A 72,089-nucleotide genomic window follows, 5' to 3' on the forward strand; every position below is an offset into this window, starting at 1 on the left:
TGGCATGGAATTGGTCCTTGAATGGAAGGTGATACTTGAAGTGAACCGGCATTGGTTTGAATTCTAATGTAGGTGCCTGATTCAAAAAAAACAACAAGTTAGTATAAAATGTAATGGAATTTGGAAAAAATGACTTACTTGTTTTGTCTGACAAGAACTCAATGACAAACACCACTCCTTTGAAAGTTTCAGGGATATTGGACTTGGCCAGATTGCATGTGATGGTTATGACTTGTCCAATGTCATCAAATTCAACTTCTTTGGGCATTGTTGTCTCGAGTATATCCCCTTTGATGAATTCATGAAATTCCCTACTTTGCACCTTTGGAAGGTCTTCCAAGATGTCTTTTTCACTTTCTTCTTCCTTGGAATTCATGAACCTGCAAGGAATAGGGATATTAGGTGGAATGGGGTTAGAACTAATTAAATTTGGAACAACCTTACTTGAATTAGATGGCGTAGGAGCAATAGGTGCCTCCGGTAAAGGTGTTTCAAATCCTCCATTCGGATTTGCAATGGTTGAACTAGGGAGTTCGCCTTGGTTGCAAATTTGTTCTACAAACTCCGCTATCTGCCCAATTTGCTTTTCCAAGTGGTCCAACCTTTTGTCTTCTTGTCGAGCCTCATTGTCTTGATTTTGTGAGCCCTGCACCAAACAAATTAATTCGTTAAGCTTTTGATTATAATCTATTGACGAACTTAAATTTGGTTGGGCATATTGAATATGAGGTTGTGGTGGGTGCATAGGTCTTGAATAGAACTCCTCATATGGCTGCCAATATCCTTCTTGTTGAGCCTCCTTGGCTTGATTTTGTGACCCCTGCGCCAAAGAATTTAATTCATTAAGAATTTGATTATAATCTATTGGCGAACTTGAATTTAATTGAGCATATTTCATATGAAGTTGTGGTGGCTGCATAGGTCTTGAATAGAACTCCTCATATGGTTGCCAATATGCTTCACGTTGAACTTGTTGATCTTCCCACCACATAAAGTTTGAATGATCTCTCCAATCTCTTTGTGGACATTGATTGGCTTGAAATCCTTGCCTATATGAAGCACCAAATGTAGGGACACTCTGCATTGTGGTCCTTTCGGCATACGGCGACAATTGAGAAGTAAGATTTGCCAATTGAGCTTGAATGCTAGCAAAATCCATATCTTACTTCTCTAGTACCTAAAATCAAACAAAACACAAATCAAAAACTAAAACTAAAATACATAACAGAAACGAACAATCCAAGAGATTAGCAAATTTGCTAATCCCCGGCAACGGCGCCAAAAGTATTCCCGCCTGTCACGCGGGTGACCCGGGTTCGATCCCTGGCAACGGCGCCAAAATTTGATGCGAGATTTTACTTAACACTCAAATTAAACCCTCGTTTGACAATTGTAGTAGAATGGATAAGTGAGGGATCGTTCTAGACCGGGGATTAGGAGGGCTTGCTAAAACCTTCTAAATAGACTTAAAAACATAAAAACTAAATTAAAATACTCTTAACAAGACTACTATGACTCGGAAAGGCTTTGAAAAACTCAAATTGTCTAAAACAATCAAATTGACTCAAATAGAAGCTAGAACTTGATTTAGACGAATTTGCAATTGTTTATGACTCCAAAAGCTTAAAGATACAAAAATAAAACAAATACGAATGATTAAGACTTAACAAAATAGGGGGGGGAATTGTGGTTGGACGATATTAAATTAAAAAGACAGAATATAATTAAAGGCAAAATGTAAATATGAATGTGATAAAAATATGGATGATGGAATAGCCAAGGGGTTCTTCTCCACACATGTTACACTTGCAAAACAAAATTGATTCTCAGTTGGTCTTTCGATAAGTTGTGAAACTCAATGCTCCAAGTTAATTAGATCCGCTTAGATTAACTTTCAGATTTCCCTAAATTCGTTGGATTGAATGGAATACGCATTACAACCAAATTATTCTTAATCAAAGTCCCTAACTATGGAATACGCATGATAGAGACATTCAACAAAGATCATTAAGTTCAACGGAAATCATAAACATCGACGAGGCATTCGTTACTATGGAATACGCATGAAACTTATGCCAAGAATTCGTTTAACGCGATTGTTTATAAGCAACCTCTACTACTTGTGAATATAAGTTCATAACGATTAGGTGAAATTCACTTATATTCTAGCGTCATATTTATGCATGAAAATTAAGCTTGCAATCTCAATGAACATACATAAATAAGTTATCAATCAAACAGTTAAACGAATTGAATCCACAACTTATGAAATTCCAACCAAACGTAATCAATTCAAAATGCAAATATAAACATAGTTTCGAATCACCCCCTAGCTAAAGGGGGTTTAGTTCCTCATAACTTTGAAATTAAAGAAACACCTAAACATTCCAACAACTCAAACGTGAATTGTATGAACGTTTAGGCACTCTTCTCTTCCCTTCTCATACGTACAAAACAAAGAGAATTAAATTTAAACTTTGAAATCAAAGAAACACCTAAACATTCCAACAACTCAAACTTGAATTGTATGAACGTTTAAGCACTCTTTTCTTCCTCGTTGTTGTAGCACAAGGTCTAAGGTGAGCTTTGGGGATTATGTGAAGTGTTTTGGAGGGATGGGAAGTGGTTGGATAGTGGCTGCAATGAAGGAGAAAAACTGCACAGAAAATGGAAGGGGAATTGCGGCAATGGATGTGTATTTGTGTTGTGTGAAGTGTTGTGAATGGAAATATGAGATATGAATTGAATGGGGAGTGAATGAATGAATGCTAGGGTATTTATAGGGGTGGTGGAGGGAACATATGGCTGTTTGTTTAAGCATTTGTGTGGAGGAATGATGGAAAAACAGCTAGGACACATGTGAAAACTGGAATTGCACAAGGGGAGCAAAGGGAACCCACGGCATAGATGGATTTGCATGTGTTTGGGAAGCTTTCTTGCTCATTTTCTGGATGCAATGATGAAGAGTTTAATAATTAATGCATGTAGGTGGTTGAAATGATGAAGAATGAGTGGTGGATGTGTGAATGATTGAATGTGCATGTGGGTGAATGTGAAGGGAATGCATGTGAGGATGCTGGAAATGCAATGGGACTCACGGCACAAAGGTTCTTTGGTGATGAATGTGGTTGATTTAATGGAGGAACAAGTGCATGTGTTGAATTAGTGGTGCATGTGATTAAAGATGGAGAAGGTGGTGTAATGATGAAGTGGAATGGCTGAAAATGCAAGGGGGAGTGAAGGCCACGGCAAAGGTGTTTTGGTGCATGTGTTGGCTGTTTTGTTTGTTGGTTAAAGCTTGTGTTTGCATGTGAATGTTGTTTGTGTTTTAAAGAATGAATGGTGGTGTAATAATGAAGTGTGATGAGTGATAAGTGTATGATATGTTGAGTGATAAGATAAGTGGTTATTGATATGTGGTTATTGATATGTAGATGAATGAATGATATGATAAGTAATGAATGAATGATATGTGGTTATTGATATGTAGATGAATGAATGATATGATAAGTAATAAATATATGATATGTGGTTATTGATATGTAGATGAATGAATGATATGATAAGTAATGAATGAATGATATGTGGTTATTGATATGTAGATGAATGAATGATATGATAAGTAACAAATATATGATATGTGGTGAGTGATAAGTGAATGGTTTGATAAGTGATAAATGAACTAGTTTAAAGAGCTAGGGTTTAAGTACATAGAATGGGCCTAAAATAGGTTGGTTTGTATGGCATAATGTGTTGTGTCTTCAAGTGCATACAAGGCCTTCAAATTCGTCCATCCTCTTGGCTCCATGGATAAGCTATCCAATCCATGCCCAAAAATGCTCCAAATGGCCTCAAAATGCACTTTCTTGCTCCCTAGGCCCTTAGAACCTGAAAACACACAAAAGAAGCATAAAGGACTAAAATAACGAGAGAAACATAACGTAAATGCACGAGAACAAGCCATTTAAGTCGCATGAATATGCTCCTATCAACCACCCGAAGGTGAGTTCTCATTTGGTCCATTCTGTCAGAACACCGTTGAATTTCCTCGTAGTCACCACACCTTTGCAATTCTTGAACCTGGAGGGGCGCAAAAACCAAAATTGAGTGGGTCAGTAAAACAATTCTTTTCCAAATCCAAACACTTCTCAAAACTTTGTAACCCCTCTCCGTAAAACCTGTATACTTTCTCAGAAAATAAACATATATACGTATGTATAGATATGCCAGTCATGCTCCAAAGTATGCCATTCATGCTTGAGAATATGCCACATCAGAATCTCATAATAAATGTAAATGCTAAAGCATAACTCATATCAATATCATATAATCTGGTAGCCGAGAGTCACCTAACGTGACCTGTACGGCTGCATATAGAGCTCAAATCTCAAACTCAATAACTGAATCTGCACACGAGTCGGAACCACCTAACGTGGTCTGTACGACAGGACTGGGTGTAATATATACGCTCTAGTGCTACGATCACGTGAAGACTGTGCGAATAATCGCGGGTCACCTACGAGTCGGAACCACCTAATGTGGTTTGCACGACAAGGCTATGCACCTACTTGGATCCAAGGCGAGCGTGTGGTGCGGGTGAACATCACGTGAAGGACTCTGCCCCTCTCTGGGCGGGAGCACTAACACCGGGGGTGCAGATTATGAGCTCTCTAAGCATCTCAAGCTACTACTGAATACAAACATAAATACCACTTACCTGGCACTTACCTGTGCGTCCACAGCACCAATACACATATATAAATGTATGCCGCTACTAATGTATGTGATGATGCATAAGCGATAATAATAACGTACATGGCATAAATCAATTACTCTTTTTAATCTATTTCTGGGAATATAATTGTATATAGGTATATACGGAAAACAAAAGCCCACTCACAGATAAGTAGCCGGCTCGTAACCCTCACGCCTAGTTTGGTTACATTCGTCGTTCGTACAAGTTTCACCTATAACAGAATAATTATAAAATCATCATTTAAACGCACACACAAACATTCGTCCATAACTTTTTCATACGTTACTCAAATTGGGTGTGTGAATATACCACGCGCGCGTCTTCTTCCTCGCGTCGCCGGACTGGTTTCGCCGGCGGTGGGTGTTTTGCCGGAATTTCTGGGTAAACTTCAAAGTGTCATAACTTCTTCATTTCTTAACCATTTTCGACGTACTATATATCAAAATGAAGGTATTGACGAGACGAACACATCCATACCTGCTTTGACCCCTAACTCGCCGTGGATTCGCCGGAAAAAGCCCCGAAAGCTCCGGCCAAACTTTGAACTTGTCGTTCTCCGTGTTCCTATGTCCATTTTTCACGTAATTTATACCAAAATGAAGCCCTAATCATAATCTACCACGTTGGACTAGTTTTAGGGCCTAAAAACAACGGAATCAAACTTTTCCAAAAATACGAAAATTCGGCCGAACTTACCGTTCGTGATCCCGACGTCCAAATCCTTCAAACGAAGCACTCCGAGCTTCCTTAGGACCTCACCAAGCTTCCTACAAGCTTCAAAATCCCAAAAACATCAAGTTTTACGTGTGCATGAACAGTGCACACGCACAGTGAAATTGAAATCCATGTTTTCCGAAGTGAAACTCACCTGAAATTGGTACCATCGTGTTCGTGTGGTCTTCAGGAGTACGATGGTGGTCTTAGATCCTTCGTTGGTATAGTTTTAGGGTGGTTTTGTGGGTGGTCCGTGTGAGTTCGAAGGAGAGAGAGAGAGAGAACTGACAGAGAGAATGAGAGATTTGTGAGGGAGGAGAAAGAGAGACAAGATGCAGAAATGGGGGAGAGATTTGAGGGATGTGGGGTTCCTACCCAATCCCCAAATCATCAAGTTATAACATATAAACCTAGTTCTAAGTCTTAAATTTAAGTCCCTAAAACTAATGAATATTCCAATTAACATTAGTTTAGGAACTTCAGGTAAAAACCAATGCCAACTTTACGCCCCTTAGTCCAGTTTAAGGGCATCTTCGTAACTTCACGTCCTCGGAATTAAAAATTCCGGGACGGGTTGTGACAATCTTCCCTCCTTATAGAATTTCGTCCCCGAAATTCCAACAACCAACTAAATCATCTAAACTCATACAATAGCTTCGGGTAAATCTCTCTCATCCGATTCTCCTTCTCCCACGTAATTTCTTCCACTGACTGCTTTCTTCACAAATTCTTTACCAATTACACTGTCTTAATTCCCAATACATTCTTTTTCCAATCCAAAGTCGTCCTTGGTTCCTCAACTAGTCTAATCCGGATTAATTCTCAATAGTTGCACCGGAACTCCATGTGACGAATCTGCCACCTAGTGACAACGCATCGAAATATAATACATTATGCACCTTAGCCAATTCTGAAGACATCACCACTTGTATGCAACTTCATCGATTCCTTTAGTGGTAAAAAAAAACGGTCTGATGTGTTTAAGACTTATTTTGTCTCCTTTCCAAATCTCACTATTTCTTTTCGTGATGAAATTTCTAAAAATGTTGAATCATGAAACACATCATGCTCTTACAATAACTCTGGAAGTAATTCAAGCAACTTCACCTACTCTTCGATGATCACATAAAGTCCGATGTACTTAGGACTTAATTTGCTTTCCTTTCCCAGCCGAATCATACTTTTCTAAAGTGAAAACTTCAAAATTATAAGATCATCTACGTTAAACACTCGATTAGTGACATGTTCAACTATTAATCTCTTTTGCCATTCCTGGCTACTCTCAGGTTAAACTTAATCACCTGAATACTTTGAGAAGACTCATCCATAGTTTCAGGGCCTATCAAAACTCTTTCGTGATCGAATCTTCTCTATCCGAAAGCATTTCTTCCACAAATCAGCAAAAATCGACACATTTCATGGTCCTTATGGCGTTACATCGGAAACTGCGCAACTAACATACTTAAGAAACTCAGCAGTTCCGTAACCCAAATCTCTTCTCCATAAAACATATAAGTACTGTTGCACTGTGGTTGTTACTCAACACTGGAGTAAATGTACTAACTTGGTACATTGATCAACTATCACTTCAAGTTCAATCATAACCATCCTATTCTCAAACTCAGCAATCTTTCTTTTTCCCTTCTTTCTTTTCCTTGGTTAATTCTTAATTTTCTTCGTTAACCATTTGAGTCTTGAGTACGACCTTACTAAAAAGACTTAACTTGAAAATTAGCAATTACAACTTCTTCTCAATCTTCCATTCTCAACTTTACTTCAGTTGATTTCCAATCCACAAGAAGACAATCTTGGCAAGCGTGCCAGACATTAATTCTTACCGCAGTCTTCTCACCAAGTGCATCAGCCAATTTTACGATCACCCTGGTCGTACAATCATGTTCATTAAACAATTCAATCCACCTTCGCTGCCTCATATCAAAATCCTTCCAAGTAATGGATATTGGAGACTTTTTGGATTCGTAAAAATCTTGCATTCTTACCAAATATAATGTCTTCATAACTTCACAGCAAGAATGGTAATCATGACTTCTAAATCACCAGTAGGGTAATTCATTTCATGAGGTTCCTTTTGTCGTGAAACGTATGTAATCACCCTAACATTTGCATCAACATGCATCCAATACCATTCAAGAAACATCGCTAAAAATTTATGATTACCACTATTCTCTGGGAATACTAAATTACGTGCATGAGTGAGGAATTGCTTCAGTTGTTGAATCATTTGCTCACAATTTCCTTCCCACTCATACATAACCTCTTTTCTCAACAATCTCGTCAATGACAAAGCAATGACTGAAAAATCTTTCACAACCATCCGAGATAGTCTGGTAAGCTAAGAAATTCCGAATCTCAATTACGGCTCGTGGTTATTCCAATTTCTCAATTCCTGCTGCCTTTTAAGGATTCACTTGAATACCTTCAGCAGATATAGCAAATCTTAGAATGCCACTTGATTCATTTAACTTTAGCATTTGCTAAACTTAGCATACAACCAACGTTCTAACAATCTTTACTTCACCGACTTAATATGTTTACATGCTCTGCTCTGGCACAGAATGTACCAGAATATCGTCCATGAAAATGATAACAATTTATCAAGGCATTCCTAGAATACTTCCTCCATCAACTTATGAAACAGCATGAGTATCCGTATAGCATCACCAAAATTTATAAAGACTATAACAAGTCCAGAAAACAATCTTAGGATCAACGTTGCTCAAAATCTTCAATTGGTAATGGACAGACCTCAAGTCGATCTTTGAAATTACACAAATACCTCTGAGCTGATTCATTAAACATCAGTACACCATCATGGATAACGGTTCTCAATCGTTACCCGATTCCATGGTCTATAATCAATGGATAGTCTTTAAAGTCCATTTTCTTTTTCACCAACGAACTGGGCTCCTCAAAAGTGTTGTATTAGGTTGAATGAAACTTTTATCAACCAATTCTTTCAACTAAATTTCCAATTCTCTTAACTCATCATGAACTAATCTCTAACATAAAATTTTATACCTGGAAACAAATCGATATTGATCTTCACATTTCTGCCTGAAGGCAATCCAGGTAAACTTTCAGGGAAAACATTGAAAAAGTGTCCAATCCCTTTTACATTTTTCATATTAGTAAGAGCAACATTATGTAGTACCGCATAAGATGAGTACCCTTGTAACCTTCTGATAACAATCTCTTTGCTCTCACAGCAATGTTAACGGCCTAACTCAATCCACTTTGCCTGCCCACCAAAGTAATCTCTGATCAATCAAATCGATGGAAAGTAACTAAGTTACCGTAGTAATCCATCTTGTCATGATTTAACGCCATTAAACTGTGCCTAAAATCACTTTCAGTTCCTCGATATCCCACAAAATAAAATTCACTGGTATAACTTTAACTTTCACCTTTATTGAACACCTTGAATAACACCAACTCATGTAGGTAACCTACTTGTTTACTTGCTTAACAGATCCAACCAATAAGTTATAAATATTACGGTCTGCAGCCCGCAATACAGATAAATCACTGTTGTCTCGATAAGTAAGCAACAATTCCTGAAGGTGTTACATTTCCATCTTACTCCACACAGGGATAATTACATATAAACACCTCAATCATGCTCCATCATCACTTTCTTTGGCAACATCATTCATAATACGAAATACATCAGCCAGAGTCAACTAGAATGACCTGTACGGCTGATTCTCTAGCTCAACTAGTTATGCTAGCATATTAGCCGGAGTTACCTATAGTAACCTGTACGACTTACTCATCAATTTCTCATGTGTCAGCCGGATCCACCTTTCGTGGTCTGTTCGGCTGAACCTTCAACTTATCAAACATCTTGGCACCCACAGTTCATATAACCCAAACTAATGATCCAAACACCTGCTGGACTAATATTGGTGGTATCAAGGAAACTGTCGGGTAATAACTAATTCTAGGGACAATTCATAACTCTATATCCCTTCTGTGTATACAAACACATTCACTGATTCCACACTTTCCAAAGTGTTTAGTCTTGTACCTGCTGCACAAGGTACATTTCCCTTACTCGAGTCACCTTGACTCTGAATCTGGAATTTCCAGTAAATCTATCACTTTGACTTTGACCAATGGCATTAAAACCTCAGTTGGAAGAATTAGCTCTAGCTTCACTTCTCTTGAAGCTCTGAATCTTTCTATATTCTTGATATGACGAATCATTAACTTTATCGTCCTCTTTTGATTCCCATTCTTTTATCATTCTTCTTTACTCTCGCTGAACATGTTCTCAGAGTCCTCAAGGCTCAACAACATCTTGTATACTCCTGGTAAGAATTACAATGGATAGTGGTCACCCAAAATATCACTGCCTTATGCCACCCAGCCTAAAACAATATAACACTTCAATCAAAATAGCAGCAATATTCGAATGGGACGAGGCAAGTCTAAGAACTTTCTATAATACTCATTGATCGTCAGCTTTCCTTGTCTCACATTTGCAAACTCTTGCTTTCTACCATCATAAGATGCCGAAGGAATAATTCTTTTCTTTAAACAAGTCCTTAAACAATTCTCAATCGGCAGTTTCCTTCGGTGACAACGAATTATACTCCTGTTTCCACCAGGATACAAGTTCATAACTCAAACCAGGTAGTCGTCTCAACCCTTCTGTCAAAAGGAAGATTCCTTTGACTTGCATAATCTAAAACATCTTTTCCAATTGGTTAATCCATCACTTTGCTCCCTTAGGTTCATCATTTCATAAGGTGATTCAAATTCAACTCGTAACCTATCTTAAAATGTCCCTTTTAGATAATATACTGAAGCACCAAAATAATAGTTTCCCCTAACAGCTAAATCAGGGAGACTAAATTCCTCTAACTACGTGGTTTGCTACGAGGCGGTGTAGTTCTGACAGAATTCACTAGAACTTCTCAAGATGTCCAAGATTGAAACTAGGCTCTGATACCAACTGACACACCCCGTCCCGAAGGAGGGCATGCTGGCCGTCACGTGAGAGTGACGTAACCATTTACACAGTTCGGAAGCTTTAAAATATACAACTTCTAAGATGAACCACCCGAAGGTGAGTTCTCATTTGGTCCATTCTGTCAGAACACCGTTGAATTTCCTCGTAGTCACCACACCTTTGCAATTCTTGAACCTGGAGGGGCGCAAAAACCAAAATTGAGTGGGTCAGTAAAACAATTCTTTTCCAAATCCAAACACTTCTCAAAACTTTGTAACCCCTCTCCGTAAAACCTGTATACTTTCTCAGAAAATAAACATATATACGTATGTATAGATATGCCAGTCATGCTCCAAAGTATGCCATTCATGCTTGAGAATATGCCACATCAGAATCTCATAATAAATGTAAATGCTAAAGCATAACTCATATCAATATCATATAATCTGGCAGCCGAGAGTCACCTAACGTGACCTGTACGGCTGCATATAGAGCTCAAATCTCAAACTCAATAACTGAATCTGCACACGAGTCGGAACCACCTAACGTGGTCTGTACGACAGGACTGGGTGTAATATATACGCTCTAGTGCTACGATCACGTGAAGACTGTGCGAATAATCGCGGGTCACCTACGAGTCGGAACCACTTAATGTGGTTTGCACGACAAGGCTATGCACCTACTTGGATCCAAGGCTAGCGTGTGGTGCGGGTGAACATCACGTGAAGGACTCTGCCCCTCTCTGGGCGGGAGCACTAACACCGGGGGTGCAGATTATGAGCTCTCTAAGCATCTCAAGCTACTACTGAATACAAACATAAATACCACTTACCTGGCACTTACCTGTGCGTCCACAGCACCAATACACATATATAAATGTATGCCGCTACTAATGCATGTGATGATGCATAAGCGATAATAATAACGTACATGGCATAAATCAATTACTCTTTTTAATCTATTTCTGGGAATATAATTGTATATAGGTATATACGGAAAACAAAAGCCCACTCACAGATAAGTAGCCGGCTCGTAACCCTCACGCCTAGTTTGGTTACATTCGTCGTTCGTACAAGTTTCACCTATAACAGAATAATTATAAAATCATCATTTAAACGCACACACAAACATTCGTCCATAACTTTTTCATACGTTACTCAAATTGGGTGTGTGAATATACCACGGTGATCTACACGACGTCACGAACACGTGACAATTTTCAGAACTCAATTTGGAGTTCTCACGCGCCCCCACGCGCCCTGTTCACGCGCTGCCCACGCGCGCGTCTTCTTCCTCGCGTCGCCGGACTGGTTTCGCCGGCGGTGGGTGTTTTGCCGGAATTTCTGGGTAAACTTCAAAGTGTCATAACTTCTTCATTTCTTAACCATTTTCGACGTACTATATATAAAAGTGAAGGTATTGACGAGACGAACACATCCATACCTGCCTTGACCCCTAACTCGTCGTGGATTCGCCGGAAAAAGCCCCGAAAGCTCCGGCCAAACTTTGAACTTGTCGTTCTCCGTGTTCCTATGTCCATTTTTCACGTAATTTATACCAAAATGAAGCCCTAATCATAATCTACCACGTTGGACTATTTTTAGGGCCTAAAAACAACGGAATCAAACTTTTTCAAAAATACGAAAATTCGGCCAAACTTACCGTTCGTGATCCCGACGTCCAAATCCTTCAAACGAAGCACTCCGAGCTTCCTTAGGACCTCACCAAGCTTCCTACAAGCTTCAAAATCCCAAAAACATCAAGTTTTACGTGTGCATGAACAGTGCACACGCACAGTGAAATTGAAATCCATGTTTTCCGAAGTGAAACTCACCTGAAATTGGTACCATCGTGTTCGTGTCGTCTTCAGGAGTACGATGGTGGTCTTAGATCCTTCGTTGGTATAGTTTTAGGGTGGTTTTGTGGGTGGTCCGTGTGAGTTCGAAGAGAGAATGAGAGATTTGTGAGGGAGGAGAGAGAGAGACAAGATGCAGAAATGGGGGAGAGATTTGAGGGATGTGGGGTTCCTACCCAATCCCCAAATCATCAAGTTATAACATATAAACCTAGTTCTAAGTCTTAAATTTAAGTCCCTAAAACTAATGAATATTCCAATTAACATTAGTTTAGGAACTTCAGGTAAAAATCAATGCCAACTTTACGCCCCTTAGTCCCGTTTAAGGGCATCTTCGTAACTTCACGTCCTCGGAATTAAAAATTCCGGGACGGGTTGTGACACTATTGGACTGCATAAATCAAACAAAAACCAAGATGTGTAGAGGCTAAAAATGGGATAAGACAGAAACAAAGAAGTGGAAGAGGATAAAATGGGTGTGTGAGTTTATTTTTCTATATATATTGGGCAATGCTTAAAATAAAAAATATCCATATGCAAACTTGTGAAAATATCGACGAACATATCGAATATCGATATCGTTATCTGTTGCTTTCAATGGAAATTATGAAAATTTAAAATGAAACTTTAAAAGTTGTCAAACATTGGTTTGGACGAAATATAAGAGTTTCTCCGATATTTAACAAATGTTTCAGAAATATCGACGGTATGCGTCGATTTTAGCTTGAATTTAAGAGTTTCTCTGATATAAGATGAAGTTTAGACTTCACCCCCCATCTCCATATCTTTCTCTGATGTTTTGGATATTTCTATGGAAATATTAACTGTTTTGAAGAAATTTTAAACATTGATATTGGGGTGCTATTGAAGAAATTTTAAACACTGATATTGGGTGGTGCGATCCACACATAATCTATGAATTGATGAAACAGTTCTTGGTATATGCCGCTAAAGGAAAAGGCCAATCTTCACATATTTTCTGTTGTTTTGCTTCACATATAATGCACTCAATTTTGGCTCAATTCTAATGAAGTATTTACCCTTTTCTTTTGTCTCTTATCCAAAACCACTTAATTTGTGTGTGTGCATAAAATGAAAATCATGACACTTTTGATTCCTTCTTCTAACAACCATATTACCCATTTTAGCCCTATAGCTTCCCAAAAAATTAATATTTTAATGAACAGTGCCAGCCTGCCAGGTTATATTTCATACCATCTCCAACTGTGGGGCTAAAGGGACATAGGCCAAATATAGTCCTATAACAAAAAACCATCTCCAACCGAAGGGGTCAAAGGGCAATAGTATGGAATATGAAGAATTGAAATAAAATGAGATAAAATAGTATGGAATGGTGAAAAGTATGTGAGAAATGGTGTAGGAAAAAAAAATTAGAAATTAAAAAAAAAAAAATCGTCCCAAAAAAAAAAAAGTGGGCAGGGCAAAAAAAAAATCCTCCAAAAAGATAAAAAAAAAAAAAAAAAAAAAAAAAAAAGGATGGTTCATTGGGCTAGCTGGCTGGTTGGAGATGGCTAGCCTGCTGGCCTGATTGGCTGGTTTTGGCCCGGTGGGGTCCACACGCTCTTTGGTCTAGCCTTTGGTTGGAGACTGTTTTTGTGTCATTTTGGGCTATTTTCAACCCTATGGTCCTCTGGCTGGATTGGTTGGAGATGACCTAAACTTCCTCATAAATCAACTGGGAGCAACAGAAAGGCAAAAACATTTCGAGGCGGATATCGAGAACCCTGAAAGTTTCAATGCGGCCATTAACGGATGCATTGGAGTTTTCCATGTTGCTGCTCCAGTTTTCCAAGTTGCTTATTGTTGGAAATTTTGAGTAGAAATTTCTTTGTCTCACATTGGCCATTCCCAAAAGGTTTCCATACTTTATAAGGCTTTGTACCTTATAGAAAGTGATTGGAGTGATAGGCCTTGGAAACTAAAATTGGGCTCACCTATGGAGTTGGGCTTTGGGGTGTACTAATTAATTGGTAATTAATATATAATTAATTATAAAAAAAAATGGGCCTTGGGGCTTGGGGCTTGGGCTCTAATAATTAAATTAATTAATTATTTTTTTTACCAACAAACTCATCTTTTCAGATGAAGTCTGAAGAGTGAAAAAACGCAGAAAGAAAACACCCCTCTAAGAAGATGTCTCCCAACAGATGCCTCCCTTCCTCATACCTATTGCAAACAGGCATAATCATATCATATATACATCCATCTACATGTCATTTAATATACAAAACAAACAATTTGATAGGAGCATATTTATGCGACTTAATTGGCTTGTTCTCGTGCATTTACGTTGTGTTTCTTTAGTTATTTTAGTCCTTTATGCCATTTTCGTGTGTTTCTAGGTTCATATGGCTAAGGAAGCAAAAAGATGCATTTTGGAGCCTTTTGGAGCACTTTTGGGCTAAGGATGGATAGCTTATGCTTGGAGCCAAAGTGTTGGACGAAATTGAAGACCTAATATCAAAGGATCCTACCTATTCTAGGTCGCAAAACTTGCAATCTTAAGCCATGCCATGTGTCCCCTTTTGTTTCCCTTCCTTGCCGTGCAAGGAAGGGCTTTGTTTCCTATTTCTAACTACTTAAAACCACATTTCTTTTCACCCCAATCTCAGCCACACCTCACACACCTTTCCAATTTAATCCACATGCAGCCACATATTCACCCACATGCACATTCACCCATTTCTCCACACCAAAACCGTGCACATGCATTCTCCTTGTGCAATTCCAGCTTTCCACAACCAACCTAGCTGTCATTGCACATGCATTCATCATCATTCACCCTAGCATGCATTCACCCACATGCATTTCCACCCACATGCTCTCCCATTTCAAATTGCATTCTCATTCACACACCAACAACACTACCCATGCCGTGCATCCCCTCACCAAGAAATCATTCAACACATGCATTCACTCTTTAATCCACAAGCATTTATCCTCATTCACCCTAGCTTTAATTCACATGCATACACACTTCATTCCAGCAATCAAATCCATCTTTACCGTGCATTCTCTTTCATTTCAGCCAAGCCACATGCACTCCCACTCTTTAACCACATGCACTCCCACTCTTTAATCACATGCACTCCCATTCTTTAATCCATTCAGCCACATGCACATTCAATCAAACACATTCTATGCCGTGCCTTTCATCATTGCACCACCAATTCAGCCACAAGACATTATCATTGCACCACATTCAGCCATTCCACACACCTTTCCAACCTAATCCACATGCATTCATCATCATAACCTACCTGCCATTTCTCCCCCCCTTTGCCGTGCATAACCATTGGCCATTCCAGCTTTCCTTCATTGCAGCCACATGCATTTCCAACCTAGCATTCCCCCTTTAAGCCACATGCACCCATAATCATTCTCACATTCTCTCACATGCATTCCCATTCTCTCTCCCAAACACAAACACTTCCAGCTTTGCCGTGCATCACACTTCCATTTTCCATATTTTCCCCCATCCTGGCAGCAACACATCCACTCAATTCCAGCACATCCATTCACTCTTCATGATGGCAGCCACATTCTCTCCTAGTTGTCATATTCCCTCTCCCATCCATTCATCTCCCTATAAAAACCATACACACTTCACACAACATTCATTCACTCTTCCATATTCAGAAATTCACCAAAAACTGCCCTTGGTGCCGTGCCTTGAGGCACCATTCCCTACTAATCCAAACACCATAAAAAACATCCCCCTTGTGCCGTGCCACTCCACCATTCCACAAATTCAGCCATTCACACTATCCTTAGACCTTGTGCAGCAACAAAGAGGAAGAGAAGCGGGCCTAAACGTTCATACAATTCAAGTTTGAGTTGTTGGAATGTTTAGGTGTTTCTTTTCCTTTGAATTCAATGTTTAATTTCAATTCTCTTTGTTTTGTACCATGAGGAACTAAACCCCCCTTGGCTAGGGGGGATTCGAAATATATGTTTACGCTTGCATTATGAGTTGATTACTTCTAATTACGTTTCATAAGTTGTGAATTCAATTTGTTTAACTGTTTGATTGATAACTTATTTATGTATGTTTATTGTGAGTGCACACTTAATTTTCATGCATGAATATGACGCTAGAATATAAGTGAGTTTCACCTAATAGTTATGAACTTATATTCACAAGTAGTGGAGGTTGCTTATAAACAATCGCGTTAAATAAATTCTTGGCATAAGTTTCATGCAATCATAGTAACGAATGCTTCGTCAACACTTATAATTTTCATAGAGCGTAATGATTCTTGCTTGTATCTCTATTATGCAATCATGTAGGGGACTTGTGGGGAATGTTTTGGGTTGTCGTATGCAATCATCAATTCAATAACGTTAGGAAGATTTGAAGGTTAATTAGTGCATCACGGTTAACTTGGGGTGTTGAGAATTCATGGTTTATTGAAAAGCAATTGGAAATCGTTTTATTATGCAAGTGTAACACGTGTGGAGATGAACCCCTTGGCTAGCATCCATCCATTCAATTCTATCACAAATTCATATTTACATTCTGTCTAGTTTATTAACTTGTTTCGTTATTTCAATTTTCGTCAAATCAAAACCCCCCTTTACTTTCTTGTTCTTTAGTGCTTAGAATCTGTTTAGTTTATGTTTTAAAGTGTTTTGAATCAAGTCATAATCTTAAATTCGTCCAAAATTGGGTTTAAGGTCAGAAACTGCCCAGTTAGTGTTTTTAGGCAGTTTTGAGTCTTTTGAACTTGTTTTGAGTCTTTTGGTTTGTCTTAGTGTTTTAAAGTTTAGTTTTGCATTCTTTGAGTCTAGTATAGTGTTTTATATTGTGTTTTTACGTTTTTGAGTCAAATCCAAGTGATTAACAATCCCTCCTAATCCCCGGTCCAGAACGATCCCTACTTATATCTATACTACAATTGTCAAAAAGAGGGTTTAATTTGTATGCGTATAAATTTCGCATCAAATTTTGGATGTTTTGAATCAAGTCATAATCTTAAATTCGTCCAAAATTAGGTTTAAGGTCAGAAACTGCCCAGTTAGTGTTTTTAGGCAGTTTTGAGTCTTTTGAACTTGTTTTGAGTCTTTTGGTTTGTCTTAGTGTTTTAAAGTTTAGTTTTGCATTCTTTGAGTCTAGTATAGTGTTTTATATTGTGTTTTTACGTTTTTGAGTCAAATCCAAGTGATTAACAATCCCTCCTAATCCCCGGTCCAGAACGATCCCTACTTATATCTATACTACAATTGTCAAAAAGAGGGTTTAATTTGTGTGCGTATAAATTTCGCATCAAATTTTGGCGCCGTTGCCGGGGATTAGCAACTTTGCTAATCCCTTGGATTGTTACTTTCTGTTTATTTTAGTTTTAGTTTCTGATTTGTGTTTTGTTTTCTTTTGTTGGTTTTAGGTACTAGAGAAGCACAACATGGCACTTAAGAATGCTTCTCTTTTGTATCACCGCCCATTCAAAAATCAATTTCATGCCGTAGGCTCCAATGGAGAATGAGCATACCATCGTCCGGCTGGAAGACATAAAAGAAAGCGCTACTTGGGAGGCAACCCAATACATTCAAAAAAAAAAAAAAAAAAAATAATAGTAAAAATAAAAATGGCAGAATGATGGAGCCTTCACAAAGGATGTTTACGTGAAGCCCCACTACGAGGCATCGGAGCGGGAGGCATAGAAGCGGGAGGCATCGGAGCTAGATCATTCGAGGCCACAATACTTGGTGGAACGCTGGATGACCCAGGAAAAAGGTGCCTCCGGAGATAAGCAGCAAGCCTTTGACGGTCACTTTGAATCCGACCTTCAAATTCTTGCAGCTCATCAAGCTTCCTCTTCATGCCCGTCGAATAATTGTTGGCAAGCACGTGCAAACTTCTATTCTCATGCTTAAGCTGTTTGATCTCTTACTTGAGATTTTCCACCTCTGCCATCAACGATTCAACTTGACGGGAGCGAGCAAGTAGGCGTTCGCCCATGTTGGACAGAGAGCCTGCACACTGAACACTGAGAACGAGGGACTCTTGAACGGCCAACTCATCGGACCGTCCTGAAAGCAGCCTACTATCCTTAGGAGTGAGGAGGTTCCTAGCTACTATCATAGTTGTTGTTGCATCCGTCATCATGGAGTCTTCACCTGTAAGAGGACCGTTAGAAGATAAGAAAGAAGGGCGCCATACATTACCTTGACGGGGCGCAACCGGATCGCTGCTGAGACTCAAATCTAAGCAAAGGTTCGATGGGTTAGTCATTTTTCAAAGGTGTTCAAAGAGAAGGGTTGGATGGAGTAAAATTTCAAAGGACCGGAGACGATTTTCAAGAATGGGCAATCTTCAGAGTGTGCATGTTGGAGGTGATCGATACCTCTATAAAAAGCCAAGGCGACACGACCACCGATTCAAAGAGCCGGATTTTCCTGCGTAAAGTTCGGCGACGATCTCTCGGCTTTTTCAGAAAACGCGTTCAACTTTGTCGAAAGATCTCTGACAAAGTTGAAAACACGTGGAGGCCATCATCGCAATTACACACTTTTGCCGACAAGCGTGAAGTTCGGCGACGCTTTCTCTACTTTTCAGAAAACGCATGCAACTTTGTCAAAAGATCTCTGGCAGAGCCGCATCTGCACTACTACGTGTCGTTCAGAAAGCAAAGAGGCGTGTCGTTCAGAAAGCAAAGAGGCGTTCGTTCGGAAATCGAAGAGGCGCTAGCTCAGGAAGCAAAGAGGCGTTCGTTCAGAAATCGAAGAGTCATCACTCTTTTTCAAAAAGCCGGATTTGCTGGATCAAAATTTTTGTCGACAATGGTAAAAGAACAGTACCACCACTTGCTATTGGGAAATCCCTATATATGTCAACCTTCATCTTTTATGGCAAGGCAGACCTGAAGAAAATGCCCAACTCTTCCTCACCTCTGAGGGCGCACTCCCAGCAAAGCCTTTCGAAATACTCAATTTTTTCTTCTTCCCCAAAGATGATACCAGATGCCTGGAGTACAGATGACCCAGGAGGAAACGGTAGATTGAAGCATGTGGAGACAAGCACAACAAATACATGTGCTGATTCATTCACCACTTCTTCAAAAGCAAAGGTATCTCATATCATCAAGGTCAAAAGCAAAAGTATCTCATATCATGCTCTTTCCCTGTCTTTTTCTTTGTCCTTGTTCTTACTCGCATGGCAAAGTGAAAGAAGCAATCAGCCGGCACTTGGAGTCAGTCTTCCGATCTGGATCCGACTGCCTGGAACCTATTCCCTGGTTGCTTACCTAGCGTTGCTCTCGAGTAGTCATCTTCAACGGTTGATACACTTCCAGAGAAGGGACCACTTCTGCAAAGGGGAGTAAGTAAGGCAAGTGAAAATGATACATTGAAGCATGTGGAGACAAGCAACAACTGCATATGCTGAGCTATCCTCTAACCCTCTTCAATACGAATTGGAGAGATTGAACATAGAAACAGATAAAAGGAGTAAGCTCAGACCTTCGGGGAAGACCAAAAGAATCCTCCAGCCCAGTTCAAGAGTAGCCTGTGGAAAATCAACGATGGGAGAAAACCAGTTCAAGATTAAGCCTGTGGAATCACCAAGATCAACCCATGCATTCAACAAAGAAAGACCGAGAAGGCACTCCAATTCCAGATTTGCGTCCCTAAACTCTTCTCTTTGTTAGTTACATTCTGCCATGTTTAGTATGTTTAAGTGCTTTTTGTGTGTTTGCTTATGTTTTGTGTGAATCTATGCTTAAAACATTGAGGACAATGTTTGATTTAAGTGTGGGGGGGGGGGGGGGGGGTAACTAAGTTTATTTGATGCAAATTCGTGGGATTTTATCACCCATAACTTCAAATGTTGTTCCTTACTGTTTTAAGGTGTTTTTAAGTTGTTTTATAGTGTTTTAGTATGTTTTGTTTTTATAACTCCAAAAATCACATAAAAATTTGAAAAACATGTTTTGAAAAGCCTAAAAAGAGTGTTTTGAGTCGTTTTTGTGTGTTTGTGTCTTAGGGTACCTTCCAACACAATGATAAGGATTTGGTTTGTAATTGCATGACTGTTAAAAAGAGTTATAAACATAGAGAAAAGTTTGATTTACTCTTGGTATATGCTTGGTTATGGTTATAATGTATGACTTCACATGCAATCATAAAAGAAAAATTCGTTTTTGTAACATGCTTGAAGGAAGGAACTCAAACAAACGCTACAACCCTGTGAGACTCGAGCCATTACCTTCTTTGGAGAGTTATAATCTGTGATTCTTTGTTTTCTAAAGTTGTTGCATGATCTCATTATTCCTTGCTTGGTTGCTACTTAGAATGCAATTGTATCATGATAGAACTAAATGCTAGAACTTATATCCGTTTCATTCAAAGCATGACATTGAATTGCATAACATATATCAAGATGAAGTTGTGTAGTTGCCACCATAGCCAAAAAGCCTTACTTCCCATATTTCGTATATGTTGTAAGTTTTAACCCTGTTGAGCTTTGTTTAGCCTTTATTCTTTGTTAACCCACATTATCCTCACCCAGCCTAGTTTAGGACAGTCCACACCCTTGGTCTTAGAAGATAGTGAGCATGACTTAAATGAATTCCTTTTGAGTACATTATGAAAGAAAATGAGTGTGGGGGAGTGAATGTTTTGTTCTTAAGTGTTTATGTATGTTTTGAGAGTCAAAAGAAAAGAAAAAAATTGTGAAAAACATATGAAAAAGAAAAACAGAAAAGAAAAGAAAGAAAGAAAGAAAAAAAGAGCTTGTTCTCCCTTTTGTTCAAAAGTTGAGTTTTCATTCAAAAGTGAATTCTAAGATGATTCAAGTGCTTTGCTCACTATTTCTTTAAGAACCTTTGTTTTCCATATCCCTTCTTTGTTATCCACACACCCTTACCCCATTACAACCCGTAACTTCAATCTTGAGTGTTATGTGTTTCAATTTGTGGAGTTTGAACTTGGTATGAGCTTATGGTGTCACTGGTTCTCACATCTAAGTAGTAGCATTCCATTCATGAGATCATACCTAAACATGCTTATTAACTCCAGAAATTGCTCTCTTTATGACACATATATGTGAGTGTTCGTTTTCATGTCTACATCAATCTTCTCACATGTAACTAGATTAGGGTGTGTAGTTAGAAAATCTGTGTGAAAAATTGAGTGCATATCTTGTAAGGAATTGAGCAAATTCTCTAAGGCATGTTACTACATTCAAAACATGGTTTTAAATGCTTAATTGTGAACTAGTATGTGGTGACTATGATTAAGAATGTACTTAAGTGTGAAGATGACTAAAATCTTTGGGAATGATGATTTTTAACTTGTCATGTGCATTGGAAATCCCTGAGACGATTGTTGGAAGGTTTAGGTTGTGTTTTACTTGTTTAGTGTCGTTTTGTTTGTTTGTTATCGTTTTGTTTTGCTCGAGGACTAGCAAAAGCTAAGTGTGGGGGAATTTGATAGGAGCATATTTATGCGACTTAATTGGCTTGTTCTCGTGCATTTACGTTGTGTTTCTTTAGTTATTTTAGTCCTTTATGCCATTTTCGTGTATTTCTAGGTTCATATGGCTAAGGAAGCAAAAATATGCATTTTGGAGCCTTTTGGAGCACTTTTGGGCTAAGGATGGATAGCTTATGCTTGGAGCCAAAGTGTTGGACGAAATTGAAGACCTAATATCAAAGGATCCTACCTATTCTAGGTCGCAAAACTTGCAATCTTAAGCCATGCCATGTGTCCCCTTTTGTTTCCCTTCCTTGCCGTGCAAGGAAGTGCTTTGTTTCCTATTTCTAACTACTTAAAACCACATTTCTTTTCACCCCAATCTCAGCCACACCTCACACACCTTTCCAATTTAATCCACATGCAGCCACATATTCACCCACATGCACATTCACCACTTTCTCCACACCAAAACCGTGCACATGCATTCTCCTTGTGCAATTCCAGCTTTCCACAACCAACCTAGCTGTCATTGCACATGCATTCATCACCATTCACCCTAGCATGCATTCACCCACATGCATTTCCACCCACATGCTCTCCCATTTAAGATTACATTCCCATTCATACACCAACAACACTACCCATGCCGTGCATCCCCTCACCAAGAAATCATTCAACACATGCATTCACTCTTTAATCCACATGCATTTATCCTCATTCACCCTAGCTTTAATTCACATGCATACACACTTCATTCCAGCAATCAAATCCATCTTTGCCGTGCATTCCCTTTCATTTCAGCCAAGCCACATGCACTCCCACTCTTTAACCACATGCACTCCCACTCTTTAATCACATGCACTCCCATTCTTTAATCCATTCAGCCACATGCACATTCAATCAAACACATTCTATGCCGTGCCTTTCATCATTGCACCACCAATTCAGCCACAAGACATTATCATTGCACCACATTCAGCCATTCCACACACCTTTCCAACCTAATCCACATGCACTCATCATCATAACCTACCTGTCATTTCTCCCCCCCTTTGCCGTGCATAACCATTGACCATTCCAGCTTTCCTTCATTGCAGCCACATGCATTTCCAACCTAGCATTCCCCCTTTAAGCCACATGCACCCATAATCATTCTCACATTCTCTCACATGCATTCCCATTCTCTCCTCAAACACAAACACTTCCAGCTTTGCCGTGCATCACACTTCCATTTTCCATATTTTCCCCCATCCTGGCAGCAACACATCCACTCAATTCCAGCACATCCATTCACTCTTCATGATGGCAGCCACATTCTCTCCTAGCTGTCATATTCCCTCTCCCATCCATTCATCTCCCTATAAAAACCATACACACTTCACACAACATTCATTCACTCTTCCATATTCAGAAATTCACCAAAAACTGCCCTTGGTGCCGTGCCTTGAGGCACCATTCCCTACTAATCCAAACACCATAAAAAACATCCCCCTTGTGCCCTGCCACTCCACCATTCCACAAATTCAGCCATTCACACTATCCTTAGACCTTGTGCAGCAACAAAGAGGAAGAGAAGCGGGCCTAAACGTTCATACAATTCAAGTTTGAGTTGTTGGAATGTTTAGGTGTTTCTTTTCCTTTGAATTCAATGTTTAATTTCAATTCTCTTTGTTTTGTACCATGAGGAACTAAACCCCCCTTGGCTAGGGGGGATTCGAAATATATGTTTACACTTGCATTATGAGTTGATTACTTCTAATTACGTTTCATAAGTTGTGAATTCAATTTGTTTAACTGTTTGATTGATAACTTATTTATGTATGTTTATTGAGAGTGCACGCTTAATTTTCATGCATGAATATGACGCTAGAATATAAGTGAGTTTCACCTAATAGTTATGAACTTATATTCACAAGTGGTGGAGGTTGCTTATAAACAATCGCGTTAAATAAATTCTTGGCATAAGTTTCATGCAATCATAGTAACGAATGCCTCGTCAACACTTATAATTTTTGTAGAGCGTAATGATTCTTGCTTGTATCTCTATTATGCAATCATGTAGGGGACTTGTGGGGAATGTTTTGGGTTGTCGTATGCAATCATCCAATTCAATAACGTTAGGAAGATTTGAAGATTAATTAGTGCATCACGGTTAACTTGGGGTGTTGAGAATTCATGGTTTATTGAAAAGCAATTGGAAATCGTTTTATTATGCAAGTGTAACATGTGTGGAGATGAACACCTTGGCTAGCATCCATCCATTCAATTCTATCACAAATTCATATTTACATTCTGTCTAGTTTATTAACTTGTTTCGTTATTTCAATTTTCGTCAAATCAAAACCCCCCCTTTACTTTCTTGTTCTTTAGTGCTTAGAATCTGTTTAGTTTATGTTTTAAAGTGTTTTGAATCAAGTCCTAATCTTAAATTCGTCCAAAATTGGGTTTAAGGTCAGAAACTGCCCAATTAGTGTTTTTAGGCAGTTTTGAGTCTTTTGAACTTGTTTTGAGTCTTTTGGTTTGTCTTAGTGTTTTAAAGTTTAGTTTTGCATTCTTTGAGTCTAGTATAGTGTTTTATATTGTGTTTTTACGTTTTTGATTCAAATCCAAGTGATTAACAATCCCTCCTAATCCCCGATCCAGAACGATCCCTACTTATATCTATACTACAATTGTCAAAAAGAGGGTTTAATTTGTGTGCGTATAAATTTCGCATGACAATTCTTCTTTTATAATCCAAAACATCCTTACTGAGAGAACCACATAGAAATTCACCATAAGTCAATTTTTTTGGTGCTGGAATTCTGACTTGATCGTTGAATCCTGGTGAAGCAGACGTCTGTAGAACTACAAGCACTGAGTAGCGACAAAATTTCTGTTTCAAAGACATTGCAACACGGAAGCCTCGATCTTCAATATTTTTGTTCAATATTATTTCATTGTTCATACTATGTTAATTTCCTATTTGCATTTATTATTTATTAGCATATATAATTTTATCATAGATTGTTGACATATAACCAACAATCTTGAAACAGAAACATGGATTAACAATTTGTGATTATGAATGGCGCTGTGCCAAAATACTCTGAAAAGCATGAGAAGTTCAAAGGGCTGGACTTCAAGAGATGGCAACAGAAGATGTTGTTTTTCTGACAACCATGAATCTCTCTCATGTCAAGGAAGAAGCTCCGAAGTCTAATGAGAATCCAATGACGAAAGAGACTATTATGGCAATTGAAGTTTGGAATCATTCTGAGTTTTGTTGCAGGAATTATATTCTAAATAGTTTGGATGACAATCTCTATGACATTTATTCTCTATGCAAGATAGCGAAGGAGTTGTGGGAATCCCTGGAGAAAAAGTATAAGATTGATAATGACGGTTCAAAGAAATTTGTTATCGGTAAGTTTCTCAAATATACAATGGTGGATTCAAAATCTGTTGTCTCTCAGGTCGAAGAAATCTAGAAATTGATCTATGAACTGCACTTCGAGGGATGCGAGATCAATGAGCATTTCCAAGTTGGGGCGATAATCGAAAAGTTGCCAACTTCCTAGAATGACTTCAAAATTTATCTCAAGCACAAGCGTCGTGAGATGAATATGGAGGATTTGATTCTGAGGCTACGAGTGGAAGAAGACCACAAAAAGGCAGATCGTTTTGGAGGGTTTGCTGCCATTGAAGCTAATGCAAATTATGTTGAGGGAGGAAACTCCAAGGCCAAGACGAAGAAAAATAAGACTCCGAAAACCAACCAATTTGTACAATTTGCCCTTGCTCCAAAAGGTAAGAATCGGAGAAGATTAAGGGTGCATGCTATGTGTGGCAAATCTGGTCATAAGGCACAAGATTGTTATCATCGCAAGGATGGAAATCATGCCAACGGAAACAATAACCATGCTAACATGGCAACCACCAATGAAGAATTGGCTGCTATTGTGTTCGAGGTCAACATGGTCTTAAATGGGAGTGAATGGTTGATGGATACTGGTGCTACCAAGCACATCTGTGCTGACAAAAATCTGTTCACTGAATACCATCTTGCTGCCTATGGAGAAAAGTTGTATATGGGCAATTCTGCCTTTGAGGTGGAAGGCAAAGGCAAAATGGTGCTCAAATTCACATTTGAAAAGAGTCTCACCTTGCTGAATGTGCTGCATGTTCCTGAAATGAGGAGGAACTTGGTTTCTGGACCTATTCTGATTGCCAAGGGCTTTAAACTTGTAATGGAATCCAACAAATTTGTACTTACCAAGGGTGGGATGTTTGTTGGAAAGGGTTATGTGGCTGATGGCCTCGTGAAACTCAATGTAATTGCCATTAATGATGCTAATAAAATAAATGTTTCTGCTTATATTGTTGAGTCTGCTAATATTTGTAATGCTAGATTAGGACATGTTAATTTTCGTTCTATGCAAAGAATGGTTAAATTAGAATTATTACCTAAATTCGAAATTGATTTTAATCATAAGTGTGAAACATGTACTGAATCGAAATTTGCTAGGCCAATGAGAAAGTCAATTCTGGAAAGATCAAATGAATTACTTGGATTAATTCATAGTGATCTTTGTGACTTTGAATCCACACCAACTCGTGGAGGAAAGAATTATTATGTCACTTTTATTGATGATTGCAGTAAGTGTTGCTATGTTTATTTGATTCATAGCAAGGACGAAGCTTTGAATATGTTTAAGACATATAAAGCCGAAGTTGAAAATCAACTTGAGAGAAAAATCAAAGCACTTAGATCTGATAGAGGAGGAGAGTATGAGTCTACTGTCGTCTCAGATTTTTGTGCACAACATGGAATTATACATCAAACAACGACTCCATACACACAACAACAAAATGGTGTTGCCTAAAGAAAAAAATAGAACATTCAAAGATATGATTAATTCCATGTTAAATAGTTCAGGGCTTCCACACAGTTTGTGGGGTGAAGCTTTACTTACTGCAAATACCATATTGAATAAGGTTCCTCTAAATAAGATTGACAAGTCACCTTATGAAATATGGAAAAGACATAAACCCACTTATAAAACCCTCAAAGTGTGGGGTTGCTTAGTAAAGGTGCAAGTTCCGTTACCAAAAAGAACAAAACTAGGACCTAAAACTATTGACTGCATATTCATTGGATATGCAAATAATAGTGCTGCTTATAGGTTCCTTGTTGTAAAATCATCAATTTCTGACATACATGTTAACACTATATTAGAATCAGCGGATGCAAAATTCTTTGAGGATATATTTCCTTACAAAGAAAAGGAATCTGGTTCTAATACAAAGAGGGTTCATGATCATAGTCATGACGAAGCCTCTTCTTCTGGTGTCCAAGATGTGGAACCAAGAAGAGGAAAAAGAATCAAAGTTTCTAAAAACTTTGGACCAGATTTCATTGCTTTCTTGTCCGAGAATGAACCTAGAACTTTTAAGGAAGCAATGTCTTCTTTCGAGGCTCCTTTATGGAAGGAAGCAATTAAAAGTGAAATGGCATCCATTCTGGAAAATAACACATGGGAATTGATTGATTTACCTCCAAGTAGTAAACTAATTGGTCATAAATGAATTTTCAAGAAGAAACTTAAGGTGGATGGAACCATTGATAAGTTCAAGACACGTTTAGTAGCCAAAGGTTATTGCCAAAAGGAAGGGTTGGATTATTTCGACACCTATTCTCTAGTTTCTCGCATAACGTCAATTAGGACGTTAATAGCGATTGCGGTTGTATAGAACTTTGATATACATCAAATGGGTGTAAAAACAACATTTTTAAATGGAGAACTAGATGAAGAAATATACATGGAACAACCTGAAGGGTTCGTGCTTAAAGGACAAGAAAGCAAAGTGTGCAAATTAGTGAAGTCATTATATGGACTTAAACAAGCACCAAAACAATGCCACGAGAAATTTGATCATACTTTGTTGACACATGGGTTCAAAATAAATGAATCTAATAAATGTGTCTACATTAAGAGTAATGATAAAACTTGCGTTATTGTCTGCTTGTATGTGGATGATATGCTCATAATGGGAAGTGATAAAGATGTAATAAACAAAACAAAGAAAATGTTGAATTCAAATTTTGACATGAAAGACTTAGGTCAAGCTGATATCATTTTAGGAATTCAAATTAAGAGAAATAGTGAAGGGTATGTCCTTACACAATCTCATTATGCAGAAAAAATATTACGAAGGTTTGGTCAATTTGACTGCAAACCTGCTGCAACTCCTTTTGATGCTGAATGCAAGTTGGAGAAAAATAAAGGCAATGCCATATTTTAACTTGAATATTCTCAAGTAATTGGCAGTCTAATGTACTTGATGAACTCAACTAGGCCTGGCTTAGCTTATGTAGTAAATAGGCTTAGTAGATATACAAGTAATCCTGCACAAGAGCATTGTGATGCTTTAGTGAGAATGTTAAGGTATTTGAAAAATATACTTGACTACGGATTACACTACACAAAATATTCACCTATTGTAGAAGGCTTCAGTGATGCGAATTGGATTTCTGACACTACAGAATCCAAGTCGACAAGTGGATATGTTTTTACCTTAGGAGGTGTAGCAATATCTTGGAAATCCTCTAAACAGAAATGTATAGCTCGGTCCACCACGGAGTCAAAGTTTACAGCTTTAGACTTGGCAAGAGAAAAAGCCAAGTGGCTCAAAAATTTTCTGGAGGATATTCCAATGTGGCCAAAGCCTATAACTGCTATATGTATACATTGTGACAATATGGCCGTGCAATCAAGGACCAAAAGTCATGTATACAATGGAAAGTTGCGACACATCAGGCGTCGACATAATACTCTTAAGAAATTACTCTCCAATGTAATAATATCCATTGATTATGTAAAGTCAAAGGAAAATATAGTTGATCCTTTGACAAAAGGCCTACCAAGAGAGCAAATATTATTTACATCGAGGGGAATGGGTCTCAAGCCAATTCAATAAATCGAATTGGGCAGAAACCTAACCTAGCTGATTAGAGATCCCATGGTCTAGGTTCAATAGGCAAACTAATTAAGTTTGATTCAAAAGTTGAACACACAACTTACCCATTCTTATGATAAAATGTGTGTTGCCTGTTGAGTTTAAGGGTTATGTTTTATACATTTAATGACATTAATATCTTGTTAACAAGAGGAATATGACAGACTATGCTTAACTAATGTCACCTATATAGGAGTAAATGGGGCCGCATTTATGAGAATTGAACTGGCTAACTTCTCTAAAGCTCCTATGATATCCGAGATTTGTTCAGGGCCAAAATGAACACAACCGTATGAATTGACGTGTGGCAGACGTGATATGTGTGTAGCATATTGTCTCGGTTTACTAATGCGGTGAACAGTTCAAGATCTTCCGCTTCTACTGCGTCACCAAGTAAACCCGATATGTTTTCACTAGGGTAAGTTAAAGTCCAAAAGACACTTCACCCGATGCATATCATGTTTATTCTCTCTCAATTTTAGGCAGCCTAGTCATACATTTGCATTTACATTTGCATTCAAATGTGGTGTCATTGTTGGAGTTTGAATGAAATTTCAACTCAAATGTGGGGTATTGTTGGAAATTTTGAATAGAAATTTCTTTGTTCCACATTGGCTATTCCCAAAAGGTTTCCTCACTTTATAAGGTTTTGTCCTTTATAGAAAGTGATTGGAGTGATAGGTCTTGGAGACTAAAATTGGGTTTACCCTTAGGGTTGGGCTTTGGGTTGCACTAATTAATTGGTAATTAATATATAATTAATTATCAAAAGATGGGCCTTGGGGCTCGGGCTCTAATAATTAAATTAATTAATTATTTTTTACCAACAGACTCATCTTTTCAGATGAAGTCTGAAGAGTGAAAAAACGCAGAAAGAAAACACCCATTTGAGAAGATGTCTCCCAACAAATGCATCCCTTCCTCATACATATTGTGAACAGGCATAATCATATTATATATACATCCATCTGCATGGCATTTAATATACAGAACAAACAATTCTCCTTCTATAATCCAAAACATCCTTATTGAGAGAATCATATAGAAATTCGTCAGAAGTCAATTTTTCCGGTGCTGGAATTCTGACTTGATCGTTGAATCCTGGTGAAGCAGACGTCCGTAGAACTACAAGCATTGAGTAGCGACGAAATTTCCGTTTCAAGGACATTGTGGTACGTAAGCCTCGATCTTCAATATTTCTGTTCAATATTATTTCATTGTTCATACTCTGTTAATTTCCTATTTGCATTTATTATTTATTAGCATATATAATTTTATCACAGATTGTTGACAGCCAAACACTTATTTGCGAGACGAGGAACCTGAAGAAGGGGTGACCAAAGGATCAATTGATGGAGCCTTTGGCATTCTATAGGCTTGCTTAAATTCAAAAACAGTGAAACGAGTGGTATACACTCCTTGTGGATCTGCTGTTGGGTTTAGGAAAGGTTATCTGAAGGAAGCAGATGAGAGTTTTCGGAGTGACGTAGATTATGTTATAGCTGTAAAGCCATTTGGAGGCTCATACATAAGTTCAGAGACATTAACTGAAAGGGCAACTCTTGAATTTTGGGAGAAACATAGGTTGGATGTTGTGACAGTAATGCCTTCCTTTATTGTTGGCCCCTTCATTTCTCGTTATGGCCCCAACTCCGTTCACTCGGCCTTGGCTATGCTTACTGGTAAGTACAACTTATCATGACTAAGAAACATGTTTGACTGGGTTATATTCGCAAGAACTAGTATACTTATATCCTACATCTGATTCTATATATGCAAGCCATAGATATTGCCTCTTCTGTTTATTAAATTTAAGGGATTCATGTGCCTTTAGCTTCCGCCATCAGATGGCTTTGCCTTGAAGTTTATCATATGCATGCATGTTTTGAAGATATTTTGTTTTAGTAAGGAATCTTTAAAGTTTTAGGTCTTAAGAGGTTGGAAATTTGCTCTTCTTTTTGTTGGTTTCCTTCATTGTTTTCAACAATCAACTAACAAACGAGTTTGGTTCGCTAATGGATGAACCTCTAAATTACAGAAAATTACAGAATTCCATATTTACTATTTCTTAAATAAGTCCTTATACCATTCCTTGTAAGTGTCGTAATAATTCCAAGTTTGAATTTATACGTAGAGCCACCTCTTCAAGTAGAACTGCTAAATTTTCCAGGATTTGGAAATGAATACTTCGCAGTTTCAACACTCCAAAGTTTAAATACACGCTGAAGAATTTTCTTTGAAGACCGGCATGTTTGAAATGGTACCAGGCATTGTATATTTCGATTAATCTTCGTTAAAGATTGAATCTTGAATCATAGACTTTTAGAAAAACTGAAGTTCTTCGAAAGAGAGAGAGTTAAGAAATCAAGAGTCTGTGTTCTTTTTCTTACAGCCAAAAAACTTAAAACATTACAAGGACTATATCAGACCTTTTCAGATCACAAAACAGAACCTATAGTCTAGGAACCTAGGACCTCTTCTCCAGTCATTAATTGACATTGGAGGATATCATCCATCCACTTGGAAGAAGATGGAGAACACAGTACAATTAAAAAACCAGATAAGAACCTAGCTGTAAGAGTTCTAAAAACAGAAACTTAGCCGTTGCATATTTTAAACCAAACGGCTACTTGCTAAAAATAGCAAGTTCTTCACTTCTTCGATTTCAGAGTTCTATTCACTTCTTTCTGCAGGATTGTCATCTGCAAGTCCACTTTAAGCTTGTATGCAGCTTACATCTCAGCAGCCTCTCCTAAGCTGCTTACTGGCTTCACTCCAAGTCTCAATCTCAACTGATTAAATCTATCTTTTGGCAAGGCTTTTGTAAATATGTCTGCAAGTTGTTCTTCACTTCTGCAGAACTGCACATTGATCATCCCTTCTTGCAGAGCTTCCCTTATGAAATGATATCGCCTGTTTATATGTCTAGTTCTCTGATGAAATACAGGGTTTCTGACCATAGAAATTGCTGACATGTTGTCACAAAATAAAGGTGTTGCCTCAGTTTGCATTTCCCCAAAGTCATCAAGAACAAATCTCAACCAAATTGACTGTGCAGTTGCCTCAGCTGCTGAAACATACTCAGCTTCAGCTGTTGACAGTGCAACTGTGTTTTGTTTCACAGAGGCCCAAGAAAATACCCCACTGCCAAAACTGAAAGCATAGCCAGAAGTGCTTCTGCTATCATCTTCACTGCCTGCCCAATCTGCATCACAGAAACCAATAAGGATTGCAGACTTGTCTTTCACATATTCAATGCCATAGTTTAGGGTCCCTTGCACATATCTCAGTACCCTTCTTGCCACTCCCAGATGCTTCTTAGTTGGTCCATTCATAAACCTTGATAACAAACTTGCAGCATACATAAGGTCAGGTCTAGTTGTTGTTAAGTACAGCAAGCTTCCAACTATTTTTCTGTAAAGCCCTTCATCTGCCAACTCACTCTCATCCACCTTTTTAAGTTTTTCACTAGTAGATAAGGGAATGGACACATGTTTGCAATCTTCTAGCCCAAATTTCTCAAGTAGAGATTTGGCATACTTACTTTGATGAATAAATACACCTTGATCAGTTTGTAATATCCCCATACCAAGGAAGTGATGCAGGAGACCAAGATCTGACATTTCATATTTCTGCATCATCTCCCTTTTGAACTCACAAATCATCTTGTCACTGCTTCCAGTATAGATAATGTCATCAACATATATTGAGACAATTATCAATCCTCCTTCATCATTAGATCTTGTGTATAGAGTGGCTTCACTTGTGCTTCTTTTGAATTTACACAGAGAGAGATAGGCATCAATTTCACTGTACCAGGCTCTGGGTGCCTGTTTAAGTCCATATAAAGCCTTCCTTAACCTGTAGAATTTTTGACCTGCATTTCCCAACTCAAAACCTTCAGGCTGCTCAACATACACTTCTTCATCAAGCACACCATTCAGAAACGCAGATTTAACATCCAATTGAAACAGTTTCCATCCCTTTTGTGCTGCTAAGGCAATGAGAGTTCGAATTGTGTCTAATCTTGCCACAGGTGCAAAAGTTTCATTGTAGTCAATTCCTGGTTTCTGTGCATACCCCTTTGCTACAAGTCTGGCTTTGTGTTTTTGCACTGTTCCATCCAGATTCAATTTTGTTTTAAACACCCATTTCACACCTATAACAGGTTTATCAACAGGTCTCTCAACAAGTTCCCAAGTATTGTTTTTCTCAATCATTTCCAATTCTGCATTCATAGCTTCTTGCCAAGCTAAATCACTTGCTGCTTCTGAATAAGTCTCAGGTTCTATAATGCACATGTGACACCTTGCATATATATCTTCTAGAGTTTTCAATTTCACTGGAGTGGAGCTTGGTGTGGAGCCTTGACTGTGATTTCCACCATTCACCTCAACTGACTCATGAACAACAGTGTTTGAATGAGAACTTCCAGCACTGTTATTCTGGAAATCATCAGTTTGTTCCTCTCTACCTTCTTCTTCATAGTCAAACCCTTCAAGATTGAAGTGAGTTGAAGTAGACTCCACTTGATCATTTTTCCAATTCCATGACTGTTTTTCATTGAAGATTACACTTCTTGAGAGTACTATCTTTTTAGATTACAGATCATATACTCTATATCCTTTTTCACAGCTCCCATATCCCATGAACACTCCTTTCCTGGACTTTTCATCAAACTTGTGTCTCAGATGTGAAGAAACATGAGTATAGCATACACAACCAAAGACTTTCAGGTGCTTTATTCCAGGTTTTCTACCTGTGAATGCTTCAAAAGGAGTTCTGTCTAGAACAGAAGTTGTAAAACATCTATTTTGAAGGTATACTTCTGTGCTTACAGCTTCTGCCCAGAACTCTATAGGCATTCCTTTCTCAACCATCATAGACCTTGCCATTTCACCAATCGATCTATTCTTTCTCTCAGCAACTCCATTCTGCTGAAGAGAGTAGGCAATAGTCAGTTGCCTCTCCATTCCCATGCTTGCACAGTAATCTAGAAACTCATTTGAAGTGTATTCACCACCTCTATCACTCCTTAGCTTCTTTAAACTAAATCCACTTTGTAGTTCAACAAACACTTTGAATTTCTTGAACACATTGAAGGTGTTAGATTTGTTTCTGAGAAAATATACCCAGCACATTCTTGAGAAATCATCAATGAATGTGATGAAGTATCTATTTCCTCCAATGGACTCATTTTGCATAGGTCCACACAAATCTGTATGTACCAGTTCAAGTGGGCAGCTTGCTCTCCAAGCTTTTCCTTTGTCAAAGGATTCTGTGTGATGCTTGCCAGATACACAACCTTCACACACATCTCTTATTTATGTCAAAACAGGTAGTCCAAACACCATTTCCTTCTGCTGCATCTTTTTCATACTGTTAAAATTCAAATGTCCAAGTCTTCTATGCCATATCCATGAATCCTCAACCATAGAAGCTTTCCTTGCTGCAGGAGTTATGGATCCCAGTGAGAGAGGAAAACATCGATTTCCTGCCATGATCACCTTTGCCACAACATTATTAAGACTGTTGTCATCAAAGATCATTGCCATATTACCCCCAAACAGGACATAGTATCCATGCTCCATCATTTGACCTACACGTAGTAAGTTTTCATCCAAGCTAGGAACCAGCAAAACTTCATTTATATATCTTTTCCCACGCTGAGTTTCAACCACTAAAGTGCCTTTTCCAGTTGCTTGTACAAGATCACCAGTACCCATTTTAACTTTGCAAGTCACAGATCTGTCAAGATTTATCAAAGTAGACTCTTGTGATGTCATATGGTTGCTGCAAGCACTGTCCACAAACCACACACATCTATCTTGCACAGTTGATAAGTGACAGGCATAAAACATGGTTCCTGTAGTTACTTCTTCTTCCTTTGCACAGTGTGCAACTTGCTTGTGACCATCACAGTCCTTTGCAACATGACCAAAACGATTGCACTTTCCACATTTTGGTTTTCCTTTGTATCTGCACACACCAAAATGAAATTTCTGGCACACTTGACATTGTGGTTTCACAGAACTTTGACTACTGCTTCCTTGCTTGTTTTGTGAATTGAATCTGTTGTTCCAATTACCTCCTGGATTGTTGCTCCAGCTTCCACTCGGAGACCAGTTTGATCCCTTCTTGTTTTGTCCCTGCCACTTTTGATTTGGCCTACTCTGAGAACCTTTGTAAGTGCCAGTGACCTGATTGTTTCCAACTCTGAGGCTACTAAAAGCCCTCTCAGTTCCTGTCAATCTATCCCTTTCATCATGTAAGTCTTCCCTTTTATCATATACTTTGACAGATGCAATAACTTCTTCCACTCTAATAACATCCAGATCTCGAGTCTCCTCAATAATAGACACAATGGATTTATATCTCCTACTTAGACTCATCAATAATTTCTGCACAATTCTTTGTTCAGTCACATCTTCACCAAGAGACTTCATATTATTCACAATTCCAAAAAACCTACCCAAGTAGTCATCTAGGTTTTCACTATCTGTCATTCTCATATATTCAAAGTCAGCCCTAACAGCTTGAAGTTTCACAGCTCTTACCTTTTTATCTCCTCTGAACTCTCTTCTCAGAATGTTCCAAGCCCCTTTTGCAGTCTTCTCATTTCTGATACGAGGAAAAAGCTCATCTGTTATAGCTCCTTGTATAAGACTCAACGCCTTGGCGTTTTTGATTCTGTCCTCTCTGGAGATGGTTGGTGGTTCCACTGGAATTTGCTCAGCCTCGCTACCCTCCTCTCCAGAACCTTCTTCCTCTTCAGAAATCTGCTGAACTTGTACACCGAGTTCCACTACATCCCATAGATCATGCGCTATGAGGATAGTTTCCATCTTGACAGCCCAAAAATCGTAGTTTGCACCATCGAACTGTGGAGTTCGTAAGTCTCCACTGGAAGAACCTGATCCCACCATTTTCTTAGTGAGTATCAGTGAAACAACCAATAAAGGAACCACCTTTATCCCTCTGGGATCTTGTTCTAGGAAGAACCTCACTCATAGCTTTACTCCCTTCTTCGGAATCAGACCAGTAGCTCTGATACCATGTTTGAAATGGTACCAGGCATTGTATATTTCGATTAATCTTCGTTAAAGATTGAATCTTGAATCATAGACTTTTAGAAAAACTGAAGTTCTTCGAAAGAGAGAGAGTTAAGAAATCAAGAGTCTGTGTTCTTTTTCTTACAGCCAAAAAACTTAAAACATTACAAGGACTATATCAGACCTTTTCAGATCACAAAACAGAACCTATACTCTAGGAACCTAGGACCTCTTCTCCAGTCATTAATTGACATTGGAGGATATCATCCATCCACTTGGAAGAAGATGGAGAACACAATACAATTAAAAAACCTGATAAGAACCCAGCTGTAAGAGTTCTAAAAACAGAAACTTAGCCGTTGCATATTTTAAACCAAACGGCTACTTGCTAAAAATAGCAAGTTCTTCACTTCTTCGATTTCAGAGTTCTATTCACTTCTTTCTGCAGGATTGTCATCTGCAAGTCCACTTTAAGCTTGTATGCAGCTTACATCTCAACACGGCATCTACTTCAGCGCCATATCAATATCCCTCTGGTGCATGTAGAGGATGTTGCCACGGCGCACATTTTCCTTTTCGAACATCATGACGCAAAAAGGAGATAGAACTGCTCATCAGATTTCAGAACACTTGCAGAAATCTCATATCTGCTATTGTTGAAATACCCGCAAGCACCACTATCGAACGCTGAGTGAGTAAAACGGTTCCTCTTCATATCGCTTGAGTCTCATCGTTGTTTCATACTCAAGATTGAACTCAAAATGTCTTTATTTCTTGGTTTCTTACTATTTCTGCAGGAATTTTTTAGGTATAGAATGGCTTGGTATGTCATCAAAGAGGCTCTTGGATTCTGGTTTCGAATTCAAGCATGGCGTTGATGAGACGTTTGACGGTGCAATCGAATGCATGAAAAAACTGCGTCTTCTACGTAGTTTCTTTTTGTTACTAAGGCTTGTATATATATATGATTCTATGCAAGTTCTCGTACCATTTTCAGAAACTCATGGATTGCTTGTTGATTTTTTTTCCCCCGATTTCTCATTTAAATAAAACGGTTGACTTTTGAATGGTTATTAGGTGTTGGTTACCAACAAACTAAAATGCAACTATCATAATCCATAGATATTAACCATATCTTATAAAGAAGAAGTTCTTGTGTGCGGACGCGGTATAGGTTTCACACTCAAACAGTTGTATTTAACATGGGCGTAAGTGGAATCAATACAAGGAGCCTCACTCTTTTGTGAGAGGTAATGCATGGTTGACGTGGTTTAGGCCCAGACTCGAGAATTTCTCCTTAGTAAGTAAAAAAGTTTGCCCTTTCTTTAGGGCCAAAGACTATGAATGCCTTTAAATTTAACAGGAGTGCTTAGAATGGAAAGGTTTCAAGTGATCAGCATCGAACATTGGGTGTGCGTATGCATACCATAGAATGCAAACGCCAAAAATGCCAAGAACTATCAGAATATTCTTCCAATCGTCTCTATGTCTCTAAGTTAGGAGTATATGTTATAGAAGTATGACATGCTTATTTGTTAGGAACACTGTTCTAAAACTCCCTGCCTAGCATAGTCTAGGCACTAGGCGGTTAGTCACTGCCACGATTGATTTGTGGCCGTTTGAAAATTAAAAAAGGGTGTCTAGACCTCCTTAGGTGTCCGCTTAGCCCACCTAGGCGCCTGCCTAGGCTTGTCTAGGCACCCGCCTATGTCGTGACTTTCACTTGGACAAAAATCGATAACTTTCATTTTGGATTTTCTTTTTGTTTAATAAATTGTGAGAGACTTGTTCAATAAATCAGTAACTTAAATCTATGTCCTTTTATTTTTCATTTTATGTTCCCAATACAATTATGTATTTTTGTAAGTATAAATAGGCACTTATTTGTACAGTATATAATAAATGGGATAGTTTAGTTGCAGTTCCAGTCCTCTAACTATTATAGACTAAAACCTTATGCATTTTATGTTTTAGATTGAAGTCCCTCTCATGCCACATAAATGACATAATAATAAAATAAATGCAATAATACCAATAAAGATTCAAACCGTTATATATTTTGCTTTCATTTACACTACCAATTTAATTATTGAAATTTTGCGTATGGTAAGTAGGAATCATTCTATTCCGGAGATTAGAAGGGATGCTAATCAACACAAATTAAACTTATAAAGCTGAAAACTAAGTTAAACTAAAAACAAAACAATGACTGGGGGGATTTGGACGAATTTAATTAAAACGAAAGTAAAGTGCAGCAAGTAAATTAATTTGTGAATAAAATATGGATGAAAGGATAGCTAAATGATTCTTCTCCACACATGAATCATATGCATACAAATTGATTTCTAATTATTCTTTTTATAAACCACGAATGACAATGCCCCAAATTAATTGTGAATAACACTAATTAACTGTCAGATTTTCCTAAGTTCATTGAATTGGACTCAGCGACGCAACCAAATTATTCTTCTCAAGTTCCCTAACTATGGAAAGCAAGATAGAGATACATCTCAAAGATCATTAAGTTCTGTGAAAATCATAAGCATTGACAAAGCATTCGTAACTATGAATAGCATGATACTAGTGCCAAGGATTTACTTAACTCAATCATGACTAGTGACTTTTACTACTTCCAAATATAAATTCATAATGATTAGGTGAAATTCCTTATATTGTAGCATCAAATCCCTGCATGCAAACTAAGTATGCATCCTCAATAAACATACAAGAATAAGTTCTTTATAAAGCAAATAAGTAAATTGCATTCATGTTTTATGAAATAATAACTGGATGTAAACAATTTATATAAAACATATGATCATGGCTTCGAATTCACCTCTAGCTAAAAAGAAACTTAGTTACACATGTTCATCAGAACTGAAAAGCAATCTAAAATAAACATTGAAACTTAAAAGAAAGAAAGAAAGAACTTTGAAAATTCCAGCAACTTCAATGGATGAATGGTAGGCGCGGTGCCCTAAAACATGCAGGAATTTCATATATATAGGGAGGGAATGGCTGAATCCAAGGAGGAAAAGGTTTTGGCATTTTGAGTTATTTTAGGACTTTAAGAATCAGGTAGAAAGTGCTTGAATGGGATTAGGATTCCTCTTTGCAGCTGGAGATATGATAATATAAGATTTGATAAGATTCCTCAAATTTAACCCAATTGAAGCAATGGTCCCTCAACTTTAACTCAATTGAAGCAAGGGTCTTTCTTACAGAACTCATTTTGACAAAATTCTGACAAAGGTGGCGAAAATGACCATAGTTACACGCTTGATGAGTTGAGGGATCCCAATTGAAGCAATAGTCCTTCCAACATAACTTATTTTGACAAAATTCTAATGAAGTTAACGAAAATGACTATAGCTACAAATTTTGATGAGTTGATGGACTAATGATAATGGATTTTTAGTTAAGGGACCATTGCTTCAATTTGATTAAAGTTGAGGGGTCATTGCTACAATTTACTCTAAAATTGGGTGCATTTTACATATAAAATTTCGTACATTTATATAAAACTGTGGTTACATTTCACATACAAAAAGTTGGTACATTTTATAAAAAAAAAAAAAAAAAAAAAAAAGAAAAAAAAGAAAAAAAGGCACGTTTTATATAAATTGGGTACATTTTATATAAAAAAAAAATAGGTACATTTTAGACTAAAAAAAATATATATTTTACATTAAAAATGGGTACATTTTGTCATATCCCCGGTTCAACTCCACTATAGCACGATATTGTCTGCTTTGGGCCCCGACCACGACCTCACGGCTTCCCAGTGGGTCACCCACCATGGGATTGATCTCGCGCGAACTCGCTTAACTTCGGAATTCCGATGAAATCCGAAGCTAGTGAGTTCCCAAAAAGCCTCGTGCTAGGTAAAGATGAGAATATACATATAAGGTTTACAGGATCCTCACCCCTGGGCGATGTGGGATCTTACAATCCACCCCCCTTAGGGGCCCGACGTCCTCGTCGGCACACTTCTGACCAAGGATTGGCTCTGATACCAAATCTAACACACCCCGACCAAAATCAAGGTGTGACGGCCAGCACGCCTTGATTTTGGTCAGGGTGTGGCACATTTTATATAAAAAAGAATGGTACTTACAAAACAAAATTATTGGTACATTTTGCATATAACAAAGTGGTAGATTTTTAAAGAAAAATGGGTTCATTATAAAGGTTAAAAAACTTGTGAGTACAAATAAAAGTTTAAAAAATATGGGCACAAAAGGAAATTAATATATGGGTACAAATTAAAGCTGAAAAGAAAATTGGCACAATTTAAAAAAAAAAAAAAAAAAAAAAAGAGTTGCAAATTGAAAATGGGTACAAACTAAAAATAGAAATATATGGTATAAAGTTTAGTCATGAATATAAATACACCAAATGTAACATTTGTAACACTAATGAATATATTTAGAAATACAATTGAAATGAAAAGAAATTAAATTAAATTATCTTGATATGTAAATATTTTATTATTGGACTAATTGATTAAAACCTAAGGACATTGATTAAAAATTGAAAATGAATAAGGTTTTAATCAATGGAGTAAAACAAAGGGATGAAAACTCAATTTCTTCATAATAAATTTACTTAAATCCGTGTAGTCAGTCTAGACGCTACATCCTAGCTCATTGCCTGATTAACGCCTAATGTCTTTTAGAACCTTAAGAAAATGTGTGACATATTTTCTAAGAATGGAGGAAGAATTGAAAACTTGAGAATATTTATGACATGTTTATTTCTTAGGAATGGAGGAAGAATCACGTCATTTAAAAATTATTGTGAGTCACGACATTATTGAAACTAAATATTAACTCTTGATCTTCTTAATTTTTACGACTAGATTAATTTTAGACATGAATACTTCTGCCTTTTTTCGCCCCGACAAGAACAACACAAAGGAAACGACGCCGCATTGAGAGCGTTTGCTCGTCCGTAAAAGTGAAAACTTAAGCGAAGTTAACGCTTCGTTTGACACGTCATTTTCCCAAAAAAAAAAAAAAAAAAAAAACGTTTCGTTTGACACGTCAAAGTACCAGTATAACGACATTCGCTTCCTTCCCGCTCCTTTCTCGCCTCCCAAACTCCAGCTGAACCTCTCTCCCTCTCTCTATCTCTCTGGATCATTAATTCATTAATCTAATTTATTTTTTTTTATTGAATTTGAATCCAATAATCTGATCTGCTGCTACGACGATGTCGTTTTCTGATTCTGATTCGTCTTCTCATGGCGGAGCTACAGAGTACAAAATTTTCCGACAAGTCAGCCGTGACCGTAAGCTCTCGCTCGAACCAACAATTTTCTTTCTCACATTCTTTTTGTATTTTATTTGTTCTTATTTTCTGTTTGTTTCTCGAGAAAATGCATGAGCTGGAAGTTTTGAATCTCAAAAACCTCAGCATTAATAAGGCTCCAAATTATGGTCTCCATGTTATTATACACTTCTTTTCCGAGAAAATGTGCGAGATCATTGAAATTTTGATAGTTTGAGACATGCAATGCAATTGCAAGGCGGAATTGTAATAGAAGGAAGTTGAGGTTCCACCATCGCTGAGTTGCTCAACTCCTTATAAAATAAAACCTTGCAAAATTTGCCAAATTTCTGATGCGAGACAACACAACACAACACAACACATCGTCGTAATGTGAGTGACATATATTTATATTTGGATTTTGGATTTTAGGGTTATTGCACGAAATGCTTGGATCTACCAGAACAGAGAATTCCAAGTCTTGGAAGGTATGTTAAATTCTGTGTTTAATTTTTGTTTCCAACTTAAGAAGCTAAACTACGACCCTTTCAAGGCATTTGTTATTTAGATTTTTCATTTGGTCATTTGAAACTTGAATTACTTGCGGCGTACTGAGTTCAATTAATTTCCTTCCCAGGTGCTTATCATGGATAAAGTGACAGTGAAAGTCATGTCCCATTCATGTAAAATGGCAGATATCACAGACCAAGAAATTTCGCGTGAGCACTACTATCAATTTTTCGTTCGTATGCACCACCGCAATGCTTAGAATGTTGCATTTGTTTTTCCATCTTCTTCTAAGTTTTTGGTCCGAGTCACTTTGAATTTTCCGATATTAAATAAGAGTTGAGATTGGGAGGAAATTGAATCAAATAGTACGGACTACAGAGTGAGTTAGGTGATAGAATTCGACGGGATGAAAATTGTGGAGAATGTACACTCTATTTTGATGTTAATTCCAATGAACCAAATAGTATTTTGGTCCATGTCATTGGTTACAATATCAGCTAAGACATCTTTAGCCAAAGACTTTCATGCTGTGCTTCCCTATGCTTTTTATTGTTCCTTGGGACTTACTAGAAACCGATTCTCGTTTATTGCAGTGGTGGAAGACCTTTTTCGGAGGAGAGAACCATTGCCGTCCATGGATGTTGTTTATTTCATCCAGCCAACAAAAGAGAAGTACAGTTTTATTCAGAACATACAATCCTTGATCCTTTTTTCGTCTGTTTAACACTGCTTATTGAGAAGTAACGAAAATTTACGATTTCATTTTTGTATGGTCTATTTTAACCGTATCTTTTGCTAGCATGCAGTATAGTCATGTTCCTGTCTGACATGTCTGGAAGGGAGCCGTTATACAGGAAGTATGATAACAATTTGTTATAATTTGAGATTTTATATATTGTACCCAGTGGTACAAAAATTTGAGCTTTTATCACTAGCGATTTCAAAACAGCGCAACGTGCTGATTGTTTTCTTTTGTTTTCTTGCCTGTTTCAATTTCCTGGTTGTAGAGCATTCGTATTTTTCAGTTCACCTATCCCAAAGGAACTTGTAAATCACATAAAGAGTGATACAAGTGTTTTACCGCGCATAGGTGCACTGAGAGAGGTCGGTCTTTTCTTATGTGATTGCTCCGTATTTCTGACTGTTGTTTTTACTTTTTATATTCAAATTCTCGTCTGGTCTTATGTTTCATTGTTACCATGCAGATGAATTTTGAGTACTTTCCTATAGATAGTCAGGTACTGTTATAATATTTGGTATGGTTTTTTTTATACTTGTTTGTTTTGTGGCATCATATCTCATTTTTTTAAAGTAACTCACTATTCTCTTTAGTTTCGGTTTCCATCCTGCAGGTACTACTTAACACAAAAATATGAGTAATTGGCTATCTTTGCTTTCGATCAAACTTTGAACATACTGATATTGGAGCTATTTTCGGAAAAATGGGGATGATTTTTCACTGAGATTCACTTTATTGTAGGCTTTTGTCACTGATCAACAAAGGGCGTTGGAGGAGCTCTTTGGTAATACTGAGAATGCTCGCAAATTCAATGCTTCCATAAACATAATGGCAACTCGAATTGCTACGGTTTTTGCTTCTTTGAAGGTTTATAACTTGCTTGGTTTTCTTTTTGGAAACAGTAATTTTTCTGTCAATAAAATGGTTTTTTCTGCCTTTTGTCCTTGTGGAAATGTCTAAACAAGTTTGCACTACCTCAGGAGCTCCCATATGTGCGTTATCATGCTGCCCAGTCAGATGACTCAACAGAAGCATCGCCTCGTGACTTAATTCCTACAAAGCTTGCTGCTGCTGTTTGGGACATAATTTCAAATTATAAATCTTCTATTCCCAACTTTCCGCAGAAAGAGACATGCGAACTGCTCATCTTGGATAGATCTGTTGATCAGGTTATTATTCCTTGTCCTGTGCCGTCTGTTTTTTCTTCTATGTTCTGTATGCTGTTATACTTTGACCTGTCGAATGTGGTAATAGATTGCTCCGGTCATACATGAATGGACATACGACGCTATGTGTCATGATTTATTGGATATGGACGGGAACAAATATATGCATGAGGTATGCCTTCATGTTGCCTTTTATGACCTTTAATTTTATTTATGTTCATGTATTTAATTCTAGTTGGAGTTTTTTTTTTTCTCCCCCCTACATACATAGAGATAACATATATTGTATATTAGGTTCCTAGCAAAACTGGCGGCGATCCTGAGAGAAAGGAGGTGCTTTTGGAAGACAACGATCCAGTCTGGCTTGAGCTTCGTCATACACACATAGCAGATGTATATTTCGTGATTTCAGACATTTTAGTTTACATGAATGTATTATAAATGTGAATACTGTAATCGATTAACTGAAATATCAGGCTAGTGAACGGTTGAGCGACAAGTTTACCACCTTTCAATCAAAGAATAAAGCTGCACAGCTCCAACAGAGTGCAAGGTTGGTCTTACTATCTAATAGGGACTCTTAAAAATTGTTTACCATTTGATGTAGAGAGGTTTTATCTTATTGGTGCTGTTTCAGATTAAAAAGATTTTCTAGTACATGAACTTATAGACAGTTCCACCTTAGGAGCGTTGAATTATAGTCTCGAAAAACGTCCCATTTTTTGCATGAATACGAGGTACAAAAATCTCAAGCTTAGCAGCATCCCTGGTACTGAAGCTTATTCCTAGAATTTGTAAAGCAGTATGCTTGTAAGTACTATAGTATAGGAGAATCAATAATAGATTTTAATTGATATCGAATGTAAGTGTTTTTGGATCTTGAACTATCGTTGTCATACACTTCTAATGTAGAAGATTAATTTATGCAGAGAGGGCAATGAGTTATCTACACGGGACTTGCAGAAGATGGTTCAAGCTTTGCCACAATACACTGAACAAGTTGAAAAGATTTCTCTCCACGTTGAGGTTAGCTTTGAACATTTTCAGGCATTGTGTGTCTTTAGATGAAATATATGTACTTTCCCTTGTAACAAAGCCGTTCATGCTGATTTCTTTTGCTTCATTGTTTCAACTCAGATTGCAGGGAAAATTAACAAAATTATCAGGGAAACAGGACTTCGAGACCTCGGGCAACTGGAGCAGGATCTTGTTTTTGGAGATGCAGGAGCCAAGGATGTCATCAATTATCTGAGGACAAATCAGGTGATGTAGAAAGGACATGCAGTTCTCCCACTAAGTAGTTTTTGATATTTGATACCCACTATTTTTTAACGGAAGATTATTCAATTTATGCAGGATACAACGCCTGAAAATAAGTTGCGTCTTTTAATGATTTATGCATCTGTATATCCTGAGAAGTTCGAGGGAGACAAAGCTACTAAACTAATGCAGGTAGCTATGACATCTATGTCTACTATATTATGTGTATATGGTTAGTTAAGTTAATTTATAGCTGAAAAAACAAAATAGTTACGTTAATTTCTTTCTGTCTGTTAACTTAGTTGGCAAAATTATCACGGGAGGACATGAAGGTTGTGAATAATATGCGGTTGCTTGGGGGTTCATCAGAGTCCAAGAAGACATCTAGTAGTTTCTCGCTGAAGTTCAATGCTGCGAAGGTATGGATATCTACTTGTGGAGATGGTTCCTGAATATTAGTGTAGGGTCCTGTTTCAGAAAACAAGCAGCTGAAAGAGTAAGGCCTGTATATAAATGTTCATGTTTTACAATCAGACGAAGGGAGCAGCGAGGAAGGATCGTACTGGTGAGGTGGAAACATGGCAACTATTTCGATTCTATCCCATGATAGAGGTACGTAAGCTTGAACATCATGAAGGTCTCTCCACATTACTTTCCATTTGATCATTTGATTAGAATTAGCAACCCCATACTGCACTCTCTTTCCGTTTCCTGACAGAGGAGAAAAAAAGGAGAGATTATTCTTGGTGATTGTGTGTGTAGTGTAGAGTGTTGTGCCTTGGCCCGTTCGTTAGTGCGGAATCGAGATTCAGATTACAACCTCATCAAAATCACACACAGTTGAACAAAATAAAATACAAGAAATAAAGACACAGAGAAATTTACGAGGTTCGGCAAAAAACTGCCTACGTCCCCGGAGAGATATTGCTCTTCACTATGAGAATAACAGTACAAGTATACATGAGTTAAATCGACATAACCCAATCCTATATCCCTTGTACACCCACTCACAGAATTTTCCCAAGAGCCTCACTCTACCCCAAGAGTTCTTTCACTAGAATACTTTTCACTCTAGCTCTCTTGATTTTCTCTCAACCCATGTTCAACCTTTTCCATGGGAGAGCCGAATGCTCTCCCCCTTGGATACTCTCTTTCACTGCAACTCTCTCTTCCTCTCTGCCACAAAGAGCTCTCACTTCTCTCTCTTCTTCACACCGAAAATGAGCTCTCTTTATTCTACTCTCAACTCTCCTTTCTTTCGGCCGCACACATCAACACAAGGCCACTCACCTTTTCTTCCCCAACATCATAATTGCTGCCATAATCATAAAAGCCACATTCAACGGAGCCGAATAAAAAAAACAACCACATTTACTTTTTTCTTACAACCATCATCATTTTGTCTCTACTCATAATGATGTCCACCAAACTTTTCTTTGTTTATTTTATGCACCGAAAAGCTTTGGCAAATTGCACATTATTTGGCCACTAAATCCAACATAGAGACGTAATTCTTTTAAGGAGATGGAAATTTTTTACATCCGAAAGGGAAAATTTGAATCTGAACTAGTTTAGAAAGCTTATTAAGATTTTTTTTTTTTTCTTTTTTTCAGGAGATCATTGAAAATCTTAGTAAAGGTGAATTACCAAACAACGAGTATTCATGCTTGAATGAACCTACTCCGGCTCCCCAAGGGGGCAGTGTGAGAGGCCACAGTTCATCGGCGCAGACAAGCCAATCTACCAGTGCTCCTCATTCAATGAGATCAAGGCGGACTGCTAACTGGGGACGGGCTCGGCATTCTGATGATGGATATTCAAGGTAGCGTCATGGTGCCCAATCTCTAGTCAGAGTTAATTTGCTCATTCCCCAATTGAATGTCCATGCAAGGGCAGCGGTTGAATTTAATCATCCGATTTTATGCTAGTTCATATGGCAACTTAGAACAGCATAACTCGGATAGTAACTAATCATTGTTCTGCCACTACCTTTTGTAGTGACTCAGTTTTGAGAGGTTCATCTACTGATTTCAAGAAGATGGGGCAACGTATCTTTGTATTTATGATTGGTGGGGCAACTCGATCTGAGGTAGAATTTGCGAGGAACTTTTCTGCTTAGTTTCTAGATCTGCAGTGTAGTGCTTTTAGATATTCTCTCACGGTTTTATCTTGATGCTGTCCTCAGTTACGAGTTTGTCACAAGCTGACGACGAAATTGAGAAGGGAAGTAATCCTGGGTACTACTGGTCTCATTGAACCCCCACAGTATATTACGGTATGTATACCTTTACTATCATCATTTCTTATGTGGAATCGTACGAAAAGAAGTCCTATCTAAACTGTTGTTCAAGTATCAATTTACGATCATGATTATTGTGTATGTTCCAGAAACTGAAGCTGCTATCAGAAAAAGAGCTAGCAATGGATGGCCTTGGAATCTAAACTACAATCGCAATGAATACTCAAAACGTACCTTTGCTCGAAAGCAGGTTGGCCATTTTGATCGGCTAGGCATGCGTATTTTGTTTTATAACTTGCTACTGCAATATTCTCTCTTGAACATAAAATTATGATTGAAGGAAACAATGACAATGCTGCTTTAATTTGTTTTCTGCAGACTTATGATCATTACCTGTTGATGGATGGTTTGCGTGCCCGTTACATCGACGGATCAGTTTCGTGCTTATATACATCTATCAACGGGTAATCATTGTTCATATGCGAAGAAAGCATGGGGGTTTCCAAATATTAAGGGGGCATTATATAGAATGCTGCATTCAGAACGAATCAGTATGTTTGTCATATATATACATATATATATAAGATGTTGAAGGATTTCATATTGTTCGTGTCTACACCTGATCGAAACATGGGTGTGTTTCAGAATTCTGATATTAATTACTATCTTTTTCCATCCTATCCCATTCCCGGTTGTCCTGGGTTTTTGTAGAGGTGAATTTTTGTTTAAGAGTTTTCTGTTCAATCTCTGGACATCCCCCAAATATTCGAAAGAATACAATACCCACAAACCTCACAAGCCTTTTCTGTGTAAACGATGAGGAAATTGGTGTTCTCTCTTTTGCCTTAGTTTGCTAGTAAATGCCATAATCGTATTTTCTGTCGATGTACAAATTAGATGAGTATGTGCACTTTATTAAGTAGAGAGAGGAATTATTTCCTTTTGAAGTCTATAATCAATTACCACCCATCACTGTAATAAGATAGGAAACTGAATCTTTTAATTTCACCAATATGATTGTTTACAAATAATAATATTCGTTAAACCCTACTTATCACAAGGACTATATCATATGGACCATCTTAGAATATTAAAATATTGTTACATTCTTCCACTTGGTCCATAATAACTAGGGATGGACAAATGGGTCATAGACTCACGGGTTAGGGTGGGCACAAGCAATTCGGAGCGGTTTCGGGATGGGGCCAATATAGTTTATACAGAAATAGGACGGGGCGGATCCTTGTAAATTGCAGGGCGGGATGAGTCCAAATATTTGAGGACAAGGCCTGCAGCCGGAATCGTATCCACCATCAAACTTAATCACAACCGTGCACCCTTCATTCCCACAGACACACAACACAACACACATACCTCACAACTTTATTCAAAATGAGAGTTTCTCGATCTCTCTCTCCCAATCGAACTCTCACACCTAAAGACTCTAATAGTAGTAGTTGTATAGCTGGAATTAGTTGTATAGCTGGAGTTAGTTAGACAAGGGCAGTGTGTAATTAGTTGTAAATGTTAGGGTCAATTTTATTCTTGTATTGGTGTCTATATATATTGTTGTAAATGTATTATTTAGATAATGATGAAATAAGAAGATATTTTTCTACTTCTCTGAGTTCCTTACAAACTAAGTTTCTACATGGTATCAATTGCCACCGCCTCACGGCCTTGGTGAATCTTCGATCCTCACGGCTCCGCGTTCGCTTCGATCTCTGGTGATTTTTTCTTGGCGATTCTTCGATCTCTTGTGTCTCTCTGTATTCTGTTTGGTTGGATCTTGATATTTTCTTCAAGCATGGCGTCCGATTCGTCGTCTTCTCCCTCAAATCCCTCTCTCTCAAACCCTAATTTGGTGCCTAGTTATACCTCTCTGACGATTCAAAACATTGGGAGTATGGTTCCTATCAAGCTTAAGAGCTCGAATTATCTTCCATGGCGTGCGCTCTTTGCTCCGATTCTCCGTCGCTACAAGCTTCTTGGTGTTATTGATGGATCTGAGCCCTGTCCATCTCCTTTGCTTTCTGATCGCTCACCCAATCCGTTGTTTGAACAGTGGTATGAAAAAGATCAGAATCTCTTGATTTGGTTGAATTCTACACTCTCGGAGGAGATCATTCCTTTTACAGTTGGGGTTTCTTCTTCTCGAGATCTTTGGGTTAAATTGGAACAACGTTTTGGAGGAATTTCAGATGCTCATGTTCATCAACTTCGTTCTCGTCTTCAGTCTCTTCAGAAAGGCTCTCACTCAATATCTGAGTATTTGCAGTAAATCAAGGTAATTTCTGATTCCTTAACTACCGCCGGTGCTGGTGTGTCCGATCGTGACCTCATTGCTGCTACACTACATGGCTTACCAGAGGAATTTGACTCGTTTGTTGATTTTATCACTCTTCGGCTCTCTTCTACTACTCTGGATGAACTGCATGGTCTTCTTCTTACCAAAGAGTTGTCAATGGCTCGTCGCAAGAAATCTGTTGCTACTGAACCTTTTCAAGCGTATGCTGCTCAGAATCAACCACCCTTACTTCCCACACCCCATTCCTCTCAGGCTTATGCTGCTCACAATCAACCAATGCAAAATTCTTTTCGGTACAACTCTAATCGCGGTCGGAATACCAATCGTTTTCACAATAATAGAGGCAATCATAACTATCAGGGCAATCGGGGCAATCATTCTAATTCTGGATTCACTAGGTATCACAATCAAGGCTTTCGTTCTCAGGGTTCATTTACTTCTCGTACTTCTTGTCAAATCTGTGGATCCACAAGCCATGAAGCCATTGATTTCTATGATCGCATGAATCCGGACATCTTTGGGAAAGTTCCTCCTACCAAACTTGCTGCCATGTACACTCAGTATGCCTCCAAACCATCTCCCTTTTGGATTCTTGATTCTGGCGCTACATCTCACATCACTCATGATATCTCCAACATTACTTCTCCTACTCCTTATACTGGTGATGATAAGGTCTATATCGGCGATGGCAAAGGTTTGTCCATTCATCATACTGGCAGTACATCCTTAAATACTGCTCATGCTTCTTTCAAATTGAACAATGTTTTACATGTTCCGCAAATGAAGCACAATTTACTCTCTGCATATCAATTTCTCAAAGATAATTCATGTTCTTTGACTTTGACTTCCAATGGCTCCGTTGTTAAGGATCGTTCTACGGGGAATATGCTTTTGCGGGGACCGGTTAGAAATGGTTTCTATCATCTTCAAGGTATTCCTGCTTCTTTCTCTCCATCTTCCTTGTCATCTCGTGCTTTGGTCTGTACTAAAGCATCTGTGAATATTTGGCACAGTCGCTTGGGGCACCCATCTTCCTCCATCTTCAGGAGAGTTATATCTACAAATAAGCTTGCTTTGCAAGGGAAGCATTTTGTTGATTTTTTCTGCTCTGACTGTGCCGTTGCTAAGAATCACAAGCTTCCGTTTTCCTCATCTACTTCATTTTCAACTACTAGTTTAAGCTTACTACATTGTGATGTTTGGGGCCTAGCTCCAGTTGTTTCTGTTTGTGGTTACAAGTACTACCTTTTAATTGTGGATGATCATAGCAAATATACTTGGTTCTTTCCTTTAAAGGCCAAATCTGATGTATATTCCACTTTTGTTGTGTTCAAAAACTATGTTGAAACTTCTGTTGGAAATAAAATCAAATGTTTGAGATCTGACTCAGGGGGTGAATTTACTAGCAATCAATTTAAATCTTTTCTTCAAGCTCATGGTATATCTCATCAGCTCAGTTGTCCACACACTCCTGAGCAAAATGGTTGCGTTGAAAGAAAGAACCGTCATTTAGTTGAGACAGCTCGGACTTTATTGGTAGCATCCAAAGTTCCTCATTTGTATTGGGTTGAAGCATTCTCTACTGCCATTTATCTTATCAACCGATTGCCTATTTCTAGTTTGCACAGTTCTCCATGGGAAATTTTATTCAAGTTTTCTCCAGACTATTCCAAGTTAAAGGTTTTTGGTTGCTCCTGTTATCCTTGGTTAAAGCCTTATGTTTCCTCAAAGTTAGAAGGCAAGAGTAAAGAATGTGTTTTTCTGGGATATAGTTTGCAGCACAAGGGATATCGATGTGTTGCTCTTGATACTCAGAGGATATAAGAGGGGTTGAAGACCTCCTCTTCCCCAAGCACCAGCTGGGTAAATCCTTCGAGAGTCCAGGTGGATGGCAAGTCCGCCCCTTCTCTCGCCATGTGCAATTCAACGAGACACATTTTCCCTTTCATCATCTTTCTTCTGTGTCTGCTCCACCAACATCTCCCTCTTCATCTGCTATTATTGATCTGCACTTCTCCATTCCTCAACACCCTCAAGACTTCTCTTCCTGTTCCAGTTCATCACTTCAACCATCTGTGCCTTCCTCCATTGCACCTGTTTCTTCTCCCGTACCATTGTCCAACCCTGCCTCTATTACTGATTCCTCTTCAGCTGCTGTTAACGCCCATCCTATGGTCACAAGAGCTAAGGCTGGTATTTTCAAACCGAAGGCTTATTCTGCAACTAAACATCCATTACCTCTGGATGTCGATTTTGTTCCTTCTACATACTTACAAGCTTCCAAATATGAACACTGGAGACAGGCTATGCAGGAAGAGTTTAATGCTCTTCAACTCACTGGTACTTGGCACTTGGTTCCTCCCTCTCCATCTCAGAACATTGTGGGTTGTAAATGGGTGTTCAGGATTAAGAGGAAACCTGATGGCACAATAGATCGGTATAAAGCTCGTTTAGTAGCTAAAGGATTTCATCAGCAAGCGGGTGTTGATTATCAAGATACCTTTAGTCCAGTGGCCAAGCCGGTTACCATTCGGATTTTATTAACTCTGGCTGTTCAATTTGACTGGTTTCTCAATCAATTGGACATTAGCAATGCCTTCTTACATGGGGATCTCAAGGAAGATGTCTTTATGAGTCAACCACCTGGTTTTCTTGATTCTAATCTTCCTAATCATGTGTGTAAACTAAACAAATCTATGTACGGCTTAAAACAAGCTCCCCAAGCTTGGTTTGATAAACTGTTTCAAGCCCTGCACACATTTGGTTTCACACAATCCTCTTCCGATGCTTCTCTGTTTGTTCTGCAAGCTTCAGTTCCAGTTTTTGTTTTGGTCTACGTGGATGACATACTTGTGACTGGCCCAAATACAATTATTTGTCAGCAATTTATTCAAAAGCTCAGTCAAGTATTTCCTGTTAAAGACCTTGGACCTCTTCATTATTTCTTGGGTTTAGAGGTTCACCACACTTCTAAAGGTCTTTTCATGCATCAGGGTAAATATCTCCTTGATCTTCTTCACAAGACTAATATGGCAAGTGCCAAACCTTGTGTCACTCATCTTGGTACTTCAAAACTTGATCACAGTGGTCCTTTCATCTCTAATCCCACAGAATATCGGTCTATTGTGGGTGGCTTACAGTATCTCACCTGGACAAGACCTGATCTCTCCTTTGCTGTCAATCAAGTTTGTCAATTCATGTATGCTCCCAGGGAACAACATATGCAGGTTGCAAAACGTATTCTCCGGTTTCTCAAAGGTACCCTTACACAAGGTATCTGGTTTAAAAAAGGTTCTTTAGATCTCATTGCCTATTCTGATGCTGATTGGGCTGGTTGTACTTATGATCGGCGATCTACCAGTGGGTTTTGTGTTTTTCTGGGTACGAATTTAATTAGTTGGACTGCTAAAAAGCAACCAACTGTTGCCCGATCCTCAACTGAGGCTGAATACCTTTCTTTAGCTCACACTGCAGCTGAACTTACTTGGATCTGCAAGGTGTTTTCTTATATTCATTTCTCTCTGTCTAAAGTTCCCGTCATTTGGTGTGATAATATTTCTGCAATCTCTCTTGCTTCCAATCCTGTTTTCCATGCTCGGACAAAGCATGTTGAGGTAGATTATCATTATATTCGGGAGCTTGTCTTGGCTCGGTTGGTTAAAGTTCTCTATGTTTGTAGCCACGATCAACTTGCTGACTTACACACCAAGTCTCTATCCAAGCACCGATTTTGTTTTCTTCAGTCCAAGCTTCCTCTTGGCACCTTTCATGCACCAAGTCTCAGCTTGAGGGGGTGTAAAGAGTCTAATAGTAGTAGTTGTATAGCTGGAGTTAGTTAGACAAGGGCAGTGTGTAATTAGTTGTAAATGCTAGGGTCAATTTTATTCTTGTATTGGTGTCTATATATATTGTTGTAAATGTATTATTTAGATAATGATGAAATAAGAAGATATTTTTCTACTTCTTTGAGTTCCTTACAAACTAAGTTTCTACAACACCTCTAGATGGTCAGACCTCACGACTTCGTCCATTTGTCGTCGGTCGGTTCGTCATTGCTCCATCCCCATCTTTATCTATTCTTCGTCGATCGAGTTCATCCCATCTCTGTCGATTGAGGCCCCTCCCATCTCCGTCGATTGCGGTCCCTCCCATCATCCTAAAGTTGCAGAGAGTCAGAGATGCATGAGCATTACAAACGGCAACGGAGAATATGATGTAGTGGTACTAGGCGTTTGAGGACAACGGGACCTAATTTGATCTGGTCATTTTTTTGGGTTTTATCATTTTGTGTTTGTTGGTTAGATTTTATGGTTCTGATTTTGTGTTGGTTGGGGGGGGGGGGGTCTTATGGTTCTAGATCGATAAAGATGATGACTAAGGAAGACAACTTGCTCGGTCCGAGCCACATCTGGGTTTTCTGGTGCCATCTGGCCATTGCTGCATTTGGATTTTCGGTTTGAGCATTTGAATTGTCGCGGAGAAAACGGTTGCTCAACAACTGAGAAGTCGACTTGAACGACGTTGTCTCCTCGGTGCTAACGAAAAAAAAATGTAATAGGAAGCGTCGGCCCACCCCGAACCCACCCATTTTAAAGGTCTGGATCCAAAACTCAAAATCTCTGTACCTGGCCCAGCTCACCCGTTATAGTTTAAAAGGGGTAGGGTTCGATTCCTCCAAATTTGAGCCCGGCCTGATCCGGAACACATGCTTTTATCGGTTTAACAAATAAACGTTAAGCACCAACATAAATATCGATTGTAAGCAATTTACCATTACGAGTCATGGCGGTTGTACATCAACAAGCGACATAATTCCTTCCATGTAACACAACCCTAGCAACTACCTAAAACAATCCGTTGGTGAGAAATATATATATATATATATATGTATGTATGTATGTATGTATGTATGTATGTATGTATGTATGTATAGGCTTTGATACCAAATAACACGGATAATTGGGGTTGAACAAACCATGGACCCAATTGTGATAAATGAATAAAAAGAAAGACTGGAAGTCTTCATTTGTATTTACTTTGAATTTAAGATATTCTATGAATTGATTGAGAGTGAGGATTCTATGCCAATCGAAATCAGTGGTTATGAAAATATTCATAATGAAGATTGGTAATTGAGTAAGTCATTTATAGTTAATTCATTCTACCCAGTTCTTGGTCTTTGCAGTAATTCAATATTTTATCTGTTCATTGGTTTCTTAAATGTCTGAGTTTCCAATCTCGAACCAAACCAAAAGAGCTTGTATCCAAACAAGAAGTCCCGGGGATGTGGCATGAGTGGACTAGGAGGAATGGAGAGAGAGCAAAAACCCAGTAAGTCTTGGAAGGTGTCCAACCATTAGCTCTAATTTTTAGAGTCTATTACAAGTGTACGGGTACCAATATGCACTTTCAAGCCATAGCCAAGAGTCCTAGAGAACACACTTTGTTAATCCAAAGTAATCAAGAAAATGCCAATATCAAAATACTTAGAACCATCAAATGGTCAGACGTCAGTTTAACATCAGATTGGTTCTTAATTAATGAGAGCAAACCAGTTGATATTCAAAACAACTTAGTCAATCTAGGTAACATAGAACAATACTTTGACGGTGCAGTTAAAATCAATTTCAACACTCTAGCTAGAAAGTCGAGCATCCAACTTCATGAATTAAGTCAATCAACTAGGTCCAAAGAACCAGTTAGAAATTCATTTTCAGGATCAACTTCAACAGACATATTAGATCGTGATCGAGAATTAATTAATGATTTAATAAATATGAGACTCAAACCAGTTAAAACAAACTCCCAAGTTGCTCACACTTGTTACGAAAACCAAGCCCAAACTCAAGAACCAACTTCACCAACAACAACTGATTTTGAAATAAACCAACAATTATTAGTTTTAAGCAAGCCATTTAAAATACATTGGAAATCATTAAAAGCTAACATCAAAGCAGAAGAAAATATACCAAGGAGAGAAAGATTCAGACAAATTTACACCCAAGATAAAAAATTAGATATTTATGAAAGATGGGAAAACTTTATGAATAATCACAAGATTGATATATTCTTCTTTGATTTTGTTGAAGAATATTATGAGTTAGAAAAGAAAATAGAAGTAATCACAAAAGAAAATTGGGACAAGCAACACAAAACAGTAATTTCTTCGAGTCACCCTCCACAAGAAACAATACTAATCTCCACCTCAAATAAATAGGTTGCAGCTACACCCTATAAGATCCCTAAAGAAGATGCAGGGATTAAACCAGTCATTGAACAAAATAATTTCACGAACCAAAGCCTATATGTTATAGGAAAACAATAAGATAAAATTGAAAGTAAAATAGAAAGTGTCACATCCCGGCCCGGGCCCCTACCACAACTCGGGCTCGACTCCACCGTAGCACGATATTGTCCGCTTTGGGCCCTGACCACATCCTCACGGTTTTGTTTCTGCGAACTCACACGAGAACTTCCTAATGGATCACCCATCCTGGGATTTCTCTCGCGCGAATTCGCTTAACTTCGGAGTTCCGATGGAACCCGAAGCCAGTGAGCTCCCAAAAGGCCTCGTGCTAGGTAGAGATGGGAATATACATATAAGGCTTACAGGATCCACTCCTCTGGTCGATGTAGGGATGTTACAATCCACCCCTCTTAGGGGCCCGACGTCCTCGTTGGCACACCTCCGGCTAGGGACTGGGAAGTTCTCATGTGAGTTCCCAGAAACCAAACCGTGAAGGTGTGGTCGGGGCCCAAAGTAGACAATATTGTGCTATGGTGGAGTCGAGCCCGGGATGTGGTGGGTGCTCGGGCCGGGATGTGATAGATATGCTACGACAACAAAAAATCATACTCAAAGAAAAACCTTTAGTAAACTTCCCAAATGCCTTATCCAATAAAACAGCTCTAAAAACAAACTCTACTAGTGAAAAAATCGACCAAATGTTGAAAGAATTAAAAAGGGAACAGAACACCATTAGTGTAGTAAGACACCAAGAATCACAATCAAAGACAACTCTTTAAAACTCAGAATCAGAGGACAGTAATGCGGTCAAAAATTGGAAGCAGCTTTTCAAAATTTCAAATTAAAAAGAATAACAAACAAAGGCAAAATAAATCCAACTAGTTTTACCAAGAATTCGTATCCAAGGCCAACACCTTTGGATATTCAATTTGAGGAAAGAAATTTCCAAAGTCAATTCTCAGTGTTGGCAGATAAAGGTTATGAATGGAGTATAGATGGTTTATCCGAGCAAGAAATTCTAAACAAATTACAACATATAACTATGGTTGCTAACAGTTATGTTACCAATCATAATCTCAGTCAACCAGAAGTTGTTGATTATTAGTCACTAAATTTACAGGAATGTTATATTTCTAGTGGGAAAAACATCCCACTAAACAATCCAGAAATGCAATAAAACATGCAGTAAAAATAGATGAAGATGGAACGCCTATATTTGATGAAAGAATCGATATGGGAGTCCCAGACGCAGTCAACACATTACTCTTCATAATAATTGAACACTTCATAGGAATGCCAAGTAACGTAACCTCAAGAATACATGATCAACTAAGTAATCTAAGATGCCCCACCTTAAGCAATTTTAGGTGGTAACAAAGATGTTTTCATGTCTAAAGTAATGCTTAGAGAAGACAATAAAGAGTCATTTTGGAAGGGAAAAATTTGTAAATGGGTTACCAAACTTATTTGCACACAAAATCAGACAAGTTTTAATCAACGAAGAAGGTACCATACCATATAATACCCTTACTTATGGAAATATTATTAATATTATCCAAAAGGAAGGATTAAAAATGTGTATTGATATGAAAATAACAAAACAAGTCAACAAAGATAAATCAATAGCCAAATATGAATTAAGAATGTTTGGTGAACAATACAGTTTACCCCTTATTGACCCTTCTAGTAAAAAGAAAAGAATAGAAAGATACCCTAATAAATACCCAAATAAAAGGTATCACAATGACAAATACAATGAAAGAAATTTTTTTAACAACAATAAATTTTATAAAAAAAAGCAAATCCAACAAAAATTGGAAGCAAAAATTATTCAAAAGACCAAAACAAAGGTAATTGTTACAAATGTCGTAAATTTGGTCCCTATGCAAGTAAGTGTAGAGTCAAGAAGACAATTAATCAATTAAAAATATCTAAAGAAGAGAAAAATGAAAATCCAAGCGTTAGATTTAAAAGACACAGACCAGAGTGAAAATGAACAAGAGTTCGATTCCAACCACACAAATAGCTCTGACTCACCAAACATAAGTATTAGATGTAGAGATAGCTATTGCAAAACAATTTTAGTCTTAAACAAATAAGAAGAACAAGAAGGTTTGTTAATTAAGTGAAATAGTAAAATCGATGATCCATAATTAAAATCGCACTACTTAAAAAAATTAAAGAAAGCCAAGAAGAAGCCAACACTAGTCAGCAGCCAACTCCTCAAAGTAAAATATGTCTCAGTGCAACTTTTGAAAGGCTTAATAAGCCAAAGAAGGAAATTATAGTTAAAGATTTACAATATGAAGAAAACAAAACTAAGGAAAAAAAATAAAAATCCTTAAAACAGACAATCAAGAAATTAAGTCACATCTCAGTTTCATTCAAACACAAAGATTAATTGAACAAGAATTTAAACAAAACAATGAATCAACTTCTTCTTCTTCCGATGAAGAACCAAGAGAAAACAATCATGAAGAAAATGATAAAGGTTCAACCAAAAGTCCAATTTTGAGTTTACTAAAAAAAAAAAAAAAAAAAATCGTATTCAAAAGTAAAAATAATAATTGAAAATTTCCAATTAGAAACAATTGCTTTAATTGATTTAGGAGCTTATTTGAATTGTATTCAGGAAGGAGTAATTCCAATCAAATACTGTCACAAATCAACTGAAATCCTTAGCGCAGCCAATCATTCCCCAATGCAATTAAATTATGAAATACGAAAAGCACACATTTGTGAAGACAATGTTTGTTTTAAAACGTCATTTGTTCTGATAAAAAAATATATCAGACCATATCATTTCAGGACTTCCTTTCCTAGTTTAATATATCCTTTTACAGTGCACTATGATGGAATTTATACCATGGCTATGGGTCAAGAAGTAAAATTTAAGTTCTCTTCCACATCAGAACTAAAAAATATAAACCAATTAAAAGAAAGCAATATTTAAAAAACAATCAATATAATTGAAAGAAAAACACAACACATCAGTTCTTTAAAAGAGGAAATAAATTACAAAAGGATTGAAGAACAGTTAAACAACAAATTCTTTTCAACAAAAACTTGTTGAAGAAATCGGACCATAGAGGCGTTGCTCCAAAAGTATAATGTCACACATAAGGTTTCCACACCTTATCATCCTCAAACAAATGGGCAAGCCGAGGTTTCTAATCGAGAAATCAAGCAAATTTTGGAGAAGACCGTTGGGCCAAGTTGGAAGGATTGGAGCTTGCGTTTGAATGATGCATTGTGGGCATATCATACTGCCTACAAAACACCAACTGGAATGTCCCCATTTAGGCTCATCTATGGGAAACCATGCCATCTTCCCATTGAATTGGAGCATAAAGCACATTGGGCTGTCAAGACGTTCAATATGGACATAGATGCCGCTAGAAATCATAGGAAGCTTCAATTGAATAAGCTTAAGGAGATAAGGAATGCTTATGAGAACACTCGCATTTACAAAGAGAAAACAAGGGCTTTCCATGACAAGATGATTCGTAGCAAGACGTTCTCTATAGGGCAGAAAGTGTTACTTTTCAATTCTCGCCTTTGTTTGTTTCCGAGTAAGTTACGTTCTAAATGGATTGGTCATTTTGTTATTACTAATGTCTTTCCTTATGGTGCAATCCAAATTTAAAGTTTGAAGACGAGACATGAATTTAAAGTGAATGGACACCGTTTGAAGCTCTACTACGAGAATTTCAAGGAGCATGCTGTGGAGGACATACCCCTCCATGCCATGAGCCCTATTGAAGATTAAAAGGAGGTATCGTCCGACTGGAAGATGTTAAAGCAAGCGCTTCTTGGGAGGCAACCCATGTGTTCAAACGAGGAAATGATGGAACTCTAGCTCCAACAACCAGATTTGCATTCCTAAACCCTTCTCTTTATTGCTTTTACTTTGCCATGCTTGTCATGTTTGTTAGTTGTGTTATTTGTTTGTTTGTTTGTGAGTCTATGCTTAAAACATTGAGGACAATGTTTGGTTTAAGTGTGGGGAGGGGGGGTAAACAAGTTGTTTTTGCATGATTTTCGTGGGATTTTATCAACCATCACTTCTAAAGTTGTTACTCACTATTTTTAAGTGTTTTTAGTGTGTTTTGAAGTGTTTTTGTGTCATATAACAGAAAATCCGAAAATTTGAAAAAAAAAAATTGGAAAAAAGTGTTTGAAAAACCCAAAAAGAGTCGTTTTTAGGGTCGTTTTTGTTTTTATGTTTGTTTGTGTCTTAGGGTACCTTCCAACACAATGATGAGGATTTGGTTTTTAATTGCATGACTGTTAAAGAAAGTTATAAACATGGATGGAAATTTGATATGCTCTTTGGTTTATACTTAGTTATAGTTGTCATTAACGAAATCACATGTAATCACAAAGAAATTTGATATGCTCTTGATTTACTCTTGGTATATGCTTGGTTATGGTTATAATGTATGACTTCACATGCAATCATAAAAGAAAAATTCGTTTTTGTAACATGCTTGAAGGAAGGAACTCAAACTAAAGCTACAACCCTGAGAGACTTGAGCCTAAACTTTATTTGGAGAGTTATTAATCTTGATGTTTTTGTTTTCTAAAGTCGTTGCATGATCTCATTGTTCTTTGCTTGGTTGCTACTTAGAATGCGTTCATCATTTTAGTTCCAAATACTAGAACTCATGCCCATTTCATTCAAAGCATGATATTGATTGCATAATATATATAACAAGATGAAGTTGTTTAGTTAAAACCAGAGCCAAAAAGCCTTACCCTATGCATATGTATTGTAGGTTTAACCCTTTTGAGCCTTAGTTAGCCTATTTTCTTTGTTAACCACATTATCCTTACGTAGCCTAGAATAGGAATACCCATACCCTTGTTCTTAAAGGATAGTGAAGCATGACTTAGAGGGAATTCCTTTTGTTCTACAAATTGCAGAAAAACAAGTGTGGGGGAAGGGTTTTTCGTTTTGAAATCTATGAAGTTGTGTTTAGTGTGCCAAAGAAAGAAAGGGCACAGGGAAAAAAAAAGGGTGAAAAAGAAGAAGAAATTGAAGAAAAGAAAGAAAAGGAGTTGAAAATAAGTGAGAATGAACTCACAAGTGTTGATTGTTGAAGAAAGGGTCCAAAAATTTGAATCTGGCCCTAAGTGTTATGTGAAGTTTCCCTTTGTGTTCAAAGTTGATTTCTGCATTCAAAAGTGGATTCTAAGTGCTTATTCCATTACTTTGCTTACTATTGCTTTAAAAACTTTTGTTTATCCTTACCTTTCTTTGTTAGCCAATACCTTAGCCCCGTTACAACCCTTTGACTTCTATCTTGATTATTATGTGTTTCAATATGTGGAGTTTAAAATTGGTACGAGCATATGGTATCCCTGGTTCTCATGTCTAAGTAGTGGCATTCCATTCATGAGATCATATACATATACATGTTAATAATTCCAGAAATTGCCTTCTTTGATTATACATATGTGAGTGTTAGTCTACATATTTACATCAATCTTCTCACATATACCTAGTGTAGGGAGTAGTCAGAAAATCTGTGTGAAAATAGAGTGTATCCGGTGAGGAATTGAGGGAATTCTCTAAGACATGTTACTATATTCAAAATCATGTTTTAATTGATTAAATGGCAGCTAGTGGGTGGTGACTATGGTTAAGTATATGATCGAGGGTAGGAATAATTAAAATCTATGGGAGTAGTAATCTTTAATATGTCATGTTGCATTGGAAATCCCTGAGGCATTTGTTGGAAGGTCTAGATTGTGTATTGTTTTGTTTTGTTTTGCTCAAGGACTAGCAAAAGCTAAGTGTGGGGGAATTTTAGGAGCATATTTATGCTACTTAGTTATGTTGTTTCCTTCCATTTAGTTAGCTAGTTACTACTTATTATAGTGTTTAAAGCTATTTTTGTGTGTTTGTAGGTCCTAATGACAAAGTTGGCAAGAGAAGGCAATTTTGAGCTTTTTAGAACAGTTTTGGGCACTAATTGGATAGCTTGCATTTGGAGCAAGGTGGATGGATGAATTTGGAGTCAAAAGAGGCTAGGAACATGCTACAAATCTGGAGAAACAAGTTTAAGACAAAGAAGATAAGGAAAGAGCAAGAAACATGGAACATTAACCAAACAACCTTATCTTATCCAAACCTTATCCTAACCTAATCTTGTTCCACCTTAATTTCAGCTGCAAAAAGGGCTTAATTTCAGATTTATACACCTAGATATATGGTTCTAGAACATCTTATCTGCTCCTAAAAGTGTGCCGCACCTTTCCCCTTTATCCCTTCCAGAAGTCCTAATTTTCTGCCACAAAACACATTGCTTTTAGAAACCCTAGAGAGTGTCGCACCTTATGAACCTTTTTCATCTTGGATTATGATTTGAATTGGTCTTATTCCTTATGGATTTGGATTGTACAAGCCTTTTCAGCAATTAATTAGGTTTTGACCCTTTTTCTTGAGGCCCAAGCCTTGTGTCGCACCCTAGTCCTTCTCCCATTTGATTCCTACCAAACCCTAGGGTTTAATTCTGATTTCCTAGGGTTTGCTGTGCACTATATATATGTATTTAAGTTGTGCCACAAGCCCTCTCTACACCCTTCTCACAGCCATTCATCCTTCCATTCCTTGATTCATTCATTCACACCACACCACATACCATATATTCAGAAAAACATCCTTGCCGCAGCCTGAGGGAGAAGAAGGACCTTGTGTCGCAAGAAATCTGCATCCATTGGAGATTTTCAGAGTTTTTTCTTCCCTCGTTTCGTTTCCATGTTTATTTTAATTTTCTTTGAAATTGTTATAAACATGTGTAACTAAGTTTTTCTTAGTTAAAGGTGAATTCAAAGCTATGGATATATGTTTAATATGAATTGATTTCCTCCAGTTTTTGTTTCTTGAATGGTGAATGCAATTTACTTAACTAATTTATTGAGAAGTTGTTCTTGTGTGTTGATTAATGATGCATACTTAGTTTTCATGCATGAATTTGATGCTAGAGTATAAAGGAATTTCACCTAATCGTTATGAACTTATATTCACAAGTAGTAAAAGTCACTAGTCATTATTGTGTTAAGTAAATTCTAGGCAAGAGTATCATGCAGTTCATAGTTACGAATGCCTTGTCAATGCTTATGATTTTCACAAAGCTTAATGATCTTTGATTGTATCTCTATTATGATGTTCATGTAGGGAACTTGATAAGAATAATTTGGTTGTCGATGCGTATTCCATCCAATTCAATGAAACTAGGAAAATCTGAAAGTTAATTTGTGCTTCTCACAATTAATTTGGGGCATTGTCATTCATGGTTTTAAGGGATAATAACTGGAAATCAATTTGTGTTTCATATGTGCATGTGTGGAGAAGGACCCTCTAACTAGCCTTTACCCATTCAATTCACCTAATTTAGTGTCTAACCTATTTAGTTTGCAATCTGATTAGTTTAATTAATTTCGTCCAAAGCAATTCCCCCTTTAATTAAGTGTGTTAGATTAGTCAGAAAAGTGTTTGAATCTATCCAATTTAGTGTTTTGAGTCGTACTAGTTTAAAATTCGTCCAAGTAACTTGTTAGGTCTAGAATTGAGTATTTTTTATTGTTTGTTGCTGTTTTGAGTATTTTAAGTTAGTTTTGAGTCTATAGAGTCTAGTTTAGTGTTTTTAAGTCTTATTTGAGTTGATTAGCATCCCTAGTTAATCCCCGGTTTACAACGATCCCTACTTGCATATATACTACAATTGTCACAAATAGGGTTCAATTTGTGTGTCAAGTTAATTTTCACATCAGCTTACCAAGGAGTTTGATACAAAGGATTTGGGGGTTTTGCATTACTTCCTTGGTTTGCAGATAAAATATCAAGGATAGGGTCTGTTTGTTCATCAAGCTCAATATATCAGGGAGTTGTTACTTAAGATGAATATGCTCGATTGCAAACCATGCCTCACACCTTGTCATCCAAATCAAAAACTTTTGAAAATTGGCAGTTCAGTTTATTCTGATCCCAAGACTTATAGAAGTACTGTGGGTGCTTTGCAGTACTTAACTTTCAACCAGGCTGGATTCTCATTTTAATCAAGTATGTTAGTTCATGCATCCACCTTTGGATTCTCATTTTGTTGCTGTTAAGAGAATCCTTAGGTATCTAAAAGGTACATTAGATTGGGGCATGTGTTTTAGACCTGGTTCCTTATCTCTCAAAGCTTATACCAATGCTGATTAGGCTGGGGATCCCAATGATCGCCGTTCCACTACAGGTTTTGTTGTTTTCTTAGGACAGAATCCTATCTCTTGGTGTTCCAAGAAACAACATACTGTTAGCCGATCTTTTACTGAGGCCAAATATAGGGCAATGACCACTACAACTGTAAAACTTGTTTGGTTGCAGCAACTACTCAAAGATTTACACATTGACAGTTCTATACCCTCCTTGTTGCACTGTGATAATATTTCTGCTATGTCTTTAGCAACTAATCCAGTTTTGCACTCTAAAGCCAAACACATTGAGATTGACTGTCATTTTGTGAGGGAGCGTGTTCAACAAGGTTGCATTTCTTTGCAGTTTGTTGCATCTGTGGAACAATATGCTGACATTCTCACCAAGGGTTTATGCTCACCTTTGTTTTCTGCACATTGCTCCAATCTTATGCTTGGTAAATCACATCATAAGCTTGAGGGGGAATGTTAAGATATGAAGGATTAAGTAATGACAACAGGTGTTTAGTGATTAGTGTGCCTATGTGGCTAAATGTCATTAGTCCAAGACTTGAGTTGGTTATAGCTGTGTATTTAATTATAAGGTCTTGTATTGGATTATTCTGTTGTAATGAGACTTCTGTTTCCAACAAACTCACTCTGCTCTTTTGATATTTCTGCTTCCCTTGTCTTCGTTATCAAATTCCAAGTGAGTCTGAGTGCCACCACCCACGAACTCGACGGATTTTGCCCGAGACAAACCATCGGAAACTGGGCACATGCACAGAGTGACATGCAGAGGTTAGAACTCGAAAAGATAGTCTTAAACCTCACCCACTTCAGTCCCCAACGAGGAAGAAATGAAGTGAAGGCTACAAACCCAAATCGACCTCAAACTCGACAGAAGTCTTGCCGGAATTTGATGTCGGGGTTGAGCATGGATATGTAGAGGATAGCAGGGCTAAGAACACACAAATTAAAGCTCAATTCCAACAGAAACTTCAATTCCAACACAGATAGGAACCCATAACTCAAAGAGAAGGAAATAATCTCACCTAAGATTGAAGGTGAGAGCTCGAAGCTCTCGGGTCTAATGGCACTGCACTTCATAGTGCACCGATGGCGCATGCAAGACCATCACTAGGTTCCCTGAGTCCCATTGATCTCAAAAATATAGGTTTGGAGTTCGATTTGTGAAGGGATTAGGGTGGTAGTGTCGATTCTCTCTCGGTGCCAGAGGGAGAGTGAGTTTGAGAGTGCATGGAGAGAATGGAGAGAGAGAGAGAGAGAGAGAGAGAGTGTGTGTGTGTGTGTGTGTGTGATTTCAGCTGAGGGAAAAGAGAGATGCCGAGAGTTAACGTAAAGCCCACTTAAACCCATTTAAGTGAAATAACAAAATTACTCTGAACCAATAGTAAAAACTTACAATTAGGCCCTCGTGGCCTCGACTAACGTACAAGAAAATAGATATGAAACTTAAGACAGTATGAGAATTTAGTTTCAAGTCGAGGTTCGAAAATTAATTAAGACACCCATTCAAGAACAAAATAGCCATTTTACATGTCTTGGAAATAAAATACAATATTTTAAAGAATGGGTCATAACAATATCGTTATTCGATATTCATCAATATTTTCACAAATTTGCATATCAATATTTCCACCGATACCAATATTTTAAACACTGACTGTGATACACATTGGCTTTTACAGTTTTGCCTTCTCAAGTAGTTGTTTGTGCAACCGGTATCCCTGAAAGTTTAGATAATTTGTTACATTAGTGCTACGGATTTCAACTAATTAATTTTCAAGTGCCACCATTAAATAGTCAAAGTTAGCAGGGGTAAATGCTAAATATGAAAAGAAAAAGGGCAAAAAGAAAAGGAAAAATAAAATACCTTGTGGGTCCCGTAGATGTAATCACAGTAGGTGAAAACTGATGCAAAGTTGCCCTTGCTAAGTTTTCCGACATAGTGATGATAGTCATGGTACTCTGCACCTCCATAAAATGGGATATATTTTGTGGGACTCCAAGGGAACATGTACCTGAATAATAGTATATACAAGAGAGCCGAATATAAGACATGTCACTTCAAATGCAAAGGAATACAACTAGAACACAAAGTAAAGATGGGAAGCCTTTGTTACTAATTGAACCGCCACGTAGTGGTACTAATCGATAGAAGATGGTACAAGCGAGGATGAATTTATACTTTTTGACATAATAATATCATGTGACGGTGTTGGTTGATACTGGCTCGTATACTTACCCGCTATGAGTTTCTATTGCTTCCAACTGCCGCAAAACGAACCACAACCAGTAGGTGGTAATGTGACAGGGAACCAAAGTTGGGCCGAGGAATGATGGAAGGCCTAGAATCAAAATCTCGGCCCAATGAGCATATGGTGCTGCGAGCCCAATGGGAGCAGTATATTCATGGTGGACCCTGTGGATCTTCTCGTAGGCCCATTTACAGTGGAGCAACCGATGGATCCAATAATTTGAAAAATCCTCTATAACGAAATACACCACAATTTGTGGAAATACTTGTGACAAGGACGGCAATGGCAGACTCGTCCGTATCCCGATCCACTGCAATTACATCCAACAAGATTGCAAAAAATCAGATTTCCTTTTCCCAAGATTTAAAAGAAGAAAACAAATCTTATTATTACGAGCAATTATATGTCATTTTAAAATTTTTAATATTACAATGATAGGGCTCATGTTTATTAAAGAGTGCATTTAGTTTTATGTATCTAAATATCATTATCATAATATAACAGGTTATGTGACGGTTTGTAGCTCAACGTTACTGTATTTCAGCGTTTAGGCATGCAAAATAGCTATAGAAGAAAACAAAATTCCATAATTATAGAACAATCTTTGGCAAGACTTTCCATTTCTTTTTAAGGTGCTATAAAATGGATGAGGATCCTCTCCAGATCCTTTTTGTGAGGATCATAGGGATCAATTCATCTTAGTCATTTATCGTACATTATGCGGTCAGCTTTCGTTAGATACTGTTTGTGTTTAATTTTAAATAAAAATAATAATTCACAAAGAGGATCCGGATAGGATCCTATTCCCTATAAAATTACCTGGACTGTGGAGTATGAAATCACTTGCAGAGGACCAACAACAAGAAGGAAGGTTTGCATGACATCTTTGTAGCACTTGAACATGTTGGAGGAGGAGTCCTTCACTTTTGGCTGAATTTTGTACTTGTGGATGTTCTTGAACCCGCCGAGGCCGATGAACACGTATGGCAGCGGAGCCAAGGTGTAAAACAACATCAGGAAGATAATGTTATGGTAATGGAGGATGTGATCAGGTTTTTGAGCTGAGTATTTGAACCATAGCTTCTCTGCTAAACTTAGAGCCCTGCTAAGGGCTTCTTCTGCTTCTTCAATATTCTGATAAGGCAACATTTTCTTAACTAAAAGTTTTCTTCAGTGCGTGTACATATTGAGTGTGTAAAGCATTTATATAGGAACTCTTGTATCTTGTAGCCTGTAGTGAAGTGGTTTTGTGAGTAATGCTAGACAGACTAAATTTGTAGAAAAAAAATTTTCAAACTAAATAACGTGTCATCAATAGAAAATTAGCACGTTTATCAACGCTTAAATAATAATTCATTTATTTTGTCCTCATGCACTCCTAAGTTTGTTTTTGTCTGTTAATTATGCTTCGATTGACTCAATCTTAAAATTAAGACAAAATGGATTGCATGAGATTAAAAGAGGAGTGTTGAAATCATTGATCTTTCTTGGAATAGGAGAAACAAAGCCAACTAACACTGGATGAGGATCCTCTTCGGATCCTCTTTGTGAGGATCTTAGGGATCCTCATATCTTAGTCATTCATTGTAAATCATGCGGTCAATTTTAGTTAGATACTATTTGTATTTAATTTTAATAAAAAAAATTCAAATGATTTCTAATCACATGATGTTTGATAAATGGTTTGAATGTGAGGATCCTAAGATTCTCACAATATGGATCCAGATAGGATCCAAATCCACTAACACCATTAACTAGAGGACCAAAACTACTTAGTGAAGCAACATGTTTGTGACACGAATGACATGTTGACTTAACATGATAATGATAATAAATAGGTATGGTACCAATTCATATCGAATCATGGTACCAATTTTGTAGACTACATTGGTATACCTAACATTATTCATACTTGAAAAATGAAGTTATCCCATAACCGTATAATAATGTTATGTATACCATTGTAATGGGAGGATGTTTTTTTCTCCTCCTAATCTCTCTCCCTTTTCATCCCCTCGTATTTGAATGGTTACAATTATATCACGTCAATATTTTATATTAATTTTTTATAGAGACAAAAAGACAAAAACCAAAGGTGACAGTAGGGGAGGAAGAAGAAGAGGAATATGTGAAGAAATAATCCTACTCCATTGCAATGGACTGTATGCAGAGATGAGAACCACTTGCTCGGTTCGCACATGGGCTGTCTTTATAATACAGGGTAGAGTAGGTGTATTGAGATAGTATAAACCCATACCTTTAATTCTACACCTTTCCTTTTCTTTATTGGATGATTTGGTGGAACATAAGGTCGAGGGAGATGGTAAGGGTTTTGGATGTGGGTTTTGAATTTTATGGTATTTTTGGTGTCAGCCAGGAATCGAATTTTAGTTTTTGTTAACAAAGAAGAAAAAAAGTCATCTATCACAGTTAATGTCTGTTGTAGATTGCAATTTACCATGAACATTGTGCCCGTTAATAATTTGGAATCTAACACCACGTGTTATGACCGTTGATGGAAACTGCTTTTCCATGATCATATCTTAAGTGATTCGTCCTCGAATTATTGTTTTCTTGGAGTTTTATTCTCATTTTTCTAGTTTTTTCTTCTCTCCTTTCCTCTTAACGTATTGTTAAATAAGCTGGGGTGGTAGAATGATTTCTGCAACCTCCATCTCCTCTAGGTTTGCAACTTCCATGCTTTGAATCTTCATTAGGTAAGCAAAATAAAATCCTAAATTCTATATTATTGTTAATATATTGTGACATCCCACATTGCCCAGGGGAGTGATCCTTATATGTGTATTCCCATCTCTACCTAGCACGAGGCCTTTTGGGAGCTCACTGGCTTCAGGTTCCGTAGGAACTCCGAAGTTAAGTGAGAAGGGGGCTAGAGCAATCCCATGATGGGTGACCCACTGGGAAGTTGCTCGTGAGTTCCCAAAAACAAAACCGTGAGGGAATGGTAAGCCCAAAGCGGACAATATCGTGCTACGGTGGTGGAGCAGGCTCGGGAAGTGGTCTGCCCCGGGCCGAGATGTGACAAATTGATATCAGAGCCTAACCCTGGCTGTGGTGTGTGACGAGGATGTCGGGCCCCTAAGGGGGTGGATTGTGACATCCCACATCGCTCAGGGGAGTGATCCTTAAATGTATATTGTCATCCCTACCTCGCACGAGGCCTTTTGGGAGCTCACTGATTTCGGGTTCCATCGAAACTCGAAAGTTAAGCGAGTAACGCACGAGAGCACTCCCAGGATGGGTGACCCATTGAGAAGTTCTCGTGTGAGTTCCCAGAAACAAAACCGTGAGGGGGTGCTGGGGGCCCCAAGCGGACAATATCGTGCTACGGTAGTGGAGTCGGGCCCGGGAAGTGGTCCCGTCCGAGCCGAGATGTGAGAATTTGGTATCAGAGCCTAACTTTGGCCGTGGTGTGCCGACGAGGACGTCGGGCTCCTAAGGGGAGTGGATTGTGACATCCCACATCGCCCAGGGGAGTGATCCTTATATGTGTATTCCCATCTCTACCTAGCACGAGGCCTTTTGGGAGGTCACTGGTTTCGGGTTCTGTAGGAACTCCGAAGTTAAGCGAGAAGGGGGCTAGAGCAATCCCATGATGGGTGACCCACAGAGAAGTTGCTCGTGAGTTCCCAAAAACAAAACCGTGAGGGAATGGTAAGCCAAGCGGACAATATCGTGCTACGGTGGTAGAGCGGGCCCGGGAAGTGATCCACCCCGGGCCGGGATGTGACATATATGCAGGGTGATAAAATTAAGTTTTGTTAGTTCATATGATTCATGATTTTTCTACTCTTAAATAATGTTTTTTTTTTATTTATTTTGTTTTGTTTTGTTTTGTTATTTTTAGGATTATTTTTTATGAAATGAAAGAAGAGAGGCACTGCAGACCTCATCGGCAAAGAAGAGATTTCATGTTTTTTTGTTATTAGGGTTCAAATGTTATTTGCTTTTTTTTTTTTTTTTTTTTCAGTTTTATTCTAATAGATATTTGTTTTTAATTTAGATTAGCATTTTCCTTATTAATTAGTATCCACACCATCATTCAAGTCAATTAATGTATAAAACTCTTCACATCACTCTTAGTCAATTAATGTTTAAGTGTAAAAATGTTTATTAAAATATTTGTCCCTTGATTCTATATATATATATATATATATATATATATATATGAACGTAAAAGCATGAAAATATATTTTGGAAAAGCACCACAGTGATTATATTTAGGATTATCAGGTGCTTTTAGGAGTATCTGGTGCTTTTAGGATTATTTGGCTATGATAAAGACTGTAATTACACAACATTAGATAATCATGAATCAAACCTAAGAATATGAACCTAACAGACAATCATGTTCTATAATCCTAAAAAAGCACCTCAAATCTCTATCTTTGAATGAACATGATTAAAAACAAACATGATTTAGGTGATTATCTATAAACGCCAATTTTGTTTCCGGTTTTGTATATAGCGAGCTTTCAACCTAAACAAAAATGATTAAATACTAGTTTATGCCAATTAATAATCTCGGAATTGGTTTGCCGAAACTTCCAAGGGATATCATGTATATTGTGTTGTTTTTTTTTTTTTTTTACGTGAATGTTGATTGTTGAATACCTTATCACTTTGGTTTTTATTTTTTTATTTTTTATTTTTTAAAAAAGGACATTATTTATACTAAGGGAAGGAGGGTGGATTTAGGCTTATAATGAGCTAGCAATAATATGGTTCAAATTCACCTTTGGAGAGAATCGAACCTAAGACCTCTCACTTCAAATCATGCCGAGATTCTCGCCTAACATGAAGCAACTTGTGAATGCTTTTGGTTGAGAGTTGTTGTCAAGCATATTCGAAGCACCTGTCACTACTAAGCATAACTACTTGGGTGACAAAGTGACATCCGTCGCGCAAAGGTGAATACAATCATCGGAAACATTTGGGTGACGAAGAAGGCGTCTTGCAAATTCTGTCGCGCAAAACTTGTGACGTCAGACATTGCGCGACAGAGGAAAGTACTGCGTCGCGCGAAATGAATGTTGCACAATGAAATTGGTTGTCGTTGCGCGAAACAAAAAGCAACAAATGAGTGTTCGCTGCACTTGAGGGTTCGTAGCACTGAACCTTACGCGATGGACGTAGAGGCCGTCGCAGTAAGATTTTAAAATTAATTTTTTTAATATTTTTTTTAAATGTTGATAATATTGCTTTATGTATAAATTAATTTTAAAAACAGAAAATGTAAAGAAGAATATTGAATTACAAATTTATTGAAAGTGTACATACAACAGAAAGAAATATTTTAAAATTTGAAAATGATTGAAAAAAAACTACAATATGTAGTCGTCCACATCACAATCGCCTGCTAGTGATGTTGCTTCTGTGTTGGGGGGTTGGGAGGTCGTAGCTGTTGTGGCGGGGGGATTGGGAGGTCATTCCTGGAGGTGGTTCAACGTCGAGGAACCAAATGCCAAAGATTTGAAGGGCGAGATGAATTTGGTTCATCAAATTGCTTTGGGCTGTAAACTAAGACTACTGGGCAACAATTTGCTCCTTTAGGTCTGCCACTTCAGATGTCCACGATTCAACCTCTTATGTTCTCTACCTGGAGGAGGAGGTAGACGGGTCCCGAAGGTGGGCTTTCCCAAGAGGAAACACCTCCTCGATCAGGGTCTCTGGGGGAAGCTGGGAAGCCACCTCCTCCAGAACAGTCTGGCCCTTCTCCATCATGGTGGACTAGAAAAATGAAAACAAATAGATTAATTTTAATATACATGTAATTAATATTAATACTAATTGAATATTAAAATTTGAAATAACTTACATGAAGCTGCTCTGTCAGCTCATCCTCGTGCCGAACGTATACTTCCTTGAACATGTCAATCTCAGGAAACTTTGACCCCCCTGAATAAATAAAAAAATATTAATACATAGATTACCAATTGTGTCAATCTAAGTAAAAAGAATCGAAACTTAAAATAAATATACGGTTACCTTACGTCGCTCCTCCAACCTATAAGAGAAGCGTCGTGAGCCGGAACGGTGAAGAAGTTTCTTCTTCAACCGATTTGATCAAGTTTGC

The 72,089-nt window shown here is 37.8% G+C and overlaps 2 protein-coding genes and 1 pseudogene across 2 annotated transcripts; 2 read left to right on the forward strand and 1 right to left on the reverse strand.

The window, feature by feature from the left end:
* Window positions 1–13,479: 13,479 nt before the first annotated feature.
* Window positions 13,480–37,722, forward strand: LOC137734275 (vestitone reductase-like; annotated as a pseudogene).
* Window positions 37,723–41,000: 3,278 nt separating this feature from the next.
* Window positions 41,001–47,784, forward strand: LOC137735521 (protein transport Sec1a-like). The gene is made up of 22 exons (XM_068474948.1): window positions 41,001–41,079; window positions 41,490–41,545; window positions 41,695–41,776; window positions 42,161–42,239; window positions 42,374–42,424; window positions 42,575–42,671; window positions 42,773–42,805; window positions 43,048–43,173; window positions 43,287–43,475; window positions 43,561–43,644; window positions 43,767–43,865; window positions 43,949–44,025; window positions 44,402–44,498; window positions 44,610–44,735; window positions 44,829–44,924; window positions 45,035–45,151; window positions 45,267–45,344; window positions 46,346–46,554; window positions 46,731–46,821; window positions 46,918–47,007; window positions 47,121–47,221; window positions 47,350–47,784. The coding sequence occupies exons 1-21, from the start codon at window positions 41,001–41,003 to the stop codon at window positions 47,172–47,174; spliced, it is 2,010 nt and encodes a 669-aa protein (XP_068331049.1). The 3' UTR covers window positions 47,175–47,221; window positions 47,350–47,784.
* A 17,632-nt stretch (window positions 47,785–65,416) lies between these two features.
* LOC137733176 (methylsterol monooxygenase 1-2-like) lies at window positions 65,417–67,141 on the reverse strand. The gene is made up of 4 exons (XM_068472335.1): window positions 66,812–67,141; window positions 65,980–66,302; window positions 65,608–65,755; window positions 65,417–65,461 (listed from the first exon to the last, which is right to left on the reverse strand). The coding sequence occupies exons 1-4, from the start codon at window positions 67,139–67,141 to the stop codon at window positions 65,417–65,419; spliced, it is 846 nt and encodes a 281-aa protein (XP_068328436.1).
* Window positions 67,142–72,089: the final 4,948 nt, after the last annotated feature.

The sequence above is a fragment of the Pyrus communis genome, chromosome 5, assembly GCF_963583255.1.
Source record: "Pyrus communis chromosome 5, drPyrComm1.1, whole genome shotgun sequence".
NCBI classification, from domain to species: domain Eukaryota; kingdom Viridiplantae; phylum Streptophyta; class Magnoliopsida; order Rosales; family Rosaceae; genus Pyrus; species Pyrus communis.

Excerpts from the sequence above, each read along its gene's own strand:
- LOC137735521 (XM_068474948.1), top strand. The coding sequence starts at position 41,001 with ATGTCGTTTTCTGATTCTGATTCGTCTTCTCATGGCGGAGCTACAGAG. Across the intron at positions 42,806-43,047 it reads ACTTTCCTATAGATAGTCAG|GCTTTTGTCACTGATCAACA; the intron begins GTACTGTTATAA and ends ACTTTATTGTAG. Across the intron at positions 46,822-46,917 it reads GTGGGGCAACTCGATCTGAG|TTACGAGTTTGTCACAAGCT; the intron begins GTAGAATTTGCG and ends TGCTGTCCTCAG.
- LOC137733176 (XM_068472335.1), bottom strand. The coding sequence starts at position 67,141 with ATGTTGCCTTATCAGAATATTGAAGAAGCAGAAGAAGCCCTTAGCAGG. Across the intron at positions 65,756-65,979 it reads GCAATAGAAACTCATAGCGG|GTACATGTTCCCTTGGAGTC; the intron begins GTAAGTATACGA and ends ACTATTATTCAG. Across the intron at positions 65,462-65,607 it reads ACATCTACGGGACCCACAAG|GGATACCGGTTGCACAAACA; the intron begins GTATTTTATTTT and ends CTAAACTTTCAG.